Raw genomic sequence first — 72,089 nt, 5'->3', positions numbered from 1 at the left:
AGTATTTAAATCTCATTTAATAAATTAAAATAAAGACTAAAATCACATAACCTTCCTTTTGCCGTTAAAGTAAAAAATATAATCTTTATTAACACTATTGTATAAAATTTCAAGTTTACATAATTTCATGCTAATATTTTATTAATGGTATTAAAATCTCATTTAATAAATTAAAATAAAGACTAAAATCACATAACCTTCTTTTTGCCTTTAAAATAAAAAATAGGCTTAAATGTTTACTTCGCCCTCATGTTAAGAGGTGAATTTCTGTTTAGTACCCGATTTTAAAAATGAAGACATTGGGTCCCTATGTTATGAAAAATGTATGAATAAGGTCATGTCCGTTAAGTTGACAGCAACGACCTTAAGTTCATGCTGATGTGGCCACACTTTTTCTCTTCTCTCTTCTGCTGTCCAACTTTTTCTATCTCTTGTTCAGCTTTTTCTTTGATGATTTGTTGAACTTGTTCTTTCTTTATGGACCTTATTCATATATTTTTGCCTTCTTTTTGCCTTATAGACTAAAATCACATAACCTTCTTTTTGCCTTTAAAATAAAAAATAAGCTTAAATGTTTACTTCGTCCTCATGTTAAGAGGTGAATTTCTGTTTAGTACCCGGTTTTAAAAATGAAGACATTGGGTCCTATGTTATGAAAAATGTATGAATAAGGTCATGTCCGTTAAGTTGACAGCAACGACCTTAAGTTCATGCTGATGTGGCCACACTTTTTCTCTTCTCTCTTCTGCTGTCCAACTTTTTCTATCTCTTGTTCAGCTTTTTCTTTGATGATTTGTTGAACTTGTTCTTTCTTTATGGACCTTATTCATATATTTTTCATAACATAGGGACCCAATGTCTTTATTTTTAAAACCGGATACTAAATAGAAATTTACCTCTTAACATGAGGACGAAATAAACATTTAAGCCTAAAAAATATAATCTTTATTAACACTAATATATAAATTTTCAAGTCTACATAATTTCATGCTAATCTTTTCTTAAATCCTGATGAATATTCCCAATAAAAAGAAAATATAGACAAAATAGAGGAGCAGATTTTGGTGACGCTACCGGTCACGGACTTGGACATCGTCATCGACACGCTGCCAGCGGAGACGATCAACGACCTCCACGAGATCGCGAAGCGAATGGTGGCCGACGGGTTTGGTAAGGAGTGCTCGCACGTGTACAGTAGTTGCAAGAGGGAGTTCGTGGAGGAGAGGGTGTCAAGGTTAGGGTTACAAAAGCTCAACATCGAGGACATTCACAAGATGACGTGGCAGGACCTTGATGATGAAATTGAGAAATGGATTAAAACCTCCAATGTCGCTCTCAAGATCCTCTTCCCCAGCGAACGGTGTCTCTATGGCCGCGCCTTCTTCGGATTCGCCTTCGTATTCTTCAATCTCCTTTGGTCAGATCACTCTGTGGTTTTCTAGGATTCAAAACTTATCAAGTTTGAATTTTTCTGGGATTTTTAAAATGTTATTGGGGTTTGATTGGAGTATTCAGCCTTTTCCCCATGTTTTTGGGCTGGGTAAATGGTCACCTAACCTTTCACTGCTTATCCTCCCTTTTGAAAAGCTGTATTGGTTTTTGTTAGGTGTTGAAATGTTTAATCCAACCTTCTTTTCAAACACAAAAGTTTTGTTGATCTTTGAAAATTTTCATTTCTTTTTTTTTCTTTTATGTCTTGTTCATCATGTTCTGTAAAAAGAAGTTGACTTTAGTGTTATTCTTGGGGTATGGTCTTCTTTCTCTGCTGGGTGGATAATTTTATGAGGTGTTAATCAATTGGTAATGCTGCATTATTGGGTTCTATACTGTAGGGTTCCTTAGCTCATGAAACATGTGTTTGAGTTGTGAGGGTTGGTGCTTGTGGTTTTCATAAAAAGTTGGCATTGTAGGAAGAGTAGAGGAGAGAGAAGAAAAAGATCAGATTTTATAGTCACCTCACCACGGAGTTAACTCCGTTTATGCCAATTTAACAGAAGTGACTTCATTGATACAATTTATACCATGTTGGGATCAAATAAAGGCATTTTTAAAAGCGGGTATTAAACAGAAATAACACTATGAATGTGGGGAACAAAAAAACAATGAAGCCTATTATAAAATATAGAAGTGGTGAACTGTGCAACACATTCATTTCCAAATATTTAGCGAGTGTCATCCCAAAACATGCATGCGACATTCATAGCATTTTAATTTTTTTTAATATTTCCATATATCTATAAGATTAACTTTAAAATATAATTCAAATAAAAAAAACATTAATATTGTTCTCACAAAATTAAATATATTTTGCGAAAACTTTAATTTCAAACACTTCTAGTTCCAATTTTACACTCTTAGTCTGAGATGTCTAAGTACTTTTCCTCCTCAAACTGAATTGGTGTTGTACGTACTGAAGATACTCCAATGCTTAAATGAGTCGAGTGCGTCAATGAATGAATATCTTTCATTTACCTCATGTATTGTGCTATTTATATTATAATTATGGGTTTTTACCTTGATGAGTCTAGTTTACGTGGCCTAATTACCCTTATTACCTTTGGCTAATATGTTTTAGCCTTTTTCTTAATTTAAACATAATTTCATCATAGTTAATGGCCTAGGGCGATATGATCTTTTGTCCTGGCCGAATATACTAAGGTTAAGTACATCTTAGTCCAGGTGCCTGACATGTACTCAAACATGATAACAACTTGGCTCCTCAGGCTTATCTTGTTATATGTCCAAGTCTTTGTGATGTTGGTCTTGGAGATGGCCCCCATGTACAAAGAAAAATTGTATTCCTTTAGTCTTGTGACCCTATTAGTATAGTAGGCCCATAGTCTCGAGGAACATAATGAGTGAAGAGGTTTAAGTGAAAAAGTATCATATCTGATAAGGTGTGACATATGAGGAGTTTCTGGGTTTTAAGAAACGATATGACATTAAGTAGATAGACAATCATGATCCTTAATTATTATATCTAAAAAAAATCTAACCATAATTAAAATTGAGTACTAGATTGGCTAATTCGGAATACAGTTTCGAATTTGAAAATGCACACACAGACACACACACAAACAGACACACACACACACATAAACACACACAGACACACACACATAAACACACACAGACACACACACACAAAAATCGGTGGAGCGATTTGAGAAAGTTGGGTTGTTGGTTTAGAGGTAAGGGAAGCTAGTTATATTTCTTGATAAGTATTCTAGTTGATGAAGCTAACTAGGTTGTGTGAATGTAGTTAAAATATAAATTATTTGTATATGTGTGAATTGGAACTTGACTGATGTGTAAAATGGTTAATTGATGCTTTATGTGATGATGAATGATTTAGAAAATGTTGAATTTGTTTGTAGGTATTATTGATTGTGGATTTGATGTTGGTGAAATGAGTTATGTAACTTGAATTATTGGGAAGAAATGGTCACTCTTGGTTGTAGGTCATTTTTGTCTAAAATTGAGGTCTTAGGTATTGAAACTATGAGAGAAGTGTTTGAACTGGTTTGAGGTATTTAGAGTCTGTTAAGTTGCTTTGTGAGTTGTTCAAGTCCTTGAAATGGAAGAAAATTTGATATATGAGTATGTAATGGTGGTTAGGTAGTGTCTAGCTTGTTTAGGACTAGTTTTTTAGGAAGTGGGATAGTGAAAACTTGAGTTTGAGGTTCTGTGCTCAAATGGTTAGTTTAGAGAGTCTTGGTAAGTCATATGGGACTTGTTGGAGTCCCTAAGTTGCTTGAAATTGTGCCACAAATGGTATAATTCAAATTGAGTCTTTAAGTTGTGATTTTTATAAGTTTTTAGTTGAAATCCTGTAGCTACTTGTTTAAAATGGGTTTAGGATGGTCTAGATACAATTGGTTGAGTATAATTAAGTGTATAACACAATTTATGAGGGTTAGAAGTTGGGAAAAATACATCAAATTGGTAAAGAGTGGTTGAGGGTGAAAATTTAGCAATTTTTGTGTTGCAGAATTATGCAGACTCGTTGAGCGAGTGGAGTTGCTCAGTGAGAGGTTAAGGGTATGGGTCATTATTTGTACTTTCGCCTAGCGACTTGGGTCGCTGAGCGAGTGGTTAAGAGGTCTGGACCATTGTCTCTGCATTCGCCTAGAGAGTGGGGTCGTTAAGTGAGTGGTTGAGGGGTCTGGACCACTGTTTATTTATTCGCACAGCGAGCTGGGTCGTTGAGTGAGAGGTTGGGGTTTGGGATTTATGTTGTTTTATTCGCACAACGAGCTGGATCGTTGAGCGAGAGGTTGGGGTTTGGAACCACTATCAGTTTATTCGCATAGCGAGATGAGTCATTGAGCGAGAGGTGGAGGAGTCTGGTCCACTATCTCTATATTCGCACAGCGAGGTAGGTTGTTGAGCAAGAGAACCCTATGGTCGCCCAGCGAGCTTAGTCGTTGAGCAACTAGTCCAGGATTTGTTTCTTTGTTTTTCCCATCCTTGCTTCTTGATAGTTTGGAGTTATGTTTTGGTTCATTGTGAATGATGTATAATTATTTATGATTATCAAAGTTATGTGTTACGATCCAAAGTGAAAGTATGTGGTTTCAAAGTGATGAAAGTAGTTCCAAAGTGGAATCTCTTAGTAAGGTTCAAGTATGTTTAGAATGAATGCAGGAGCTCGGTCTTTGGGGTTATCTTGAAACTCCAATGATCTTTCATTCTTAAGTAGAGAGGATTGATTCATGTCGTGAGGAGTAGCAGGAGGTATTAGTCTTGGGTGCTTTTAGTATGATCCAAGGCGTGGAACAAACTAACCTTGTAAGTGTGGTAGGGTGAAACTCATTGGCAATGGCTTTGCAAAGCAGTAGAAGTCACCATAAGTGCACAACCCGCCATAGCTCGACAATCATTCTAAGTTTGGATAGCCTATTCATATTAGTGTCATGCATAAAGTGTTTTATAATGGTAACTACTATGTATGTTGTATGTAAGGTGTATGATGAATCATATTGATTGTTCTTTTATTGTAAACTAGGTTACCCTTTTGTTTGTACTTGTGTTTGTATGTTGTTGTGTTATTTTCTTTGCGATGATCATCCTGTGGGTGTGAGCAAAGGGAGAGGAGGTTTCCCTAGAACAAGCATTAGATGGAGGAGATGCGACTGCTTAGTTTATTTAGACTAGTCTTGTAAATAGTCTTGTTTAGATGTCTATATATAAAGTTTAAATTTTATAGTTATTTTTGGATGAGTGTAAGTTTCTACTTTATATTTTAGTTAATAACTATTCTATCATATTATATCTGTGATGACTCTTTTATATAGTACTCTACTATATTTTTGGGATGTTACCTTATTTATTTAATAAAAATTATTACATATATTAATTAATTTATATTATTATTATAGTAATTTTATGACTAAGAATATTTAAATTTAAATTATAAAAGTTATATTTTATTCTTATAATTTCTATTATCATTATTATTAATATAAATCTTAAATTATAATAAGAACTAGAAATTATACAAATAGAATAAAGAAAAACATTTTATTATAAAATACAGAAGTGGTGAATTGTTCAACACATTTGTTTCCAAATATTTAGCAAGTGTCATCCTTAACTATGCATAGAACATTCATAGAATTTATTTATTTTTATATTTGTAAATATCTATAAATATCTACAAATATTTTTTATTTTTATTTTTTTAATTTTAAATTTAATGTTTTTAAAAAAAAATAGATTTTTAAAATAAATTTAAAAATTGCATATATTTTGATGCGAGTGATTTTACCAATAATTTCAAGCTGCGAACTTGATCATCTTTTGTTTTCACTTGTGCATGAAGCTTTTCCTATGCATATGGTGCCTACATTTCTTAATTTATAGTTAACAAAACAATTAGTCCACGTGCAAAGGCAACCATTTCTCCACGTGCAAAGGTAAGCTTTCTGCAATTGCGAAAACATCCTATTCTCTCTCCAGAACCAGTTCACGTGCAAAAACACCCTCTTGTTGCATGCTACTTCTCCTGTTTCTCTTTTCTCACTATGTTTAAAGAAAAATGTTATTTAGACAACGAAATTTTGATACACATTTAACAACGCCATGTGTCAGCTCTGCATTGGATAAATAATTTGAAAATAAAACAGAGAAAGGGTTACGGGGCGAGGGGTATTTTGGAATTTTCAGGGTAAAATTTAAAGAATTGGGTTTGGGCGGTTTAGGGTGGGAAAGAAGTTCGTTCAACCCTTCCATATTGTGTCTTGCTCTCTCGCTCTGTCGTTCGTCTTCGAAGCTTCCATCTTCGCTGTCGTTGTCTCGCTCTCTCGCTCTATCATTTTTACTTTGTGTTAATCTCACTTATAATGACAAAAGTAGTGATTGAAAAATAAACGCAGCATTATAATAAGAATTTGAAAAGTACGAGACCATTTTCAGTAAAATTAATGGTAATTAATGGGAAGGAGTTGATCAAATTCTGAGTGGGGAGATGGGTGTTGGTCATTGATGTAAACGCAAGAAGTGTGGAGTGACCCGTGATGAGTAGGGGGACGAAGTAGTGCAAGGGATGAGTCAGAGTGTTGAAAAAATGGTCTGGTAATCGTTTACAGAATCCTGGTAAACGATTACCCGAGAGAAAATTGGATTTTGTACATAAAGTCCAACACAGGTAGTCAGCCAGGTGAACAGGGGTCACCATTGGAAAAAAAGCTCAGTTTTAGGCAGTTGTGCACCTGTCTGAGGCTGGTCCAGGTGTTTCAGTGGTGGGAGAGGGTGGTTGGTGATGTGATGTGAGTCCAAGGAGTGTGGGGTGACCCCTCATTAGTTGGAGGAGCAAGCTCTGCAAGGGATGACTCAGAGTGTTCAAAAAAGGGTTTGGTAATCGTTTACAGCATCCGTGTAAACGATTACCCGAGACAAAACTAGATTTTGTACAGAAAGTCCAACACAGGTAGTCAGTCAGGTGAACAGGGGTCACCATTGGAAAAAAAGCTGAGTTTTAGGCACTTCTGCACCTGTCTAAGGCTGGTCCAGGTGTTTCAGTGGTGGGAGAGGGTGGTTGGTGATGTGATGTGAGTCCAAGGAGTGTGGGGTCACCCCTCATCAGTTGGAGGAGCAAGCTCTGCAAGGGATGAGTGAGGGTGTTCAAAAAAGGGTATGGTAATCGTTTACAGCATCCTGGTAAACGATTATCCGAGACAAAACTGGATTTTGTACAGAAAATCCAACACAGGTAGTCAGTCAGGTGAACAGGGGTCACCATTGGAAAAAAAGGTGACTTTTATGCAAATCTGCACCTGTCTGAGGCTGGTACAGGTGTTTCAGTGGTGGGAGAGGGTGGTTGGTGATGTGATGTGAGTCCAAGGACTGTGGGGTGACCCCTCATCAGTTGGAGGAGCAAGCTCTGCAAGGGATTTGTTGACCAAAAAACCATACAAGTAAATTTAAGGGTCATTACTGGTTGGGAGGTTATGTTTGATGACCCCAAGAAGTGGGGAAGAAGTCATTCTTACTGAGGGGACCAAGTTGGACAAGTGCAGAGCTAATCTGCAGGAAAAACATTGTCGTAATCATTTACAGTGGCCTCGTAAACGATTACACGAGAGAAATCACTGTTTTGTACAGAAAGTTGAACTGAAGTAGTTAGTTGTAGTGTCCTGGGTGATCATTGGCAAAAACTGTTAATTTAAAGCACAAGTCCACTTGTATTTACTTGGTGTTGGTGTTTGACTGGTGGTAGAGGGTGGTAGGTGATGGGAGGTGACCCCAAGAAGTGGGAAAGAAGTCATTCTTACTGAAGAGACCAAGTTGGACAAGTGCAGACCTAATCTGCAGAAAAAACACTATGGTAATCGTTTACAGTATCCTTGTAATCGATTACAGTGTCAAAAAAGGTGTAAACTTGATTTCTAAGGCATAATTTGAAAGGTCTTTGAGTATAGATTCCAACAAAACAAGAATCAACTCATTTGGAGTTCGGTGGAGAAAGTTATGAGCAAAAGAACAAGCAAAGGTTAGAGTTGGCAAAAATATATGAAACGCTAACTTGAAAGAATAAACTGTACCAACTCAGATGTCCAAAAATTACAAATTAGTAGTCATTGGAAAGATTTTTGAGTCTAGTTTCTAATAAAAAAAGAATCACATCATTTGGAAGTCGATGAGAAAAGTTATCAGTAAAATAGCCAGCAAAGGTCAAAGTTGACCGCATGTTATCTCACCCAAGTTGCTCATCTCATAAACATTGTTTTTTCCCTCCATCATGGGGTGTCAAAACATCACTTCCCACCATTGAAACACCAGGACCAGCCTAAGAAAAGTGCAAAAGTGCTTAAAACTCACCTTTTTGGCCAATGGTGACCCCAGTTCACCTGACTGAGTACCTGTGTTGGACTTTCTGTACCAAATCCAGTTTTGTCTCGGGTAATCGTTTACAGTGTCCTTGTAATCGATTACAGTGTCAAAAAAGGTGTAAACTTGATTTCTAAGGCATAATTTGAAAGGTCTTTGAGTATAGATTCCAACAAAACAAGAATCAACTCATTTGGAGTTCGATGGAGAAAGTTATGAGCAAAAGAACAAGCAAAGGTCAGAGTTGGCAAAAATATATGGAACGCTAACTTGAAAGAATAAACTGTACCAACTCAGATGTCCAAAAAATACAAATTAGTAGTCATTGGAAAGATTTTTGAGTCTAGTTTCTAATAAAAAAAGAATCCCTTGCAGAGCTTGCTCCTCCAACTGATGAAGAGTGACCCCACACTCCTTGGACTCACATCACATCACCAACCACCCTCTCCCACCACTAAAACACCTGGACCAGCCTCAAACAGGTGCAGAACTGCCTAAAAGTCAGTTTTTTGGCCAATGGTGACCCCTGTTCACCTGACTGACTACCTGTGTTGGACTTTCTGTACAAAATCCAGTTTTGTCTCGGGTAATCGTTTACAGGGATGCTGTAAACGATTACCAGACCCTTTTTTCAACACCCTCACTCATCCCTTGCAGAGCTTGCTCCTCCAACTGATCAGGGGTCACCCCACACTCCTTGGACTCACATCACATCACCAACCACCCTCTCCTACCACTGAAATTGTCCTTCAAATTAACTGGTTTTGACATTGGTCACCATGTTATCCAAAATGACCACTCAAACACCAACATCTTACAAACAAGCCTGCAACTTACGAGACAAAAAAAATGATCACATTCTGAAATCCACAAACTCATAACTCATAATAACAATGGTAGTGAATAAATAAAATATGAGACCAATTCAAACCAAAACTCAAATTTTATTTCATTGCACTAAATCGGATACATTAAACTTTGTTTTCTTAATCTATTTACAATGATTACAATTATCATTACTTTCCAAATAACATTTTCCATCAACTAAAATACACAGATCACTCATTTTTTATTCTAAGCACTACGGTTCCGGTGTATGGAGTCCTAAGTGCTCTTCCCTTGTAACGCCTTCGTGATCCAACCCTAACATACGTCTTCAAAGGTTGTTCATTTCCGTCAATGTTAGTAGGGGATACAAAACCAGTGTTCACGGATGGTTCTGTACGAGGCACACTTTGTCCAACGTCATCTTTATTTTGCCTTCTTGCCTTCTCTTCAGCCAATTGTGCCTCCAAATTTGCAACCCTCCTTTTAAGTTCTTCAATTAGAAATTCTTGTTCCTCTAAGGCACGCATAAAAGTTTCTCTGCGAATTCTTTTTTGTTTCTCCTCTTGGTTTAGCATCCTTTCTCGTCTGTCAAGCGTTCGTTCAAAGTACATATATACTTTGTCGAAAAAGAGTGACGAACACTCAACTGCATAAACCAAAATAAATTCATCAAAACAACGAAACCCAATAACCCAAGAACCACAACACAAGGATACGAACCCCAAACCTTAACCCAAACCAAATAAGCATGCTACGAGATGCCCAAACCGAATAACTACGCTACGACATGGAATGGAAAACCACTTACCTTCGTCGTCGGACAATCGTCACCGAAACTTGTCATTCCGCACGATAACAGGAAACGAAACTGGACTGAGACAACACCACGCACACAGAACAAAGTGAAGCGCCACGAAACGCGACCTTCGACCTTCCAAGAGAACGCACCTTCGTTTCCAATGGAACAGAGAAAGGGCTATTTTCGGAATTTTAGTAAAAATAAGGGTTACGGACTTCCGTTTCGTAGGTTTTAAAAAAAATTTATTTTTAAAACAAACCAATCAAACAACGACACGTGGCGTTGTCAAAACAGTGTTAAATATGTGTTGTTGGAATATCGCGGTCCATGTTTAAATTTCCCATTCTTTCCTTGAGGACTCGTGCAGCCGGAAACACCCTCTTCTCTCTTTTTCTTGGGATCTCAATCTTTTCCTTCTCTCTAGGCATTATTTTCCTTCCACATTTGTTTCTTCTATTTCATTTTCATAAACTCCATGCAGAACAAAGGTTATACTATTCTAATGGCCTTGGAATTGACTTCAATAGGTATTAAATATGGAGGTTCAGACACCAACCTCTTCCAACATTCAACTCCAACCGTGCTGCTCTTCCTCACAGCAGCATGTTCTCACGTACTTGCTTCCACAGCTCAAACCAACTGGCCAACTATTTTCATATTCAACTTCTCTGGTGTAATTGGATGTGAAGCACTTATGTGGATTCTCATTGCTCCTGAGGTTTTATGGTGGTATATCATCAACGTCCCTCTTTTACTTCTCTCCTTCTACTTCAACTACAACCACATCAATGAACTCATTCCTGACACGACTCTTTTACTTGTGACCTTGTGCTTCAACTACAACCAGATCAAAGAACTCATTCGTCGCAGGACTCACCGCCCAAATCGGGTCTCCCGTGCAAGACTTTGTGTGTAAGATATACAGGTGTGGTATACTTTGTACAATGTTCAATCTGTTTCTGGGGAGATTTTGTTATTTATGGTGGTATATCATCAACGTGTCTCTTTTATGTCTCCTTGTAATTCAACTACAACCAGATCAATGAACTCGTGAGACGACTCATGACCCACATTCAGTCTCTTGTGCAAGTCTATGTGTGTAAGATATGCAGGTGTTCCTTTGTACCATCTCTGGGAAAATTTTGTTATTTTGTTCTGCTATGTTGTGCTTTTCTAAGCTTTAAGAGTTTTATGTTTTAGTTATGTTTGTTGGGCCATAAATTAAGGAACGCATGAGTGTGGAGGACACCACTGATACTCTTGTTGAATCTTTTTGGGTTCGGAGCCATGCTTCTTTCAACCCTCTACTTTACAATAGGATCCGAACGTCTTTTTGTAATTGATATAGATGCAGAAACGTGTGATAAAAACCAAGAGCGTGGAATTCATGCCTTTGAGTGTATGTCCTTCTTTTTTATGCTGTCATGTGGTTCTTCTATGGCCTTCTTCTCAACGACTACTACATCGCTCTATGTACTATTCAATACTGTTCCGTTAGCCTATGACCGTAAAAAGTGGTGCGAGACAGCTAGCAACCTGTGATGAACTAAGCAATGAACAAGGGAACGAAAAGAACAACAATATGTGTAGTTTAGTGTTTAGGGTTCTTCTTTTGTTAGGTGGTGAATTATGTTAGCAAGCATGAACATCTCTTTCGCTTCTTTTTCCATCACTCTCACTGTAGTAAAATGTGTAGCCTAGTAGTGTGCTGTCTTCTTTCGGTGTGTACCTCACTCAAACTCGTCAAATTCTCTCTTTCCTTGTACGCGTAATCTATGTTCATGTTATGGGAATTAATTATTTAACGGGTTATGAAATCTATGACTACACTTTTATTTATTTTCATATGCAAGAATCATCGTTGTTGGTTATTTGTAAATCATCGCTATGCTTCAAAGCAATGTAGGTAGTGGAAATTGAGGGATCTTATATTGTTTTACGATGTCATGGTGAAGGAGAAAGATAGAAAAAGATGACCTAAAAGTAAAAAAACTTAAATCTTTGGGACGGAAGATAAGAAACAATAATCAGAAAAACCCTAATATAAGAATATACATTTATTTGATACATATTATGAAAATAAAATAATTATAAAAAAAATAAATGTTTGTATTTTTTTAAAAAGAAAAAGTAAAATGTAAAAAAAAATATCAAATAAATATAAAAAAATTATATATTAAAATAATATTTTTCTTGATAAAAATATACACGTCCAACATGAAGGGGTTATTTTTTTGAAAAGATAAGAAGCAAAAGGGTTTTATTTTTTGAGGAGAATTAGGTTAGAAAGAAGAGGCAAGAACCGGGCGAGGGATGAGAGAAAACAGAAAAGAAAGTGGTGAGTGAAGATGGAAGGAAAAAGCATAGAAAGTTAACAAGGATGAACCAAAAAATGGAGGAAGAGTGTTAGTTTAGAGTAAAGTAAAGACAAAAAAGGAGGAAGAGTGCTAGCCTAGAGTAAAGGTAAGGAAGAAGAGCTAACTTTTTCTCTTTTTGGGAGGAGAATTAGGTTATAAAAAAGGAGAGACAAGAACGGGAAAGAATGAGAGGCAACAGAAAAGAAAGAAAACCGTGAGTGGAGACTGAAGGAAAAAGCATTAGAAGTTAATAAGGGAGGAGGATCGGCCAGAGGGTGAACAAAAAATAGGAAGAGAGGTGACTTAAAGTAAAGGTAAGGAGGAAAAGAGGTAAGGAGAATTAGCTTTTTCTCTTATGTATTGTGTGTGATTTGGTGTGATTATTCACTCTTCATGCATTATGGGTACATGGTAGGATTTAAGGAAGGAAAAGTTAGTTTGACACGAATTAAAAAAGAACATTACTACTTTTAATAATATAATAATATATATTATGATTTTAAATTAAAAAAATAATATAATAATCAAAATATTATTATTTAACCGTGTCAAATTAACGTAATTTGTATATGTGAAAGTATCACTGCTATTTAAGGAAAGGGAGAGGGTGAAGGGACAAACCCATTTTTTCTAAATTCTCGTGCAATCCCATGCATCTCATTCCCTATTCTAATTTGAAAAATGATTCTTTTGACACACCTAAATTTTTTACATTGATTTGATACTACTCTTACTTACGTTTTACTCTCTTCTTTCTTGAAAAAATATAAAATTTTACACTTTTAAAACTATTTTACCCTTATACTCTGTGTCAAATGAATGTAAAAGTTTGTCATGGTATCATTTCTCTACTAATTTCACGCATTTATAACCACTTCTCTCTTCGACGTACTCATGTACTCTTTCTTCCTTTTTCAGTGCATGAGATCACCCATCAACAGACACGGGTCCCACATAGCTAACAACCTAAGACTTCTACCAATACACAGTTCATCATTACGTGGCCCTACACTCCAAGAAAAAACTGGAAACCCATTCTATGGGATCATCTGCACACATTCAATGATTAAGATCTTAATAGAAACATTTCTTTCTCTATTTTGGGGAGAGAGAGAAAGGAAGAGTATAGGGGAGAGGGGACAACACTGTAAAGGGGATTGGGAATTTTGGGAAATTTGGAAATGAGGTCAGGTTATATGACCACTTGAGGTTTTTTGTGTTCCTCTCCTCTTTCGCCCTTTTGAGAGAAATTGTGCAGCATTGTTGGTGTGCTAATTTTGTATGGAAAGTGGTTGATTAGTAGAATTGAATCATGCAAAATTACACCTATCAAAACCGGTAACCCGAATCGACCCACTAGAGAGATTGGTCACTTAGTAAGTTAATCCAACCCAGTTCACTTATTAGTGAGCTGAAAAAATTCGAACCTGATCCGACTTATCACAGATTGGTGAGTTAAATAGGTTGACTCACCGACTCACTTAATTATAAGTTTTTTTAAATAAAAAAATTATAATTTCTTTTAATTCAAATCTAAATAAATTTCATCCTAAAATAATGTTAAATTTCAAAGACAATTCAAAATAAATAAAAAATCATACAATCCAAGCGTAATCCAAAAACAAACACATAAGGCGAACAAATAAGTTTTTAATATTGATAATTTTTGTATCACTTGTCCATTCTATAATATTAGAATCTTGAATAAATAAATTCATAATATTTTTCTCTTTTGAGACTTTTTTTTATCTCATCTACAATATAAAAAAATGTTAATTAATAATATTGAAACTCAAAATAATAAATAATTAAATTAAATTAGGTGGGTTGGTGAACCAACCCGACTCATCAAGAGTTCAACTCTTGTGAGCGAGGTTCTAAGGAGTCGAGTTAAAAACTAACCTGTATAAAAAATTACATTTTTTTCAAACCCAACCTGACTAAATTGGCTCACGAGTTACTATCCATTTTTAGAGTACAATGCAAAACAAAGATTACAAGAAGATAACACTTGCTGATTTGAAGAGCCAATTTTTTTAAACAGAGGTCTTGAGTGTCCTTCACTCTTACACGCAATTTCCAACATTTCTCCTTTGTGTGTCTTGGCTTCTCACAATGGGTGCACCATATATATCTTGTTGCCCTTCCACTGAGAATCAGTCATGGGAAGATAGAAACAGAACGACAAGCTGGGCGTCACTTGCACTCGCTGAGCCTAATTGTTCATGATCGAACACTGGGCGCTTTGGTATTGTCATTCATAATATCATGGTTCTGAGGATGTGAAGCACTAATGTGGATTCTCATTGTGATATATCATCAACGTCCTTCTTTTACTCGTGACCTCATTCTGCTTCAACTAAATTCAGATGAAAACTCATTTGTGGCACGAATCGCGATCCAAATTTGGCCTCCATGCAAGACTGTGTGTAACATATGCAGATGTGGTCCTTTGTAGCATGTTGAATCTGTCTCTCTGGGGAAACTGTTATTTGTTTTACTATGTTTTGTGTTTTTCTAAGTTTGAAGGGTTTTTTTATGTTGACTGGTTATGTTTGTTGATCCATAAATTAGGCAGACTACTGCCTATAAATTAATACTCTTCAGTTCACAGAACTCATAACTCTAGAAATCATATTTAAAAACTTTACCTATGAATGGCATTTGATGCTTTTAATATATATAGTATTCAAATAAAAATAATTGATTCATTATTCCATTAAAATAGGCATTAACGCAATAAATATACTAATAAATGGTCAGAGCTTATTAAACAAGACTCATTGTTAATTTTATACATGAGAGAATCTGTGAAAACAAATTAGAATCTTCAGAGAATGCTTGGAAATGGGTTCTTTTGTTATCCTTACTTTGAACCAAATTCTTCTCGGCTAATTTGCAAGTTTCCCAGTAGTTTTCTAGAATAATAGTTTAAATAATAGGTCAATTATATTTTTTGTCCCTTGATTTTAGTTTTCTTCTTATCTTAAATATTGATCATATTAAGTCTCTATATTAAAAAAAAATGTATGAACACAATTATTTTGAATGAGGTTAATTGTTTTTAAACATGATAAAGGACAAATCATATTAGATATAGTTTCTATCAACATCTTAAAAGATTAGCGTGATTCATTGATTTTTACACCTTTAGATAAAGATAAACACATTTATGCATTTTCTAAAAGAAACTTAACCTGATCAAAGTTTAAAAAAAAAAATAAAAACCAAAATTACATAATTTTATTTAAATAACTGTAAAATCAATACAAAAGACACATTGCTAGATGACCATCTTTTGGAAAAGAAAAATTGCAAGTGATTTCGTGAAATTTGATTGCTAAATTTGAACTATGATTATATATTTATTAGTAGTTTCTAAGTATGATGTTGAAAACAAATTTTTGATTCATAATGTCCATCGATAAATGTGGATTGGTCGAAAACTGAAAACACGTAGTTCGATATACTTTTCAATTGTCTTCTTTTTACCTTCATTCTCAAAGCTCTGAGTTCTAAACAAAGAATTTTATTTCGATTTGATACTAGTTATCTGTCTTTCCAAAACATTTTTGATTTTGCGAGAAATTTTTTAATACATTGTTACATTTACCAAAAAAGTTTAATCTACCAATCATCCATGAAAACCATTTTCAAGGATCTTCCATTACTGAAGTCTCTTCTAACAATCTTTCACTTTTTTAGAATATTCCACTCATCTATTACAAAATTCATCAACAAGCACAACAGAAAGTAATCGTTCTCTACTTAAAAACATCATACTAAGAGATAACATTTTCTTAAAATAAATTAATCCAAACACAATAGATGGTATATAATAGATCACATATCTCAACCAAAATCTCACTAAATTACACTCACTTCGTGTCATTCTCAATTGTTCCGACATCCATCATTGCCATATATACTATAATAACTTCTCAGTCAAATAGTTATAACTCTTAACACCCTTTGGAATGTCACTATACATATATTATCTATGGTTAGTAATTCTGCCTATCTGTGGTTAGCATCAGCTGCAAAATGTGCTGTTGAACTCATTGTGGTCGGCCATAATGATATTTGCTCACTATATCAGTATTTTTATTCAGTGCCATTTGTCTTCCTCTCATACCTTATCCACTGTACCATTTGGTGATACATGGGGAAGAACCACATCTGTATTACTGAGAATGTGAAGTATGGTATAAGTGTTGAGATCGCCACAAAGAATGTCACAGCCCAAAAGGAAGGAGATGTGGCGAGAGTTTCAATGAAGACTTGATAAACATTTGTAGAAAATTTTGGAGGCATTGCTCCATATGCCAGGAGGAAAAGATACCAGAAAGCAATGGAACCCCAGATAAAAATATGTTGTATCAAGGTGAAATAACGTATAGCAAGTGCCATCTGCAAGTTCACCACCCAAACCACGCAGGTATACATTGTCACGCCCAGCATATCCCTTCCGGCCGTTCTTCCCTCCTCATCAAAGGCCTGAGGCTCAATTGCTTTTGTGCAGAAGAAGAATATCATTGTGGCATTAATAAATCCATTAAGCATCCAACTAAGTACTATACGCCAGCTAAAGAGGACATTTTGCACCCCTTCTTGGTATAAGATAGGAAACTGCAAAATTAAACAGAAATAACCATGAATGATCAATCACTCAGCAGATAAAACAAGTTTATGCTCGTTTAATTTACTTCAGATATAATGACCAGGGGGAATTTATCTATTACGCAACATACAAGAGACTACTGTGTTTAAACAGTATTACTAACTTTGAAATGGGATTCCTAGGTGCTGTTAATGTCAGGACAAAATTGCAACATGAAGGTGAAAGCTAAGTTGGTCTAGCAGAAATCAATGCATAGCAGTTGTACAAATTTACGCAAGAGTTTTGCTATCTTTTCTTTCCTTTTATTTGGTGAGTTTTATTGTTTTTTATTTAAATCAAAAAACAGCATTTTAACACGACAACAATGAAATATTTTGTTTCTCAAATATTAATAGAAACATGACAGCATATTAATACCTGTTTGGATCATATTTTTGTCACCGTATAAGTGACAATTAGTGTTTGAGGCAAGAAAAGAGGAAGGAGAAATGTTCTCCATTTTGGAAATGGCCATTTGAAGGGCTTGAGAATTTGAAACAAATAGTCTTAGATGTTAATCACAACTTACCTTCAGGCAGTACCTGGCAGATACATCCTGGTCAAGGACCCCAAGGGCAATTACAGGAAGTGACGAAAAGAAGACACTATAGAGAGACAAAAACCAGTCATTGTATGCAGGCTGTCCAGAGAATGATGCATACACCTCATACAAGAATAGGGTGAATCCAAATGTGATGTTCTTAAAGAAAAAATAGCATATCTGCCAGAAGAATAAAAAAGTTAATACAACCATTAAAGCTTTCAGATCAGAACATCCTTCACGGCCTAAATCTATAGAATGGTGAGATCCAGTTTGAGTGGCAATACCATTGATGACATCCTCCGGTAACACCAATGTCCATGTACAAGAAGTAATCTTTCCAAATACTTGAACTGCGCAATTGCAATATCACTAGACATGACGGCCTAGGGGAAAAAGGATACAAATCAAAAACTTTTGCTAAGACAGGATATGAACGTGAAAAATCAATCTTAAATATTGAATAGTATGCCAATTTTTTGGATACCTGCATTCCTTCGACGCCACTGATTCCAATCCCTACGTCTGCTTCTTGAAGCATTCCGACATCATTAGCTCCATCACCAATAGCTAATGTTGTTTTACCAGTTCCAGATTTGACCAGTCTAGTAACCTTGAGAGGAACCAATAATAATAAAATACTTTTAAGAGCTAGCTAGAATAATCATCAGATTAACAAAAAATATATAACATGCCAAACAGAGGGATGCAGAACAGGCTTAAAAATACCAGAGCCTTCTGCTTTGGCGATGAACGGCAGCAGATAACAGATGCACAATGACTTGCAAGCTCTAGAAACATGTTTTTCATATTATCCTCTAGAGCATATGTTAGTGATTTTCCATCAATGATCAGAGCAAATGTCTGCTGGCAAGTCCCTCTGGATGCAAAAAGCAGTTGAGCACCTTCAGATAGCTGATGATGCACACTTTCCCTTGATACCTAAAAACATGAGTAAGCCTATAAATATCAGCACCGAAATTTCAAATACACAGGTTCTCTAAGATGCTTTAAGCTAAAGCCTGATGTGTTGATATTTTTTTTACTAGTCATAGGAGCTAAAGTATGAAATATTGATTTTGAGGAACACATCGCATGCTCTAGAACTCCTGTTTCCTAATATCTAAACCAGTAGCTCCAAAATCCTAGGTTGTTCACGTGACTTGTGAGCTTAAGGAAAGAATTCATGGAGAAACATGTGTATGGGTATTCCAGTATTTGAAAGAAATAACATGCATGGGAAGCTGATTCATACCGAGCAACACTTCAACAAAATGCAAATTACATAGAGCAACTTGGAACTGAACATGGAAACACGAAAGTATGTGCCTAACAGCTGTGGGAGGATAGCAATTCTAAGGCAGCTTCAAATTAAGTATGGTCTGGCTATACAGAGACGATGAGAGAATACTGCAAGTATTAGCTTAGTGGAGGTTGGCTTTGGTAGAGATCTCATGTACTCAAATTCCTAGAAAAAAGACGTGTTCATTCTTTCTCTAATTTCTAACTGGTACCTGACAGAAACTTTGACATCAAGCAACCAACCCCTTCCAAAGAGATAAAGAAAAGTTTGAGAGGGAAAGAAAGAAGAAAAGGAAAGAAACAGAATAAAAAAACCTATAATATCGATTAAGGGTTAAAAAAACTAAGCAACAGACAAGCATGCATTGTCTTTTTCTATCTTCTGGAAGGAAAAATGTAAAACTCCATATAAAAGCAGTTATTGTAAAGCCACTTTATTCCCAAAACTTGAATGTACTAATCCATGAATTATAAATTTAATTGTCAGCATTGTAAAGCACATTCACCCAAAATAAACTCGATGAAAGAAGATCTTATGAGAATTTAGAATATTTTAAGAGAACCATCTTGTTATATGTTCAATGTAATTACGTGGAGCCTTCGATATGCAAACTACATCTATACATTTATTTTACCTTCACAACAGCCATCTTGTCTCCAACCTTTTCTAACGCTTGAATTTCTGGAATATCCAAATGAATTATAATTTGTTTCATTCCTTGTCTAAGCAAGCGACAAGAGAAACTGCATTTGAAAATTATGTCAAACACAAAATCCAACATAAAAAAAAAACATAATCACAATATTGTACCCAATATTGATGGCAGTCTCCATTTTATCTCCAGTCAAAACCCAAACCTTAATCTTAGCTTGGGCTAGCTTGTCGATACAATCAGGAACCTAGCAAAACAATATTGTTAGGCTTATTATCGGAGTCGCATTCCAATGGATATATCTTCATATGTTAACATTTTTTTCTAAACTACCCCATTTTGGAGCTTGTCCTCTACAGCAGTGGCACCAAGAAGGATTAGATTCCTCTCAATCGTATCCAATAATTCTTCAATCAGTGTTTCCCGGTCTTCTGAGACTGAATTTTTTACTTCAGACAATTTACCATCAAACTCCTTGTATTCTTCTTCATCAAGTTCACGATAAGAAAGAATTAGAGTCCTTAGACCTGCATCAGCATATTGATGCACATGTTCCATTGTTTTCTCTTCAAACGTCCTCCCATTGTTGGCAAGCCTTTCAAACATGACACTGCATGAAAATATAAGGCATGTTAATAGGTTGAATGCTCAGTTAAGAACTCCAAAGTATTGAAGGCTATAAATAATTTAATCACAGACCTGTCAGCACCTTTAGAGAGTAGTAAAATTCTCCCTTCTTCATCTTTCACTATCACTGACATTCGCTTCCTTGAACTACTAAACTCTAAAACATTGAGAAGCTTGTATGTCCTGTTAATTGAAATTAATCTGACCCAGTCAAAATTAATTACTTCACATGAAGAAAGTAAACTCAAAAACACAAATAATTATAAATAATAATTGAATTAGGAATAATCTATTTTAAGTAGTAAAGAAATTGTTATTTCTCACATCCTCACTTCTGTAGCTTATAAAGACAAATTTATTAGTAATTGAGGTAGAAATTAAAACATATTAAGAACTAAGATAATTAAAAGTATATCATCTAATTGGGGATAAGTAAAAGGTAAGTTAAATTTTACTAATTGTGGTTTTATGAATCCCATATTATTGCTGGAATTTGGAATTTGGTTCATCCTTCGTTCAACTAACAGTTATCCTAAAATTCTATAACCAATCTCATCTGAATCTGTTAGAAATTTAAGTCCCTATAATTCATAGTTGTTGCTTACATTTTCCTTTTCCTTTGAGACCTTTGCCACTTTTCTAATGCATGGGCCTTAGCTTTTCCCAGACACACAGGACCCAGCTTTCCAAATGCACTGGCTTCGGTGTTTTCCGAGATGTACTGACTCTAGCTTCTCCCGAATGCATTTGCCCCTGACTATTTTCAGATGACTGGTCCCAACTTTTTCTCAATTTTATGTTTTTTATTTTTAATTTGCGGGGAAGTTAATTATTTTCTTGTGACAAGATAAAAGCTTCGTAAACTTCAACTTATGGACAAGTGTTAGAAATATAAGAAACATTTGAAGGTATTAGATCTTATAATATTTAGAGTATCTACGAAGATCTGACACGGTTATTCTTCTTGTATGTTTTGATTTGCTTCCTTATTTAATTAGAATCTCTATTAAGAATATCTTATCAGAATCAGATTTATTAGAATAAAAAAAATAATGTCTATGGGAATAAAATCTACTACAATTATTTGTATTTATTGCAATCAATTACATGAAATGGACTTTATTGTGTAGTTCATACACACGATGTTCAGCATTTCTTCCATCTATTTTTGTCTCTTTCAACAACCACAATTAAGCTAACTTTCCAACACTCTCCCTCATGCTTGTGACTATCGAACTGAAGTGTAGCAATGCAGGTGACCAACAATGGACCTTGGATAAATTCTAATATCATCTTAGAGCTTGGGCTTGAGCCTTATTTAACCTCAAAAACTTGCTCAAGTGGTCAAGGTTTCCACCACGTATACACTCTATTTTATTTAAGTCATATCTCTAGTCAATGTAAAATAATCTCCCTGGAGGCCAAAATTAAGACAACCCCCCAATTGACCACAATTAAAGCAGGCTGGGAGTGACTGCAATTAAGACAATTTTCCAACAATCCCCTCCCGCCCAAGGCTACCATCCTAGAGTGTTGCAATGAAGATGGCCTAACCATAGATCTACAATAATTCTAACACCATCTTAAAATTTGCGCTTAGGACCAGACGATAAGCGTTACATTATTTTTGGTCAACAAAAGTATCCACTCATTTTCAGCTAATTAAGTCACACACTTGGTAATTACTGTAGTTGTAATAGTAAAAGTGTACAAAGTGAAATATTCAAAGCCTGGTAAACCTTGCTAAATTTTACAATTTTTATATGATACAATTAGCCGCTCTCAAAATAATAACAAGACGGTTAGATATATTATATTTATTTTATATTTATCTTTTATTTTTAGTTTGTTTGTTATTATTTCTTATTTATATTTTGGACTTAGTCCATATTTCTTCAGAGGACCCTATGTCAACACACAAGGGAGATTAATCACTATAAAAAAAAAAAATTGAATATAATGAAAATTATATATGGGATTAATCTTCCTTGTGTGTTGAATATATACCTAGAGTCCTCTATTTATAATAGAAAAAATATGAGCTAAGCCCAAAATACAAATAAGAAATAATAACAAACTAACTAAAGATAAAAGATAAATATAAAATAAAGATAATATATCTAACACCCCCGTCAAGTTGGAGTATACGATTGTATGAACCAAGCTTGGAATAAACTGTATTTCAAATATATGATTTGATTTAAGTGGTGTGCAGCAAACATATGTGCAATCCCAGGTCGACAAACAACTAACAACCGCTTATGGATTGGACAGTGGTGGACAACTGCGAAACTTCAACTAGTACCATAAAACTTCAAGTAGAATGACTTTGAGAAAGGAGATGTCCATAAAAGTGGATGATGACCAACAATGGTAGAGAGCGACAAACTACAATACTAAATTGCCATCACTGATTGATGGGGCCTGTAGTGGCTAAAAGCGACAAAATTACAGGGACTGAACTGCCATCAAGTAAGGATGGGGCCTACAGAGGACAAACTGCAGGGATTGCCATCTCTGACTGGTGGGACTTGCAGTGGCTAGAAACATACTCCCCCTCACCGCGAACGGCGAAAATGACGACGCGCTGATGACAATTCGTGAAAGTGGAAGATCATGATGGTCTCCATTATTCATCAAAGCACCCAAAAAAAGATCTGACAAAGGGTTGGTGAAATTGTTGACTAAGATTTTGAATCTCACCAAAAAATAGACTCCCTGAGCAACCTTCAACCCATGACTTTGGTATTGAAATTCCTTGGTGTTAACCATCGACTGTCCTTGGAGACCTTTAAATAAATGACACCCAACAGGAGCATCACAGTTGCCTAGGTCTAAGTTACAACCACCAAAATCATTGGTGGTGCAGAAAGCCCTTCAAAAGAAGCACAAACAACAACAACACGACTTGCTTGGCTATTGCCACTACTCCCTCGCCAATGCGACGAAGTGGAAACACGAGGTGCGATGGGTGGAATCTGTGGCTGGCACACCTGGAGGAGAATCTAGGGCCGAGCTGGATCGTCATCGACCCGAGGCGAAACTTGCAGCGAATCTAGTGAGAAGGAAAGAAAACGAAGATGCTGCTATGGAGGGAGCGATGGTGGTCTAGCGTGGCGCGGTGTGATTCCGACACCAAGAAAGTGGCGCGTGACAAACACGCATCCGAGGGCAGCTGGAATCGTCGAACTAAAATGTGCTGACAAAGACGACGGCGGACGGCGGTGGACGGCCAACAGTTGACGGTCGGCGGTGGATGGCCGACGGACAGCAGCACCGGACAGATGGTACGAGACAAAAGAAACTTGTTTCAAAAATACTGAAGAAGGGCCAGGTCAGGCATTACAAGCTTGATCTTGAGGCTGAGAAAGACAAGATTACTCATTAAGGTATTTCAGAAAATATGAGATTTTTAAGGTCACTGGTGGCACTGCAATAGAGTAGGAAGAGACTCAGACAACCTGCTCTGATACCAAGTTGAATATAGTGAAAATTATATATGGGATTAATCTCCCTTGTGTATTGAATATACACGGGTCCTCTATTTATAATAGAAGAAATATGGGCTAAGCCCAAAATACAAATAAAAAATAATAACAAACTAATTAAAGATAAAATATAAATTTAAAATAAAGATAATATATCTAACAGATACATTGAGAAGCATTATTTTTTCAATATACGATATTTCAAGCAAACTACCTAAATATTAGAAAAAGATTATTTCTTTTACAATACTAGTGTCCTTGAAGTTCAGTTTTAAGTGTCAAAGCTTTAGGCCAAGTGTTTAAGCCAACAATTCTTGTACAGGACAATTAGTGAGAGAGAAGTATCTAACACCAGTTGGATATTTTTAATGTCAATGACAAAAAAGTGTCAACATTCTAACAACACAAGTAGGAAGAGTTTCCATGATTTATAGCTTCTTCACTAATACCCACGTACACATTGAATTCACAACATGATCCCTAATTTCAAATACCATAATCAATAATAAATAAACATGCAGAAAGGAAAAAATTGCTTTGACCACAGTACCATATGAGGAAGGTAAGACTTTAGGATCCACATACATAATTGTAAGCCAAGGTTACAAATCACCTATGCTATACACAACTTTAGAATAGTAGGTGAATAGTAAATAGCAACACACAATAACACTTTCCTTCCAACATCTTTTTTCATATTGGATGAAATTCATGTGCATCCCAGTTGTATAATGAAAACCAGTGTCATCTCCCACTGTGAATTTGGTCTCAACAGATGGCGTCAGATAAGAGAATCACCCACATTTTGAGATTCACGTGAATTTCACCAATTAGAAAGACTGTGTCATTGTAATATTACTAATATTTCTCATGATAGGTTGGCCAATCCATGAACTGAAAAGTATCACTATCAGACTCCACATTCCTGGATAGCCAAATGATTACCGAGAAACAGAATATAGAATTGCTACCCAAAATTTTGTATTGAAAATTAACCATTAGCATCATATGACAAGTTACTAGGTACCTGCATGTGCCTTTCCCAATGAAAATTAATCCTAAAATATTTTAAGTAGATTAGGATAGGAAAAATGCAGCAGTCAAAATATCAAGATCATAAACAGACAAAGCAATTGAAAACAGCTGACCTTTCAACTTCATTACCAGAAACAGGATCCAACTCATACGTTGACAAGCAATTCTGGGTCCTTTTGTAGAATTTAAAACCAACTTCACTTGCAGCAATCACAAATGCTGCTTCATCTGGAGATTCAGCCTCATATGAGACATTTCCTGTTTCTTCATCCATTTCTGGTATGGCAGTATGACAAATTGCCAATAAGCGAAAAAACTTTTGTATAACATCAGCAAAAGGCTCATTAACCCAGTTCCCATTCATTATCCTTTCGTCTGTAAAATTAAAACCTTTGATAGGCTCTTTTCTACCTGGAGAGTCCCCCTTTTCATTAGATTTTGATTTTAGACCATTAATATGCTCATGAAGAATAGGTGAACCGTTACTTCTTCCGGTGACTTGCTCAACCTCTGTTACACCATGACCATAAGCTACCCCAGCAACAGAACATTTGATGAACTCCATTGAGTTGCAGGTCAGAGTCCCAGTTTTATCAGAAAGTATTGTGTCAACTTGGCCTAGTTCCTCATTCAAGTTTGAAGTACGAGCACGAGCTGGTTTGTCTGCTTCTTCATAGTACATGTGGATATCTTGATTGATGAAGATGCTCTGAAGGACTTTGACAATTTCTATTGAGAAATACAGAGAGATAGGAATAAAGAAGTTATATAACATTAAGGCTGTTAAAGAATGAAATATAGCAGCTGCAGCTGCTCTCTCTGGATCAAAGAAAATTGTGGAACTATCTGGTCTTAGATACCATCTTTTCATCAACCCATTTTTCAGGTCTCCTTTGGTTATGATGCCAAAGATAATAGATCCAACAAATGCAATTAGAAATAAAACACAAAACAAGAAGTAGATAATCTTATCCATCTTCTTCTCAATTTTGCTTCTTTTCGAAGGAGGATCAGTGGAGTTTTGAATAACCTTTGTGTCATGACCGGTAAAGATGACGGCTCCAAACACATAGTCTGTATTGCGAAGTTTGGAGTCTCTTAGAAGAAGTTGCTGAGCAGAAAGAGGGTACTTTTGCTCTTCAAACTCCATGCTTCCAACAAAAGAATACAGATTTGCATTTGGGTCCTCACATTTGATGACAGCTCTAAAATCACATATTTTGAAGTCCTCCTGTAAGGAAGAAGTTACATCCAACCCTTGTTTTAATTTCAAATTTGTTTCACCATCCAAGTTCATGGTCTCAACATAGCATACTGCATCCTCATAACTGGAGGAAAGCAGTAGGAGGTCAGCAGGGAAGAATTCATCCTTCATTATCTTCACTATATTCCCTACTCTCAGATTCTTCCATTCAGTATATTCAAAAATGCCATCACCTTTATGCAATATAACTCTTCTATTGTTCACCTCAATATCCTGTAGAAGCATGCCATTAGCTAAAATATATACCCTGAATTGATAGCTTGCCATATATAGGGAATATTGTAGTAGAATTACGAATAAATAGACACTGTTTTGGAATTTTATATATCTGACTATACTGTCATTATAAAAACTATTAAATACTCTTCATGTTCAGCTAGAAATTGACATATCTAGGAGTCTAAGAGATTCTTTTCCAACAACTTATTCCATTGGTTTAAACACATAACTAGAATAGAGCTGTCTGTTGTAGGTCATGAAAATTGATATTCAATTTCTGTCCTCATATTCAATAAAGCTACTGTGAAATAGAATCTTCCTTAAATTTTACAAAACACTTGTATAGCTCAGTAAAAGCTATTGACATCATTTACGCTATTAAACATTATATGTCTCAGAGATTTCATGAGTAGTTTTAAATCCTGGACGAACAGCTACGCCTAGTGGCTGGCACCAGAAATACTATAGCACCATAGCTACTATTTTGAATTTTCTAAACATTTGTATAGTGTATGCTATATACATATAAATTCTAAAATTCATAAAGAACGTACTGAAAAAACAAAGGCATTCATAATTAACAACAAAATATAATAGGTGTTTCAAACAAAACATTCAAGTAAATATAAAAAAAATACAAGTTTCCTACTAGAAAGGAATCATCAATTATCAATCGTGGTCTTTCAAATTCAAGTCTTCTTTATCATTTTCATTACTACAATTGAAATGCTTAAAAAAGCATTAATGTATCTCTTCAGAGAGCTTTAGCACAGCTATAGCCATGCTATTTAACCTGCTAAGACCACTTTGCTAAGGCAGCCCCTGTAGCAAGCAAGGGCCTCTTTGCACCACTATGCAGCTATAGTGGCGGTATAGCTCTCTATTAAAAACACCTGATTTCATAGACAGTAAGTTGCAAAATAAATGTAAATACATTCAAACACAAGAGGAGACCACAGACCAACGTTAAGAAGAGAAGACCAGTATAATTCAATTTGACTCTACATACTCATGCTGCATAGTTAAAGAAATTTACTTTATAAAAAAAATTACCTGCTTTTTCCTGCGCCAGTCTTCAATACCCTCTTTCACCATAGTTGCCCCAATGATGATAGAGAGTGGAAGGATAGCACTGACAGCAGTATAAGGAGTAAGCTTTGTGAAGGCCAAGATCCCAGCCACCAAGAAATAGAAATTAGCCACCCTCCTAAACTGCTCAAAAAGTGACTTTGGCAAGAAAGTAGCAACCGTGTATTTTGTGGACCTAACAGAATTATCAGCATAATTCAAAACCCCTACCTCAAACCTATCAGGTTCATTGCAGAAAACAACCCTGGAATGACCATGTCCCCCAATCCGCGAATGTTCTCTCTTCAAGGTTGTTCTACCACAAGCAAATGAGTAGATCTTGCTAAACTTAAGCTTTATCATACTCCTCTTTCTCCCACCCCTCATCTTCTTCTATCTAAATGGTATAAGTGATTGATCCAAATTCCAAAATGATAGCAATAATAAAGGCAACAAGGGTCAATAAGGTGGACTAATTACTCTTCCCAATCCCTGAAGCAAAGTCCAACACTAGCAGACAAATCGGTAACCTTACCTAGTCTTAAAAAGCAACTTCCCTAACCACTATGCTTGAAAAGGAACTGAGTGTCACTAGTCAACAAACAAAAACATCACAACCACACAAAAATCGGAACCCCTTTTGGCCTTTTGCCACAAAACTACGCAATCTTGGCCACGAAGGAACGGAAAGTGAAGAACGGAAGAGAAACAAAAGAGGAAGTTTAAAGGATAAAACCTATGTTCTGTTGGGGACAAGCAATGTGAAGTGTACTTCGACAAGTGTGGGATGGTTTACGTAACTGGGTCACGAAAAGAAGGAAGCTTGGAGTTTGGCATGTTAGGAAGGTGCATTTCATATCAAATGCTGCTACTTTCTAACGTTATCGAACAGCACCGTGCCAAGAGAAAATTGAGGTAATATCGTTGTTGTGTCGGCATAGAAGCAAACACCAGAGAGAGAGAGAGAGAGAGAGAGAGAGAGGACTGACCCATTTCCTTCGGATTTTGATACACTCGGGCCGCTTTTGTTTTTAAATGTTTTTTTAATAATGAAAAAATTTTGTTATTAGTTTTAATAACTTAAATTAATTTGATTTTAGCTTGTCGTTGCTCTATTTTAATTTCTAATCAACAACTTAATATGTTTTAATAATTAAATGTAAGAATTAAAATTAAATAAATTAAGGTTTCACAGAAATTAAAATAAATTTTTCATATTAAAAAAATGTAAAACATATTCAATATTTTCCAGTTAAATTATTCCGCGCGACAGCTTTATGTATATACGTATTTCTCGGAACTAATTTTATACATTTGGATAAATCTGAACTCATTTAATGTTATAGAATAATAGATACCTAGATATGACCAAAAAATTATGCGACGGCGATCTTTCATCCCTATGATTCTATTGGAAGTACATATTTCAACATTGTCAATACAATAATAAATAATAAATTATGAGCATTGATATCTAAAAAGTATTGAAACATTATTATTTGAAATATATAGCATCATATTATAATCTTATAGCTATGTCTTAAAACTCTATAAGCACTTTGTTTCACTTATAGTAAATTTTTATAGTTTTCTTATCTATCTTTATTTATTTAATATAGATAGATAAAAAAATAAGTTTACCAATCTGTATCATCAAAAGTGGTAATATCATAAGTGTGTTATTAATATATGATCAATATATTCCATCATGCATCACTAACACATCTGAACAAAAAGATTAAATTGTTAATATTAAAAATAATTAAACAATATTAAAAAGAAACTTAAAAATAATAATGGGATGGAAGAAATTATTAAATTTACAAAAGTATATATTTTATCTAAATTTTAAATAAAATTTAATATCAATTAGTTATTTTTAATTAAAAAGAGTGTGAGGTTTTAAGTGAAAATATCTATAGAAATGAAACTAAATTTATTCAAACATGTAATAGACTATAAGAAAATTATTAAATAACAATTCATTTTAGAGACCAGATTAATTAATCATTATATTAACTAAGTTAGATATCATTTATAGACTAAAATTTATTAGTATCTAAAATGGTCTTCCTAATTTGTGAATTAAATTCTAAATTGGTTTTAACATTAATTAAAAAATTTTTAAATATTCACTATGATTGATTACAAATTAATCTCTAATTTTAAATTAGAGACTAATTTAAACATTAATTTTCTGGTAGCTAAAACCTTGATAGAAAACAACTTGGACTTTATTCATAAACTAATTATATTTTTTTATTCATAATAGACCAATAATTTTAATTTATGATATGAAATTATTTAATATAGTGACTAATTATCTCTGGTCTCTAAAAATGATTATTATTTAATGATTTTTTTTAATGTTAAGAGATAAAGAAAAAAAAACTCAATATACTTATATATTATAACAACATTAGTACAATCAATCTATCTAAAAACTTTATCAACATTTTATATAAAAGTAACATATCACTTTATTCGTGATTTTGATGTTCAGAAAAATATTTTTGAATTTGAGTTTTTTAAGACACGTTATTAATAAGTTGATATCTTCACTAAGGCTTTGTTCACTTGAATGGATTTTGGGGAGAGTGATTGAATGGATTTGAGATGATTTGAAGACAATTTTTTTTTTTTGTTTATTTGAGTGGATTTGGAGGTAATTGAGGATAGATTTGGAAGTAAGGTTTGTGAGAATTAGTGTATGATTTGATTGATATGACAGATTAAAAAAATTTATTTCCAAATTCATTCTCACTTACCTCGAAATCTACTTAAATAAACAACAAAAAAATTTACCTTCAAATCCTCTCAAATCTATTCAATCATTCTCCCCCAAATCCATTCAAATGAACAAGGGGTAAAGGATTGGGTAAAGGATTGTTTATAGAACATTTTGATTTTATTAAGTCAAATTTGAATTTGATTGAATTCTAAGATGCATAATTGGTCAAATGAAATAGTATTATAGTACTAATGTGTTTGTTAAGTCTTTGTGTAATTAAAAGAAAATGGAGCATTTAAGGGCATTTCTTATCAAATGACAAACCTTAATGTAGAATTCTCGGGTTGTTTCAACACATTACAACTTTCATGTGTATTTAATTTGACACGATATCATGCATAATAGAAGGAGCAGAATTGACTTTAAAAATATTTTTTTCAATTTTTAGAAAGATTTTTATACCAAGAAATCTTTCACATTCCTTATGTTATCTTGTCTATCCTAGTTATATCCTAAGTTTATGTTTTCTTTGTTCTTCCTACTCATATTAAGTTTTTTGTAAAAGTGTCGGTATCACATAAGCAAAGTTTGTTACCTTCAACACAAGTCAAAGGGAGCACACTTCATATAAGAACCAAATTAGATGAAAGATGATTATGCTAAGAGAAGATTGTGAACTTTTCCTTAACAATTTTGGTAAGTATTCCCTTCCACAAGTGGTTATTCAAACTTACATGTCATAGTTTGTGGCTTGCCACATCACGTAAGCAATTATATAAATCTAGTTAATCCAAAACTAGATTACTTCCTACATCATTGTTCACTTGTGCGACTCACTTTACTAAGAATAAAAGGCATTGAAGTTTCATTCCAAGAAGAACTCTCTTTAGTAGTGTATGCTTCGGATACATATGATAATAGATAGTCATACTTTGAAGCGTATATGTCATGCCCAACCTCTTTTGTATATGACAAATCACTTCATGTTGTTTTTCCCATGTAAAAGAACTTTTCTAGAATGGATAAGCCCTTGGGAACATCACAAATCCCCCTCAATAAATCTCCCCTTCAGTACTCGTCTAAGCTTAATTGAAATCATTATTATATCTTACTCCTTATAATTGATCACTCATTGGGTCAAGCAAACCACGTTAAGATAAACTCCTTTAGTACTCTTAACCAATCCTTAAGATTTGTCGGCAAACAAAATTTTTTGAACACATCTTCAAACTACAAACAATAACAACAATGCTTCATGGGAAAGGAATCAAATGACAACACTTCTTTAAGGAATTTGAAAGATTTCTAAAAGATAAATGATTTTCTTTTGGTTTTATGCAACACCCTTCTACTTTTTTTCATGCTTGAAAACTAATCAACCTCAATCATGCTTACCTTTTAATCTCTACAAAGGTTAAGAGGTCATTCAAACTAAAGACGTTGTGCCTTCACATCTATTCAATTATTCCTCACTCAGATTAAGCATGCATTCTCATTGGTCTTACCAACTTGATCCATAATTTTCTCTTTTTTTTCTTCTTTTGAGCCTCAAATTCATGTTTTTGTTCTCTAGACTAGGAATGTCATACAAAGGTGGCTTTAGGTGTCGTTGATGCTTTACTTGGACCAACACTGCAAGCCCGTGAGAGAGCTCTTCAAGAAGTTGCTCAATGAAGGCAATGACTACTTTCTTGCTCAGTCTTTGACCTAAGTCTATCTTGCCTACAACTTTGTATGTGCCTATAATATGATCCTTGGATGATGAAGAAATGGAAGAGGTAGATTTCAAAGGATTTAGTCTATTAGTGATGACACATATTTTGTATACATGTTTATAGTTTTATTCTACAACAAATGCACTTTCCATATGCTTTATTTATAGATTTTAACTTAGTTTTTTTTTATAGTAATAAATTATGTTTAATGTACTTATTGACTTTAATTTTGTATTTTTAACTCATCTAACATTTCCTTCCTTATCATTTATGGAAATTGAGGGATGATTTAGGGTTTGGTAAATAAATAAAATTAAAAGTAGAATGGTTAAAAATTAAAAGATAATTTTGTCATTATAAATTTTTTGGGGAGGTGGAGGGAGAAGGGGTGGTGATGGAGGGAGCAACACCCAAATGTATTTTGAAAAAAGTTTTCTAGAACAAGTTTTTTTCACATTTTCTCTTCTTCCTCTTCCATGTTCTCCCTCTCTTTTTCTTTCTTTGCGGTGGTGATAACGAAAGCAACGAGAGAAGTGGTGGTACAGTTATTGTAGAGATGCATTCAGTAATTGTGAGGGTGAAGAAAGCAATAGCCTGAGTCTTTTATGCTAAGCCAACTTTCGTTATGGGTTTGCAGGTGGAAATAACGAAGGCCCGTAATCAAGTAGATATAAACTGTTCATTTCTCTAACAGTGCGAAGCCACTTTGACCCCTGCACAGCCCTTGTTCCAAAGTGAAAAAAAAAAAATAGACTTTTATTATTTTGATTAAAAAAAATTGTCTATGTAGATTAATGGTCTTAATTTAAGAAATAAGTTTTAGCATTCTAATAAGTAAATTATTAACTATATTATAAATCCATTAAAGAGTATGTATAATACTTATTATACAATACAATTTAAAAATATACCAAAATATATGTATAAATAAAAATATTTATACAAATAATTAAAATAAAAGAAAAATTTTATACGTTTTTCCCTACACTTTATGTATAGCTATCTCATCTCATAAAATAAAACAAAACATTTATGTATAGTTATCTCATCTTATAAAATAAAGTGTTAAATATGTTTTTAGTCCCTAAACTATTGGCCGTTTCTGGTTTTCGTCCCTCTTTCAAAGTAAGGTACAATTTAGTCCTCATTCTTTTAGAAACGTTCGTTTTAATCCTCGAAAACTAAACACTGTTTAAAAATTTGGTCCTCATTTAGCAACAAATAAGGACTAAAACCAAAATTCCGAGGATTAAAACGAACGTTTCGAAAAGAATGAGATCAAATTGTACCTTACTTTGAAAAAGGGGACGAAAACCAAAAATGTCCAATAGTTTAGGGACTAAAAACATATTTAACCCTAAAATAAAACAACACAGGAATAATGATATAAAAAAACGACTTTATTAATAATATTCATAAACAATTCAATTTCAATTAATCACAACACACAAAAATTACAGATACTACATTTAGATTTATATGACAAAATATATTTAACAATATCAATTAAAGTCTTTCGAAATATTTATATTAAGTATATTTTACCATATAATAACATTTTGTCCCGTCGAAAGTTTGAATTTACAAATAAATCCAAGAATAATTGATTATGGTAAGTTCATTATATGTCATGTCACACATATGTCGTGATCTTCCCTAGAGTTATTATCATATGATATCTTTACATATGTTACTTAGATCATAGGTATCCATACTTAATATATGAATCAAACAACAATTTCCATATCATCTCATATATGCGATAATAAATTTATATAAATTTTATTTTTCTCAATAATAATTTTCATACAACATAATTCACTAAAACAAAAAAACATGAATAAGTTAAATATACAAAATAATATTTATTTTTCATTTATAATATACATGCAAATATAATCCACCAAATAAAATAGAAGAGAAAAAAGAAACAAATAATTGTTTTACTTAGAGTGAAAATATGTTCGCTTGCGCAAAAATTAGGTAGATATAAAGATTGAGTTGCAGTGCTATGTTCACTTAAGTAAAAATATGATTAAAAGTAACATTATTTTTATTTCCAGTTGAGAAAAATAGGATCATGAGTAAGGTTTAAATCTATGTTCTATTTTTACTTGAGCGAAAATCTTCAACTTGAACACAAATATAAAAAAATCTTGCAAATATAAAAATATCAGTCTCGAGTAAGATCAATCAGTTTCAAAGTTATTTTCAAAATTACTTTAATAATACAATTTCTAAACAATTCAAAATATTAATCCAAACCATGTCTAAACATCATTTTTTATTCATTCAAATCAACCATTGTTACTTAATATTTATACTCACACCAAATTCATGATTTATCATAAAAAAAATTATAAATTTACTCAACTTATCTAAACTATATTCAAAACTCTATTTAAGTAAACCATATTATTAATATGCATAATCTAGTTACTAAATTAATTCATTAATAACAATATTCAATTTAGAATATTTTAAACAATCATTTTTCAAATCCAACAATATTTAAATAATTTTTCAATTAATCACAATCCCGACAAAAAAAAAATTAATGACCAAGTCATGTTCATATTTAAATTATTTGTTCTATTAAAAGTAAGCAATTAAATCATACGAAAAAAGAGAACAAATGTTTTTTAAAATTGATAGGAACTTAATTTGTTTGAAAATTCTATCATGCATAAATGTTCTTCATCACTCAACTATTATGAAGTGCTACTAGATTCTCTGCAAAAGAGATGATGAATGGAGGAAGAAAATTAAAAAAAATAATAAAAAAAATATATAAGAGGGAGAGAGAGGAAAAGAGGAATCGGAGCAGGGCATTAGAGAGTGGGATAATCCAATTGAGTAATTGAAAATAAAATATTGTTACTATTTTAACTTTAAACAATAAAAGTAAATTTATATTAATATTTTCACATTTCTTAATTCTTAAAGACTAATAGAAATATTTATAACAAACAATGATTCTTAAATTACTCGGATGTTAAAATAGAAATCATAAATATGTTTTTCAACCAATTGAAATGAATGTGATTTTAAGAAAGCACGTGTCATAAAATATTTTCTTGTAATATTTTCTCATAATATTTATAAAACAACATTAATAGAATTAACTATATTAAACAAACAATGTTTTGTTATATAATTGAGTGAATTTGAAACTCTTGCACTTGTTCTTAATCAAATTAAAAGTATAAATATAATTAAAATGTCAAATAAAAATCAGCTTAATTTAACTAAATTAGTCAAAAGTATAACTGGATTATATTAGAAGTAGTGGATTAAAAGATTTGTTTAAATATATTTATACTAATAGCAATATTTAACATATTTAACGCAAATACTTATATATTTTCAATGGATAAATAATTGATTCAATAAGATAAGTATTATTATATTTGATTTTTAATACATAACTTTAATTTTATTAGTTTTGTTTCAAGTTTGTTAAAATTAATATAATTGAGCACATTTTTTTATCTTTAATAATTGTGCATTTTAATTTTATTTTTTATAATAAACATACGTAATACTTATTAAAGATCAAACAATTGTTTAATTACCTCAATCATTATTAGAATTCACATAAAATTAATAAAATTAAAAATTTTACACTAAATTTGTATTATATTAAAATTGAGATATACGATGAATGGGCGTTTATCTTGAAAATCTTGTATTTCTCGCATTTATTTAAAGGGGATTCCTATTAAACCCTTATGAAAAATTTCATTGTCCGTACATTCTTTTAATTTGTTTTTTTTCTTGCAAATTATATATTAGATTGGATGGTATGTCTCTCAATCAAACTTGGGTTTGACCTTTCAATCCACTTCCACGTCACGTTCCATAAAATCCAAACACCACTTTGACTTTTCAACGAGTTTGGTTAAAAATGACCGAAGCATAATCTCCAATGGAGTGAGTTTCTCAGTTCTTGAATCCCTGAAAATCCAAAACCAAATTTGTCTGACATCGTATTCTTGTCTTCGATTCATCTGGGTCATAGTAGATTCTCCCATTGAAATTGACACAAGGGATGCAATTTAAGTTTCTAGAACTGCATGAGTATTTAATGGTGAACTAGTTTGACTTAGGAGCATGAAAGTGGTAACAAAATTAAACAATGTAGAGAATATTGCAAATGTTGGCCAAAAATGAAACTCATCTAAGATCTCAAAATAGGTCGATTCAACGCAATAGACAAACAATAAAGATCCCTGCGGCCTAATCAAATACTATAATGGCACACATCATTGTTGAGTTTTATTTAGTGGAAAAAATTAAGACTAACTTGAAGAAAACTTAGTGATACAATTCGGCTATGAAATATTCTGAGGACGAAGAACAAGTGGCTTTGGGCACCGTACAGTTTGCCGTTTTGTGCATTTGAATTAAATTACTTCATTACAATATGCATGGAATAGCCGAAGTTCAAGTACAAAGACAAAAGCTTCCATCCACTTTCTGAATTTACACCTCAGATACTCAATAATTTATCAAGATTTGACTCATCATTTCAAAATTTGGCACTTTTGATCTATATTAACTAAATATTATCTTTTATTTATATCTTTTAAATTGAACTTATTTTAAGTCTAATTTTTAACATTTTTCTCATGATATATAAAGAATTTATGCATGATTTTATAGTTATTTAATAATGAATTCAAAAATTTGTTACAATATATTTTAATACCATATTAAAAAGTGGATTTAAGTATGACTTAAAAACTCACCTCTCTTAATACGGTGTCAGAGTCTGGTTAGAGCCTATTCTAGCGAGTTCTATGTGGGCATTCTATTCTTCTATTCCACCCGCTATCGGGCAGTTATCGGACCACCCAATTTCTACTATCACGCACGAGATGTCTCGGCGTGAAGGGATTGTGTTGGAAGTTGCACATCGACTAGAGATAAGGTCAAATTATAATATATAAGTAAGTTAGGCTTAAACCCACTTTCTAATATGGTATCAGAGTCATGGTTATAGTCTATCCTAACGAGTTCTAAGTGGGCATTTCTGTTTCCACCTGTTGTTGGACCACTATCGGACCACCCATTAAATGTGTTTGAAACTATTTTTAATTTTCATAACTATATAAGTAGAATATTTGGTTCACTCTTTTATCTTATATACTTTTAAAAGCAATATTACAACCTTTATTTGATATTTTTTTTGAGCTACTTTCATTTGTTAAAAGAGTGCTTTAAGATTGTTCAAAAAATATTTTAAAAGATTGTGATGTTTTGTTGAATTACTTTATGTTTCTTTTGTTATGTATCTAGTAACATATTTCTATTTTTTTTAGTTGCCAGAGTATTTTCAATTATTTTTTCTTGAATGTTCAAGAGTTGTATTCGTTAGTTTATGATAGTGTGAAAAATACTTATTATTCATACTTATTAATACTTTCAAATTTGTATTTATTCATGAGTTATGTGTTTTCCTCATATTAACACTAGTAAAAAAATAGTCTTTTAACGCGCTTAATATGCCTCGGTTTTCACAAAACCGAAGCATATTAAAACGCGATAACATTTTTGTAATTAAGGCGAACTTATATGTCTCGGTTCAATGGAAACCAAAGCCTATACTCTCTACTATCTTGGTTATTTATCAAACCGAAGCATAAAACCCCTCTACAAATCCATCCACCCCTCTCAGTCGAGTGTGAGAGGCTCGAGGTCGGGCTGAAAGCACCATAGTGGCCGCGGAAGGCAGGATCGATGTTGACGATGTCGAGGGAACAGGGCTCGAACCACTGGGCCTCGGTGCAGAACTGGAAGGCGCGGTACTCGTGCGTGTGCACGTGCGAGAAGGGCGCGTTGTCGAAGGAAGGGGAAGCTAGCAGGAGGAAGACACAGGGAGGGAAGAGATAAGGTTGTTCAGGGGAATTTGACTTTAGGTTTGGGTTTGAGTTATCGATTGAGGTAGAGAATTGAGAGAGAGACGAGAGGGAGGAGGTGACGGAGAACTCACGCATACTCGCGCATGGAGGGGCGGAGGGCAGATCTGAGATGAGCGGAGAACCACGCAAGGACGGAGGAGCGAGGGTGGAGGGCATAGGGGATGACAGCGCCGAAGGATTCATGGAAAGAGGGGGAGTAGAGGAAGTCGGTGACGGTGGCGAGGAGGGTGGGGACGACAGAGGAAGAGTCGTCGGAGGGTGTGGTGGGAAGGTGGGTGACGTGGCCGAAAAGGAGGCTGTGGATGGTGGAGGGGGAAGTGGAGAAGCGATGGATGAGGGAGGCAAGTGTGGCGCCGGAAATTGCATTCTTCTGTAATTGGTAAATTTCGGGGATCTTCTACAATGTACGGTGGATCGTCCATGGCGGTGGAGGCTTGAGTCTTGTATCTCTGTCAAGGCTTTAGGACCTGGGTATTGCTTCATAATCAAGATTTGGCCACCAAACTGGTAAATTTTTACAGCATTTGTAACTTTATTTGGAATGCCCATCAACTATTCGATCAAATTCCCAAAGGGAATTTGTTTCTTTGGAACGTCTTGATTCGGTATTTTTGGCCTGTTTGTTTAATATTTTTTGTTACTGTTATTTACTCTGAGATGTAATTGATGTTGTAAAGGGATTTTTGGATTTGAATTAACTTTAAGTGCTTGAAACCAATATGTTTGTTTCAAAGAGTTTTCTTTTTCGTGTGCTGGCATTAATAGTTTATTGTCATTTCCTTGTGATGAGTGAAAAAAATTGCTTTCGTAAAAGAATTATTAATCAAGGCTGGAGTCTCAGAAACAACTCCTTTTTCCAAAATCATGTCAAAGGTTTTGGGATGGAAAACTAAAGAGCTCGAGAATTGGCATGCATTTTGCCATAGGCCTTTGGTTTGGAAGCATTTTTTCATCGTTATAGGTATTTGGTGACATTCTCTTTTATGCTTGGCACGCAGAGGTTGATCATTTTCTTCTATTCAACTTACTAAATATTATAGGAAACAAGTACTTTTGGTGTTTTAAATACAATATTGAAGTTTTTAATGATTTTTGGAAGCATATCCAATGTTCATTTTGAAAGGATCTTATTTCAGCAAAATTCATGTTGAAATAGTTTTTTTTATGTTGTATAGTTCTTTTATTCTAAAATGAAATAGTTAGTAATCATCATTTGCACATTTTTTTTCATATAATTCAAACTATTGCTTTTATTTTAATTCAATCAATCCGGTTGTAGAATAGTTGAGAACCTAATATGCAAACGTTCATCTTAAATAATGATATCTATAATGGGAATTTACCTTAAATCAAAGGAAGAGATACTGCCTCGGTTCAGTAACCGAGGCGAAAAGTCCTTCGAGAAAAAAATATATAAAAAGGAAAAATTGTACTTCTTCGGTTATTTGTGAACCGAGGCAAAATCCTACCCCTTTTTGCCTCGGTTCACAACCGAGGCAAAAAGCCTATCTCTTTTTGCCTTGTTTGTATATGTCTCGGTTGTGGAACCGCTGTCTATAACCGAAAATAACCGCTGTCGTTTCCCTCAACTGCACTAGTGTAAGATATAATATTTTCTTCTTTTGTTATGTTGTTAGGTAAGTTTATGTTAGGTCAATGCACAGGAAAATGAAGCATCATTAAGAATCCGTCAAGATCTTCTCACTCAGCCACTGGTTCACTCAGTTAAGAAGAAGGACACTTGCTCGTCGAGTAGAGTGGCTCGCTTAACGAGTGGGATCAATTAACAGTGCAATAATTGAGTTCTTGCCTAGCGAATCATACGTACTCGCTCAACGAGTTGTGTAATTTTGGGAGTTGTTATTTAGTCAATAAAGAAAGAAATAGTGGGAGTTCTTGTTGTGGAAACACGAGAAAACTTAAGGAAATTGTCAAAGGTTACTTTGTGGCATCAAGATGTCGTTCTTCCATCAAATTTCATCAAACTTGTATGTTCTAGATGACTAGGAGTAGCTAATTTAATTTTTCATTAGGATTGGATGCAGTGAACTCATTTTGATGTAAAATTCTTGTGCAATAAAATATTTATTCGTTCATATGCTCTGTCTTAAATTTCATGTCGTTATATGGAAATATAATGCAATTTTAATGTGTCTAGTTACCGGAAAGTAACTTTGAACATGAACATAGATAGAACACCTAAAAGAATTGGTTTTAGGAATGGTATCAATTCTTCTTGGTCATTTCTATACATTTGAATCTACTACAAATTGTATGTTGAATGGAATAAGGAATTAGTAATTTAGCATATATATTTAGAACTTGTTCTTAAAGAATTATAACTAGTATACCTTGATGAATGTTTGAATGAAATAGTGATATGTTGTATAGAGTTTTATTATAAGTGATTCATGAAACCCAATTCTAATGAAGCTTCATCTTTGTCTTAATCAAATTTTCTAAATTTCAATGTTGTCACAATATGTTTCCTTACTAATGAATTTAATCATCATTGTTATCCAAGTTGAAGTTGATAATTAAAAATTATTAGACAATCAAACACAAATCTTGTAAGAAATAATACTTGAAACATTCATATACTACTTATAACAAATTGGTACACTTGCCAAAAAGTTAATAGTCTTCTCTTGGTGTGACTCAATTATAGAATATATCCTCTTGATTGTACTCAAGAGTTGATATTGTAAAGTTGTTTCTAATCTTGTATATGTTTTGCTTTTGTTGAATACTTATATTAAACATATAAAAATAGTAGATTCTAATTATTTAAGGTTGAATAGTTGAGACTAGGTCTCTTGGTATATGAACCAAATATAAATTCTTGTAGGATCTTTTTCTTTCTTTTTCTTGTTTATTTTGTTGTTGCTAATTTTTATAAATCTTGATTCATATTCAATTGTTTTGATTAGAATAGTTTTTTAAAACACTTAAAGAAAGAGCCGATCTTTTCAAAAAGATTTCAAAATCAATTCATCTTTCTTGGTTTAGCTTACCTTCATGTTTTTTCTAACATTTGTTTTTAGAGCTGATTTTTTAAAGATTTTAAAAACAATGATTTTGAAAAATATTTTTAGAATGGTTTCACAAAACCAAACTTTTAGGTGTTATTATAAACATTATCCCATCTTTCTTGTAGATGAAAACTAATGTTTTTGAAAATTAAGATTAGAAATTTTATTTTAGAATTTATTGATAGAAGATGTTGTTATAAATGAACCACATATTTCTATTATGTAATTAACAATATGCACAAGAGAAAGATGTTTCTCTTTGGTCAATTAAAAAATTAATAGGATGTAAAGGTAAGAAACATCATAGTGGTTGTTGTCACGATGAGTTTTACATATAAAAGAGGCATGAGAAGTCTTGGAGGTTACCCATAAGGATACATAATAAGAAGAGAAAAAAAAAAGCAAAGAATTAACATATCATATGAAAAAAGCAAAGAATTAACATATCATATGTTCATAATATAACAGGGTAAAATCATCGCCATAAAAAATTCACATGTGATTGCCTTATGTTATATTTGAGCAAGAATTAAATAAAAAAATCTTCAAAATTTTGAACTAATTTTGACGATGAAAAATTGTCTTTGACGACTCATATGACAATTTATTTTTATTAAAAAACCTAAAAAAAGGAAGAAGAAGGTAACAAGAACAAAAAAGTAATTACCTTAAAAGTCGACTAAAAGAACTTGAAATAAAATTCAAATAGTAAAAATCTAGGTTTGCTTGCCAAATTTTTTTCAAAGTTCTTGAAAAACGAGAACAGAAACAAAGACCAAAATCTTAATAAATTGGCTTTTGTACTAAACTAGGCAAATTTGTGTGCCATATTACGAAAATGGACAAATTTTGACCGAAAGAAAAGTCGTGGGGGGCCCAAACGACTTCTAATGAAGAAGTTGTGCCCCCTTGCACGACTTCACATTGTTCATCTGACCAGTGTTGAAGTCGTGCACCCCAAAAATGACTTCATGGTGTTGTAATCAATTACCAAGCACTGTAATAGATTACAACGTGCTGAAGTCGTGTCCCTTGCACGACTTCACCTTTGTAGGCAAAATTGACAGTGGTAATCGATTACACCCTTCTTGTAATCGATTACCAGGAGGTTCAATATGGATAAACTTCCTAGTAATCGATTACAACAAGGTTGTAATCGATTACTAGAGTGTTCAGTGGGCAAAAACTTGGTAAGCGATTACAACCTTGTTGTAATCGATTACTAGAGTGTTTGAGTGTTGAATGACATTTTTATTTTGTTGTAAAGCATCATTAGAGGTTGTTTATGCCTAATTATTTTTATATTTGTAAGCACACATGGTTATTGATGACATTGTGATGTATTGTTATGTGTAGGAAGAGTAATGTTTTTAATGTAAATACAACAAAGTAAAAGAATAAGGCAAACTCATAAATGAAATTTGAACTATTTTATTGAATTCAAAGTGCATTACAAAAGCAAAAAGCTAAAAATAAAAAATCGAAAGTACAATAAAATTGAAATGTATCTAGGAAGATGATCCACCATGTAGACCAAAATGACGATGCAGATAGTCAATGTCGTGCTCTACAAGCTCAACTCGAGCATCAATTGTATCTAAGCGGGCACCCATGTTCAGCTCCAGTTGTTGAAATCTTGCATTAATGCTTTCGTTTATAGTATTGAAGTTGTCCCCAACAAATGTTCGGAGATCATTGATCCCCTTCATGACGTCATCAAATGAAGTAGTTTGTTGTTGAAGACGGGGTGGTGGTGGTTGTTGTTGTTGAGGAGATGCTTGATTATGGCGTTGAGGAGGAGGATGAGGAGAATTTTTGTGAACCCATCTGTTGTCAGCGTTTTTGGTCAATCCAAAGGATTCTATCACTTGTCTTGATATTGTGAAATGCCTATTACGTGGGGCATATATTTCATCATCCAATTCAATTTGAAAATATTGTAGGATCCGGGTGACCAAAAATGGATATGGTAAAGGAGCATCTGGCCTCAAAGCCTTCTTCATCCTATGTCGAATGAGATGGCTCCAGTTTATCTGCTTTGCTGTCATTATAATCCACATTAACAGTATATCTTTTTGGGTAACCTGTGCAAAGTTAGAAACACGTGGAAACAAAACACAACATATAACATAATGTAATATTCTAGCCTCAGCTTTCATAGAGCCGATTAGAATTCTACTCATACGAGGTTTGTAAGGAAAACAAATCAAGTCTCTTGCTACATATTGTATTGATCCTTCCATTCCTCAACTAATTTACCTTCAAATTTCAAGCCAAGAGAGGGCAGGTTGGCTATGGTAGCTAATAAGATGGGTTTGATAATCATTTTCACATTTTTTACCTCAGTCTTTCATGGTTCCATTATCAGAAAATTTGAGGTTGCTATAAAAGATACGTACTAAATCAGGATAATAGGGTGCAACATCACAAACAAAATCATCCAAACCCAGATTTTTCAGCATGTCAAAAAATTCAAAATTGTGACTGTTGAAATATTCTTCATCTAGGTGTTTTGGGTCAATGACTTGACGGTCACTAAAAAGTGAGAAATACTTTTCCAATAGTGCAGGGATCGAAAACTGCAGATTTTGGTGTGCTGGAGTCGGTGACGGTGGTGGTAAGGGTGAGGGTGAGCTTTGAATCGGTGAAGGTTGACGACATCAACGTCCTGCAGCTGTAGAAGATGAGCCCTTAACCCTTTACCTCTTTGAAGATTCTGCCGTTTGAGATTTCAATTGGTGGAAATTGAAGAGAATTGAAAGGAGAGTGCAAAAATGTTGTTTAGAAGTGAAAAGAGTAGAAGAATGTGTGATTTTAGAGGTTTGGGAGGTGCTGTAATGGTGGAGAGGAGCTGCAAATCGAAGGGGAAAGAGTGGGTGTTCGTGAGGAGAAAGAAAAAGTTGAATTTATAGGGTAGGGTTTCGCTAGTAATCGATTATAGAGTTTCCGTAATCGATTACAAGAGGCTCTGATAATCGATTACAGGGTTTCTGTAATCGATTGCCAAAAGACCTGGTAATGGATTACAGAAACTCGATTACCAGGACCTTTTGGTTTAAAAATACATTTGTTTGTTATTTTAGTTTTAGTTTAATTCATTGTACAATATATTTTATGTATATATTTGTTATTTTTTGCATGATGTAGAATATAAATTAAGATCTTTGTACACAAATATTAAAGTAAGGATCTAAATTTAGATTGATATTTAGTATTTACATATATACAAATAAAAAAGAAATGATAGCACTAATTAGAAATATATTAAAGGGGAACTTCATTACAAACTTAAAAGTTATTACGAAACATAACATATTATTATTACAGTCATCCAAGTTGTAGTCTTAAAGAGTTGTAAACAGTTTAAAATAATATAAAAAGTGTTACACAATAGAAATTATTATGACATTGGAAATATGAATCTTCTTTTTGTTTGTTCGTGTTCGTCTTTGTAAGTTCAATCTTTGAGATCCTTGTAGTGCTCAACGTCAGTTGGAGGACAAATATTTATTGTTTGGACGAAGAGTTCAATATACTGAGACGTGTTTGGACGTTTAACAGATCTGTCAATAGTTTGTGCTTTTTGCCAACGTCCAATTATCTGTGCAATGTCATTATTCCATTTAATGGAAGTTGTATCATGAATATGTGACAACTTTTTTGTCTCCACACTGGACAATTTCACTTATTTGAGTTAGGAGTTCATTGAATGTTGAATTGTGATTGATTGAGGTGTTGACTTTTGCATCTGATCGAAATTTTAACCCGTACCCAAACCAACTTTCTATGATTCTAGCACCTTTTAGTTGACCTTCGAAATATATTATTGTAGGTGAGTTCGGGGTGTCAGTTGTGGGTGTCGCAGATGAACATGATGCATTTCTTGGATTCATAAGACTCATGATTTGGTCTAGAGATCTTACCCATGTAACATAAATTTCTATGACTGCGTTAACGGGAAACTGAGACTTACATGTTATCATTTGTCTAACATCTTCGTCTGATCGTAGCTTAAATTCTTCATATGAGATTGTTTGATCAGCATTAATTGTGGGTCGGTTGAAGTACAACTTGTTGATGGCTGTGTTAGTTGGTTTGTCAAACGCTATGCAAACTTTTTCCTTAAGGAGTTTGTGGGTGCAATCGTATGGGATGCGAAACAATTTTGGATGCTGACATATAAATTCGACCCCATGATCGACATTCCTAATTTCGCCATCTTGAAATAAGGCAACAAGGTATGAATTATATAGGTTTTCTCTGTCAGTGGCATTCATGCCAAAAATTTCATTCTCGTACGAGTTCATTTCTTGTAGGGGATGAACTTTGGAATGAGTTCAACTTGAATGGGAATTTGGATATGACTATAGAGGAAATAAGAAGTAGGAGAAAGTTGTGTTCTGAGGTTGTGTGCAAAACTACAAGATGTTTGCATGTATTTATAGTGGCAAAATGTTAAGTGTTGTCCAATCATAGAAAATGAGTTGAAAAGGACAAAAAAAATTTATGACATAATTTTTTTTGATAATTAAACAAAAAATATACAAAGTACATAATTATACAAAAATTAAGTTGATATCTATCTATGTCCTCCAGTCCCACAAGTTGGTGTTCTTTGTTCCCGTTGCCCTCGCCATTGTTGTTGTGGTGCGGAAGTCTGCGTGTCTTCGTCTTCATCACTGTGTTGAGTTTGAATCGACTGTTCATGGTATTGGAAATCTAGGATCAGTCGATAAACGTTTTGTGATGAAGAAGCGTGTTGATATGAAGATGACGAAGTCATTGTTGAGGTTCCAAAATAATACGAAGGACTTGCACTAAAAGTTGAAGGACCTACAGTAAAGGTTAAAGGACCTGCATTGCACGGTGTCGATGGTGGAAAATATCCGTAAGAGCTTCCAACCTGAGGATATGATGATGTCGGTGGGATGTGTTGTTGGAAGGTTGGATACGGAGATGGATATGGATAGTGTAGGTGGTCAGAAGAAGACCTTTGTGGTTGAAAATGTTGTTGAGGATCCATGTTGAATACAATGTTTAGGTTAGGTTAGCAGCAAAAAACAACCTTTAATAAATTAAAATATGAAGATATTGTTGTATCTCTTCATCCGTTGACTCTTCAATAGGAGCAACATAGCGGATTGTATGACTTATATACCATTGCATGTACTCGGATTCGTCGCGCAAGTGACCATTTATGTTGAATGGAATACCGTTAAATACACGATTGTGACGGTCATTCCATAATGCAATCCACTATTGATGGTGTTATTGCCAATTTCAATCTGCGTGTCCTCTCATATCATGTTTATGTTCGTCATCTAGATTCATTGGTGTTTGCGGAACAGTTTGTCGAAATCCAAATTGACGCATGACACGTTCTGATTGTTGGTATTCTACAACAAAGAAGTATATTAGAGGCACAACTGCCTGACAAGTGGGGGGCAGTTCGACTGGAATGATCTGACGAATATCATCACGTCTGTACGATGTCCATATGAACTAAAATATTGAAATTATTGTTTAGAATACAATTTATACATTTATTGCAAAAGACAACACGTATGTATGTAAGAGGTGTTAAATACTTGTTTAGGTGAGAGGTCGTCCAATTTTTGACGAAATTGTTGTATAGTTTTGGTGTCGTGGAATATTGACTGCGTTGTTCAACACCATCTTTTCGCCAACGAAAAAGCAGCACCGGCAAAAATGTTTTCCTGAGTGACTTCATGTATTTGTGGAGAAATACATGTTATTCTTTCTCATGCCCAACATTATAACAATATCATGCAGCCTCTGATATTGTCTTGATCCAACCTTGTACCATGATCGAGGGCACGGTACAAGGACGAAAGCACTACAGATGCCCAACTATAGTTTGAGACGTTCTGCAAGTCAGCTAAAAGGGGCAGATGCATCAATGAACCATACTTGCAGATGTATCTGGCATGATTATGCTGCCAATTATCATCAACATATATGCTCTAGCGTATTGTTGAATAACCTCTTATGTGGCATCATGAGACAATTGGCGAAATGTATTATTCAGCCAAGACAATTTAATTATGTTGCCTCTAACATTGTTCTCCGGAGGAACATCTCCTAGTAGTTGTTGACAAAAAAATGTTAGAGGACCACTACTGATGCCAATGATAGCATGACCTTCAATCGGAAGCCCGAGTTTCAATGCAACGTCTTCCAATGTTATAGTAGTTTCCCCAAGAGGCAAGTGTAAAGTATGAGTCTCCATTCTCCACCTCTCAACCAAAGCAGTCACTGGTAAGTGATTTATTTCCATATTTGAAACTTTCAAAATATGGCTAAACCCTGCTGCTTCTAGTATATTCATGACACTTTGATCGAGTTGGTCGACATGTTTTACTATCTAGATTGCATGCCTTCATTGTCGAAGTACTCTTTCAGTGCCTTCCCAAATTGCCTTGACAATATGTTTGTCTTGAAGACATAGAAGGGACATATCGACAGGAAGTTGACGTCCGAAAGCCATTAGGAATATTTTTTTCCCACTTCAATGAAAAACAAATGAATATAACTAAAGTGTTTTGTGATGGCAAGAACAAAACAGAATGAGAATACAATGCTTCTGAGGTTCCCTCCATCAATTTATTAACGAAGCATTGATGCACATACCTACTTTCACATGGTTGAAAAGATGGGATGCACAACAGGAATAAAAAATAAGTGGTGCAGGGTGAAGGAATCAATAATGGTGCAGACATGAAAAGATGCATGCATAGTGAATAGGAAGACATGCATAATGAATAGGAAATCTATAAAGCAAAGTCAAAAGTACATATACAAAACTTTAATTAATACTTTAATTAATATTAGAAGTAGTAGATTATTTTTTTTAAATGTTTATAATAGGTTATACCTGTTGTAATAAATTTGTTTTTATTGAAATGAATTTTTTTATAATTATTTGATATTTTTTTTGGATTTTTTTCGAATTTTATTAGATAAAAAACTAATTTATGTAAATAAAAATGATTTAAATAAAAACAAATGAAAAAAGTAAAATTGTGGGGGTACACGACTTTAATTGGTGAAGTCGTACACTCCTACAACTTCACTTTTTTCATTTTTTATTTTATAAATCATTTTAAATTACTAAAATTAGTTTTTAAATTCCATAAAAATTCAATAAATTAAGTTTATAAATAGGAAATAAATATAAAAATATATACAGGTATTTACATACATCTAAATAGTACATAAATAATTTTTTTACATCTACTAAAACATCTCTCAACAAATTTTACTTTTTACAACAAAAAAAATTACTCAATAAAAAAAAACATCACAATGTATCCTGTATCCAAGGCATACGAAGTACAATTTCACCCAATCCAAAATGAAGATTATTGGTTTACGTATGCAAATCCAAACTTCATACCAGATCCTCAAATGCGACGCAAGGCATCCAGAAGACCATCTACAAATAGGATTCGTAATGAGATGGATCAATCCACTCCATATAAGCCGAAAAAATGCTCTTACTGCCGCAACGAAGGTCATCATAGGAGAAATTGTCCATTTCGTCAGTAGTTATTTATTAATCTTACCATTTTGTAATCCAATCAATAATTAATAATATTTCTTATTAATATTTCATATAAATTTTGTTTTATTTTTTTATTAAGTTTTTCTTCATTCATTAAATTATAATGACAATTTTTTTTTCTCTAACACAAACTACAAAAGAAAAATGTATACAAAATAAAAATGTCATTCAACACCCAAACACTCTAGTAATCGATTACAACAAGGTTGTAATCGCTTACCAGGGAGTTTTTGCCTACTGAACACTCTGGTAATCAATTACAACATTATTGTAATCGATTACCAGAAAGTTTATCCACACTGAACCTCCTGGTAATCGATTACAAGAAGGGTGTAATTGATTACCACTGTCAATTTTGCCTACAAAGGGGAAGTCATGCAGGGGGACACAACTTCAGCATGTTGTAATCGATTACAGTGTTTGATAATCGATTACAACATCATGAAGTCGTTTTTGGGGTGCACGATTTCAACACTGGTCAGATGAACAGTGTGAAGTGTTGCAGGGGGCACGACTTCTTCATTAGAAGTCGTTTGGACCCTCCACGACTTCTCCATTTTCGTCTTTTGAAAATAATTTGCCTATTTTCGTAATATAGGATGCAAATTTTCCTAGAATTAAACAAAAATGTTATTAATTAACATGCTAGGGATTAGTAACTCTCAGCACATAAAACTGAAATGTTCTTTATTAGAAACTAATCGTGTTAATGAGAGGAAATATATAAAAAAAAAAGTTTGAAAAAGAAGAAAACATATATTTGTTTCGGAAAACAATGCCTCCTTTTCAACCAGTATGTTTAGTAGTAGTGGGAAGAAACAAATTTTATTTGCTCTGCTAATCAAAATTTTGAGAAAAAAAAATGTAAATGATTTAAATTTTTGTGCATTCGAGACCTTTTGGAATGAGATTGAAAATGTCTCTTTACATAGTTGCGTGAGACAATATTCCAATTAGCTTGCATGATCATGTTCTAAGCACAACTTTTTATTTCTAACTGTTTTCCTTTTCTCTCTATTTTTCTTTCTTTCCAAGACTACGAAAAGACAGTAGTAACCTCACAAAGTTGGGGATTCTTTCCTTTTCATACATAAACCAAGTATTTTCTAAGGTTTTATTGGTAAAACTACTTTTGAAATTTTAATCCATGCTCTTCTGTACTATTTTAAAATGCTTTTGACCGTTATTGTTAGAGCAATATTGGTAAGGGAAAATAGAACCTTTATTAATAAGAGTTGTGCTTTTATTTAAAACTTTTCTTTTTAATTTCCTTCAAGTAATAATTGATAAAACTATATTTCAAAATGAATATTTTTCATGATATTATTCTATAAAATGAATAAATTTATAATAAGGTATTATTTAATCTCTTAAAATGTAAAAATACTTAATTTTTTTAACTAATAAGTAGGAAAATGTGATACAAATATTTCGTAGTTATTCTTTTCAAAACCAAAGATATGCATAATATTAGTTTCTACTATCATATGTTACATACTATTATTTCCATATCATATTTTTTATATGCTATATAATGCACATTAATTAACAAATATTTAATGAATGGAAATTTGGACTAAACAATCTTTATTCAATACATCATTAATAATGATAATTAGACTTTAAAAATTCTAAATAACTGTTAGAAATAGAAAAAGGCCTTAAATATATAGATATATGAAGAAGACACAATATTAAATACGAGTATATTTGAGAAAAGAAAAAGTTAAGATTTTAAATTCTAAAACATCAATAATTTTAAAATAAAAACCCTTATATCATCATGAGCAAAGCAATGCTATTATCAGGTTGTTGGTCATGATAAATACAGTAATTAATTTCCCCCTTTTTCAAGAAAATGTTAGATTATCGTATCCACCAAATCAGCCAAACTTAGAGAAAATTTGTGGACAGTATGAAATGAACATGGTTCAATATTAACAAAAAACAAATGGATATACACATTTGATCCATAAAGCATATAACATCCACATATGGTCCCATCCATGCATCATTTTCTATTTTCTTTTATTAGGCTCATTAAAGTTTATATCATATTAGGTTAGAAGTTACTTTATCCCATAAACTTAATCTGTTTGATCTTATCAATAAATTAATGTTTGCTATGATAGATACGAAAATACTGATCATAACAATAAAAAATAATAGACATTAAAATAGTTTATGAACACTTTTTAACTTATTAATGTTTTTTCAATTATTAAATTATTATTTTTTACCTTAATTAACTGCTTCCAAGTTTATCAATATATATTTATAAAATAAATATACATATTTATCTGATTAGAAATACTTCATGTAATCCATTTTTCATTATTAACAATAATTTCATGATTTAAGCGTGTAATATCATTAATTTTTGTTAAAAGTTTTAAGGATTTAAAGTAGTTTATGTTTTCTTTAAATATGTTAAAATAATTAGGTTTAATAGGTTCGGAGGTCCCTATATTTGCGGGTTCGTTTCAATTGGATCTTTTAATTTTGAAAGTGATCAATTGGGTCCCTAATTTAACAAAATTGAGTTAATAATACCCTTTCCGTTAAATGCAATGGACGGCGTTAACTTCTTAAACATGTGGCATGCTGAACATCTTTTTTATTTCCATGTGGCACAGTTTGAACTAATACGTGGCACAGCAGAAAAGTAATCTCTTATTTAATTGTTGAGATTTTAGGGGAAAAAGAGATAGAAGTAATCTCTTATTTAATTGTTGAGATTTTAGGGGAAAAAGAGATAGATTTTGCGTTAAAACATGGCAAAAATCTCTCCCGTACTTTTAGCACGACATAACCTCATCTATATTTTCTCAAAGGTATCAGTGACCACACCTTCAGAAGGAACCAAATGTTTATGCAGATTATATTTTGCATACCTCACCAAAAGCACCTTTCCCAATCACCGTCAATTGCTCGAAATCGTCAATTCCAATTTTACGTCTCTGAATCCTCATGAACTCAGTTTCTCGGTGCTCCAAGTTCCTCATCATTTCCTCCTTCTCCGCAACCAGTATCTGAGATTCTTGCACTTTCCTCTGCGTAATTGCTTCCATATTTCATTCCTTGAACAGAGATTATAGTTCTATATTCTATCCATTAATTAAAAAGGTCAATGCAACAATTACCCTTTGAGATCCCTGATGTTAATGTAGATGAAATGCCAGATGCAACATTAACAACCAATTTCTGCAATTTTTAATTTGCATTCAGATTCCCTTTTCCTTTCTAATCCTAAACCCTAATTTTCTTTTTTCACCCTCTAGCGTTGTCGAAATCTCAAATTCTGTGTGAAGTTTTTCACTTCCGATTACTCTTTGTTTTTTATTCTTATTCGTTGCTTCTTCTTCCACCATGAAAGAGGATAAATCCGTTAACCATCAACAGCCGCACCAGGACGGTCACCTCTCGCCTTCAAAATTCGCCAAATTGTTTGATCCTGAACCTTCCTGGGACAAGGTTTGTTCTTTCAGTACATCCTTCATAGATCCATTCCTGGACGAGAGGGAGAAGGCGTGGCGGTTGAGGAGATCGATGTAGAGGGCGTAGGCGGCGGGGTGGAGGTGGCGGTGGGGGAGTACGCAAGTGGAGAGGAGGGAGAGGGCGAGCAAGGGAGGGAGGATTCTGACGGCCATGGCTTTCTCGAGAAGCTTCCAGGCGAGGGGGACGTGGTTGTTGAAGCAGATGTAGGAGACGAGACGGTGTGCGAGGTCGGCGGAAGGGAGGGAGACGCCGGTGGAGTTGAGGCGGCACTGACCTGAATTTACCACAGAAGAGGGTCGGTCTTCTTCTCCTGCGCCAGGTGCAAATACACGTATTAAGCTCAAATTGTGCCAGGTGCAAATAGAACGATGCCTCAGCATGCCACCTGTTTAAGAAGTTAACGCCGTCCATTGCATTTAACGGAAAGGGTATTATTGACTCAATTTTGTTAAATTAGAGATCCAATTGATCACTTCCAAAATTGAAGGACCCAATTGAAACGAACCCGCAAATATAGGGACCTCCGAACCTATTAAACCAAATAATTATTAGAATAAGTATAACCTTTATATAAACTCACACCTTCATCACTTTAGAATAAACTATATTTTTATTATCAAATTCGTCTAAAATCATATTATCAATACTAATGATATAAAATTAAAACCTAATTAGTTTCCTTATCTTTTACAAGTTACACCTTCTTCCTTACTTTTTCTCCTTTTCATTTTCATTTATATGTGTTTGCTTCTGTTTTCCTTACTCCTCTAACACATTCTTTAGTGGTAGAATTTGACTTGACCCTAATTCTATTTATAAGCAAAAATATGGTCAATAGCTACTTTAAATTTGATGGACCAAATCCAACTTTACCCTAATCTCCAATAATCATGTTTTTGTTGTTGTTTTTTTTAAATCATCGCACTTGTTCGACAAGTTCTTTGTAACTTTTCTTGCCTAATGAATCCCTACTCTCATTAGTGAAATTGCATCACATGAACTTACTGAATTTTAAAAGAAAAAAATCTTTTTGTCTAACAAGAGTTTCACTTGCCTAGCGAATTAGCAAAAATTTTACAAATGAATAGTTACTTTTGTGAAAAATCGAACTTGAATCCTCTCGCTTATCAATCGGTTGCTTTCGATAACTGAACTACAGTCTCATTTATTCATTTTACTAATTATTATAATCTTAACCTCATGATTATTTGAAGAAAATTGAAAAGGATGGCAATGGAAAAAGGAGTAAATAAGACAACATATAAGCATATGGTTGACTCCTCAAAATGCCACTACAATAATACCACACATCATGTATAGTGTGAGTAAGTGATTTAGTTTATAACAAATCCAAAAGAACTTCATCTACAATAAATAAAACCGAATTATGCATTATTTAAAAGACACTTGTAATTTGGATTGTTTTATAAAATAAATAGAAGAAAAATAATCTTATAAATTGTACATGATTATGCTAATGATGTTGAAAATAGGAAAAATATATTTGGATATACATTTATGATTAGTGCAACAACTATTTTTGACTTCTTATTTTTTTAACTGAGTGAATGTGGTTCATTTCATTATATTGACATTAACATCATTTAAAAGGTGTCACATGTCAAAATCCAAGTCATCTTCTATCTTGGAAGATGTCACGTATCAAAATCAAAGGGATTCTAAGATAGAAAATGAACTAGCTTTTAACATGTGATATTTTTGAAACAATATTAACACCAATTTAATGGTAAATACCATAATAAGTTGGGTTAAATATGTTTTTAGTCCCTAAACTATTCACCGTTTCTGGTTTACGTCCCTCTTCCAAAGTAAGGTACAATTTAGTCCTCAATCTTTAAAAAACGTTCGTTTTAGTCGAAAAAACGAACGTTTTGAGGACTAAAACGAGGACTAAAAACAAAATTTTGAGGACTAAAACGAACGTTTTTCTAAAGAATGAGGACCAAATTGTACCTTACTTTGGAAGAGGGACGAAAACCAGAAACGGCCAATAGTTTAGGGACTAAAAACATATTTAACCCTAATAAGTTTACTTAAAAGATATAAAGATTCAATTGATTAAAAAAATTATAAAGAACAAAACAAATAAAAATATAAATATAGAAATCAAGTTATTAACTAAACCTGTATTTTTATTTCTTAAGGATTCTTATAAACAAATGGAACCATTAAATTATAACATAATAATCCACATGAATGAGTAATAGATGTAATAAACTCATGACTTTATTTGAATGTGAAGTAACCTAAAAGTTGTAGTAAATGTGAATTTTAGTAAATAATTGAGTTCAAGGGCAAAGATATTTACATGATTGAATAAATTTTTAGTTGTTACTAGAAATCAAAGTCTAAAGTTTGTTAATTTTGAATAAGTTAATTTAATTTCATTAAGAATTGTTATGAGTATTTGTGACAAAATAGGTTATGCTCGAAAAGTCGGATTGTTAACTCATTGAAAAATAGGTGAGTTGAGTTAGATTTTTGACTCGTGAGACCATATTAATTCGACCTGTTTGGTCCGTTAGTTCATTGGCTACGAGTTAACATGTGACCTGTATTAGCTACATTTTGTTGTTCCCATGTTAGGGGTTGTTCTCTACACCCTAAATACACGTCATGATTCTGTAATGGTTTTATTGTTGCTAAAACATTCTAAGACTAAAACTTATTGTCATTGATGATCAGTTACTTGATATTGCACGAGGGACACTTCAAATTCTTTCAAAAACCACCACCACCTTTATTGGTCTTAGTTTTGGAGTGTGGTGATCGATCACCTCATATTATTAGAAAGTGGGTTTAAGCCTAACTCAACCCCACAAAACCGGCTTGTAAGGTGAGGATTGCACCTCACTTATATATTATAATTTGGCCTTATCTTTAGTCGATGTGGAACTTCCAACACATCCCCTTTATGCCGAGGTATAGACATCTCGTGCGTGATAGTAGAAATTGGGTGGTCCGATAATGGCCCGATAGCGGGTGGAATAGAAGAATAGAATGCCCACTTAGAACTCGCTAGGATAGGCTCTAACCATGGCTCTGATACCATATTAGAAAGTGGGTTTAAGCCTAACTCAACCCCACAAAACCGGCTTGTAAGGTGAGGTTTGCACCTCACTTATATATTATAATTTGGCCTTATCTCTAGTCGATGTGGAACTTCCAACACATATGCTAACAACAATTTATCCTCTCTTGAAACCTTCGTATATAAGGATCTTGTAGAAAGATAAAACATTGGATTCGAGGTGAGGAGGCCAAAAGATGAATGAGATCCAATCTCACTCAATTACACTTCTAGGATTACATCTAATCCAGATCTTTAGTTACAAAGGTGCCTATCTTAACCCTCCGACTATTGTTATGCTTAACAAGATTAGGTTTATGTCAATGTATCTACAGTGTGTTCCCATGTTTCATTGCAATGTTTGGCATAAAGAAAAATGGGCAAGATGGCTTGTCAGCTCGTCCGAGGCGAGACGAGTTATTTTTTGGCTCATTCTATGTTAAGGGGCTGACTCGACCAAACTGTCTTCATGGGATAGTAACGGGTTGGACCAAATTTGCCACCTTTATTTCTAATTGAGTTGTTCAACGTTAGAAAAATGATTTTTTAAACGATATATATATATATATATATATATATATATATATATATATATATATATATATATATATATATATATATATATATATTTACACACACATTCTTCAACCTTCAAGTCAATATGTTTTAAGATTTAGGTATTGTTTCATTCTCAGATAAATGTATTTACAAAAAACATTTTGATACTTAAGTTTATATTTCAAGATTTAGGTATTACTCTAAAGGGAGAGGGAGTATGCTTATAAAAAAAGTATTCCAATGTTCTCAAGGGTGTACATCAACACATAATAAATAATGTAATAATGAATATAATTAATTTATTTTGTGAACAATGTTATTGATATTACATTTATAGACTTCACTCACATTGTTTAATGATATGCTAACATTCACATAAATAATCTCCTTTATTAACTTGTTTAATGATATGTTAACGTGTTTTAACTGTTAACCTTTGTTGATTACCATTTATCTTAAATTTTGCAAAGTCTAAGCCAATATAGTGTAGATACTAGAAGATCTCTACTGTCCTAAGATGATCTCGGACCGGGCAGCGGAGATGATCTGGGACATGTTGAGTACATATATTATTTCCTATAACACATGAATAAATAAGATTATTATGTGAAACGTGTGCCTTTAGTTGTAACAAATGTTGTTATTGTATCAAGTGTTCCATTCCATCTAAACCTAAACGAACAAGACCTTTAAACATTGAATATTGGGATTGGAAAGTGTTGGCACAGCCAATTTTTCAGGGAAGGAGGATATTACGAAACAAACAAGAACCTGGAAAAGGTATCAGTGATTGTGAAATCATGATTCGTCGTGCAAATAGAGGAAAATGAAGTTGTCTTTTTAATTGTTTCTTGTTTTTTTTGGGAGAAGAAAAGTTTCTTGTTCTGACTTTGGTAAACGCTGTCGGATTTGTCACAATGCTTCTCTCACCTTCGACGGTTGCCGTTCCAATTTCCAAAGTCAAAGAGCATAAAACACGGCTTGCGCTGTATCCTTCTCATCCACAAAATACTACGATTTTTTTCTTAATCGTGTTCCACTCAAATTTCACCCATTCCAATTTTCACTCTCATTTTTATTCAACTTAAATTGGAAATCAAACCTCTAATTTTTCTTGGTATATCACGTGTATCTTTACAATTGGTGCAGGTGGCAATACAATCAAATACTCAAGTAAGAACATTTAATACAAATATGGAATTTCAGTTCATAACTACTGATTAGACCGAAATAGTCTTATGGTAATTAATTATGGTATCCGAAACTTATTGGAATGAAATAAAAAAAATACTATATGAAATATAAAACATTTTGCATTTTTGTTTAAAATAATTTAAAGAATTGTAATTATATATTTATTGTTTTGCTTGGGGTGATGTGGATGAAGTGATTTGTGAATGTTAAAGTTGTTTAAATATAAAGTGATTTGTAATGATTTACGTAGAGTTATATGTTAAATTATAAGAATAATTTTCTCTTTAACACTATTTTTTGCTTTTAAATAACTAAATATTAATTTAATATAACTTCACTAATTTAAATTATTACTTAATTTATTTTATATAAAACTATTTTAATTTAATATTTTTTTAATTTTAAATAATAAATTACATTTCATAATAATAATAATCATATTTTTATTTAAAGTGATAATTCATTCTCAATTTATTTAAACTAATTTTTTGCCATACTTATTTTATTATAATATAATTTTATAATTTTTTTATTTTAAATACTAACTTACATTTCATTTTAACATAATTTATTATATTTTAAATTTCAACATGATTTTATCCCTTAATTTTCAATTAAATTGAAATTAATTTTTCTCCACTCAAGTCTCTCTCAACTTTAAAAATACATTAATTTATTTTTTTTATTAAATTTTTTTAAATTTAACGTTTTAAATTTCTAAACAACTTAACTCATCTCAATTAAAAGTTTCTTAAGTTTATTATTCATAATGGATATAGTTGATAAAAAAATAAGCAATGTTTAAGACTTTTAAAATGAAAAGTTAAATTTTTTGATAGGTAAAATTGAGATCTAAAAAATTGAATATAATAATAAGAATTAAGACAATTTTAGAATTAAATATTCGTTTTTCAGAATTTATTATTCAAACTAACCTAATCAAAATATGATTAAAATCTTCAACTAAATGGCGTGTCGTGAACGCTCACTCTCTTTCCGACTCACTCGCGCACAAATTCTTATCCATTCTCAATGCATTTAACCATAGTTACCTTTGTATAAAAGAATTCAATGTATTTCATTAGAGTATATACTAATATCATTAATGATTTAAGTTTTTCAATGATATTTCAAAAGTAAGTTAAAAATGTCAATTTTATTTATATGTTAGACATAAAATAGTTATACAAATATAGATATACTCTAGAGATACTACACTAAGAATAAAAAAAATAAAAGAAAAATATTTTATTAGAAAAAATAATTTATTTTCACCCCAAGGCCTCTCTGACTCACACCACTGATTATTTATTTAGTCAGTAACTGTTGAAAGGAAATGAGATAGTCAACCACCTCAAATTTTTAATTAGGAAATGTTTTTGGTGTAAATAAATTTACGCAAGGTTTGAAAGATGAAATAAATATATATGGAAGTAAATGAATTTTACAGATGATGTAAAATAGAGGCGTGGGTCAAAGTGATAGAAACTATGCATAAAAATTGAATGGCTTGGGTGCGCCACTCCTTCCATTGAGGTCCAAACAGAAGGTCCCAACACACCCACAATCTCCACACATCACACGGGGTATATATATTTCCACGTATAACTTTAATTTTGAAAGCCAAACCCTTCTGACACAAACCAAACGACCCTATCTATCCGCATTGGTTTTCTTCTCTCATTTTCAACTTTCAATTGCCCGCTTCTTCCCACCAACACTAGTAGACGTAGTGGATTTTGGTCCGTGTATGCAACGAAGGAGCCACGCACGAACACGATGCCCCTAACTACCCAAATCCTAATCATCATCATCATATCATTACATAACACATAAACATAACATCAGTTTTCCATTTCTCACTCTCTTCTCTTCTCTTCTCTAACGCTCTCTCTATGGCTTCTTCTCTTTCCCCTTCTTCCTCTTCCCTCGACCAAATCCTCCGCGACGTCGACGACTACGTTTTGGTCAGTTCCTCTTCTCTCACACGCGCATTGCTTCTCCGCGATCACTTCTCCTTTTCGCTCTTTTCACTTTTAGGTCACGTTTTACGAATGTCCTTCCATCAATGTCTGCGTGCGTGTCTTTTCCTTTTAGTGTTCGTGATTTTTGGAATTCGATTGAACTCGAGTGGAGGATTCGTGATTTTTTATTTTGCTTGCTGATTTTTTTTTTCCGTTTCGTTTGCTTGTTTTTACTTCACTGTGTAGCTGTGCACAGCTTTTTTTTCTTCCGACTTGTTTCTTTTGTTTGCCTCTTTCCTCTTTTCGTGTCCACTAGCTGCGAAGGACATGCCAAAAGACAAGTCCTCTTGTTTCCTCGATTTACTTTTTTCCCTTTAACTCTTAACTCTCAGGTGGTGAATCCGAGGACAGGAAAAGACACTTTAAATGTGTTTCGGTTTTTATTCTTTTAACCATTTATGTATCTAAATTCGGTTTTATTAACGTACTTAATTTTCTGTTTTCAAAAACATCGGTTCCTTCCTCGCACTCTTGGTGTTGGCAATCACAGTGTTTTGAATATAACTTTCTGATAATCAGATGAGATTTTTTTGTCTTCTTTGTTTGATATTGACCTGTTTAGGTTTAGCACTTGTAGGAGTAGAAAATAAGAAGCTAAAATGAATAAGAGGACATCGACTTATGATTTCTGTTATTTTTTGAAGAAGTTAAATGGGAGAATTCGGAGTGCATAAGTTGATTTTAACTCATAAGCGAAACTTAGTTCATTTTCATTGTTTTATCTCTTCTGTGAATTCTTGTGGAGAAATTCATCTAACTAGGACCATAGGCTCATTTGAGCATTTGGTAGCTCCTCTCTTATAAGTTTGATTGTGACCTCTGAACTTTGGCTGGGTTGCAGGAAAATAAATCAGAAGATTTGTCATGGGACACACTACATTACGTGTACGAGCTTGTGCAGAATGGCAATGCTGCGTTTCGAGGGAACAGATTGGAAGAGGTTCGTTTGCTAATATATACACTCTTTTTAGGGTGAGTTGGGTGGGGGGTTTTCATTGATATTCTCCGACTGCACATATTACATGGTTTCAGTAAGCACTTTTCTGGAGTTTGATTCTCATGTCTGCTGGCTTGTTAGATGGCAGTTAATTGAGTTGGTGTTGGCAACAAACCCTGCTTAATATAATATAATTAGTCCATTATCGTGACAAACAGTCAATTCACGGCTTTTTCTTCATGCTTTTCTTGAGAAACATCAAATGTCATGCTTAAGTCTTTTCCTCTTTTTGGGCGTTCTTTATGTTTTCCCACTTCATAAATTCTTTATTTCTGAAAAACACTCCTCAAATTTGGACAAAGATGCAATTCTCATTCATTACTAGCCTTATTGCATAACATAATAAAGGGATGTTGTGGAAGTATTTCACACTCAATGAATTTGATGCTTATACAATGTCTTTACTATGTTGCATTCGCCATTATTTCAGGCAATCAATTATTACTCAAGAGCCAATAACATCAAATCAGGTGATCCAATCATCCTCAGCAATCGAAGTGCAGCTTATATTAGGTTAAGCACTGTGTAACAATTTTGTTTTGAATTGCTCATTTACAAACATAGTTGCTTGATCATCTTCCAAATAATTTTGCTTCAGTTTCTTATAGTTCAGTGGTCTCATGGCAATCATGATATTTTCAATCAGGATTAGCCAATATTTCATGCGCAGAACACCATCATCTTCAGAATGTAGGCCTTTGAGTGGACTTGAACCCACAACACTTGCTGAAGTATGTCTATTTTGCATAATGTTTATCGAGTGGATATATGATAGTATTTATAAATTGATATGCTCATATTAAGCTGATTCGTGACAACCATTTCCAGTTGGCTTTGAAGGATGCTGAGAAGCTTGTTGAACTCCAAAGTAATGCAGCAAAACCATATCTTTTAAAGGCCAATGCTCTTCTCCTGGTAAGCCTCTTATGCTGCATTGCCATATAATCTCTTTTGAACTTGTTGGGGTAGCCCCTGATGTTTTTAAATGAAGTATATTATCCTATAATTGTTTTTCCTTCCTATGCGTTGGTGTTTTAACACATGTTAGGGTTCAGGAGTGTTCTCCCACCTTTTGACTGTACCTACTTCATGGGGAACTCAAGTGAAGGGCAAGTGTAGAGATGGACATGCTAATATTATGGTGAATAAAATGAACAAGGGACATTCCCAAATGTTTTTGGTTATAACTTATAGCCTGTGATTCTGGGAAATTCTTTGAGATAGAAGGAACCTTTACAGTATGCGGTTAATTCTTTCAGAAACCTACCAGAAAGAAAGTAATTCAAATTATTTGGGTTTTTCTTCAAATAAACCAAATAAACTGGGCGACTTTGATTCTAAAGATGCCTATTTACATTTTTATACATTTATAAATGTACTTTTGTTAAGTTCTGGGTCTTCTATGGTTTATGTAGACAACTTTAATTAGAGTCGTTATTATTATGATTCATTGATCTGAGTTTAAACTTTGGAGGTGCGGAAGTGGAACTGACATAGTTTGTATAAAGCCAGATACCATAAGTGACTTCTATTGTGTATGTGCTTTACGATTTCTAAGTTTCTATACAAAACACTAAGTTATGTCAACTTGTGTGTGTTTGCCCATGGTCAATTTCATATCGTTTTCTCAAGTCCTAACATATGTCTCTCTTCCCTACTTCTATGTTATGTTATGATGTTCATTTTGAATGTAACTTGATATGATATTGTATTAAATTCACAGTTAGAGAAATACGAAAAGGCCCGGGATGTTATTCTTTCAGGCCTTCAAGTTGATCCTTTTAGGTATTACACATTTGCAAGTCTTGCCTTCTTTTATATATGTGTGTATTTCTGTTGTGTAAACCTGTTTTCTAAATTTATATGGAATATCTAAATATAGAGCTTTTGCAATAGTCATTTATCGTACTATATCACAAGTGACAAATTTTTTTATTTTTCATTTCTTTCAATATCATGTAGTAAATCTCTTCGGGAATCTCTTCAAAATTTAGAAAGAGTTTCATCTAGTTCAACAGGGATGAGTACACATGGACAGCCTGAGCGTAATGATGATTTTGATTGCACTCTCTGCCTGAAGTTATTGTACGAACCTGTCACAACCCCTTGTGGACATTCTTTTTGTCGTTCATGTCTATTTCAGTCAATGGATCGTGGTTAGTGATATCTTCTGTTGATTATATTTTCTACGGTGATTGATATATTCTGTGCCGTGTTGATTTTTGTCCTGATGTGTTAGGAAACAGATGCCCATTGTGCAGGACAGTTCTGTTTATTAGTCCCAGAACATGTTCCATCAGGTGAGTTGTCTGCAGTCTCTACAATGCCCTAATGTTATATGGAAACTTCATGAAAGATTTGGGTTACTTTATTTTTCTTGTAGTTTATAGTGGGATAGTTAGTCACTGTTATAACTATAGTAGGTTGAAAGCCAGCCAAACACATTGCAGTAGGAAGTTACTTAATGAAATTGAGACAATGTTTGCCCCCAAATTTAAAGGACAAAAAAAATGCGTGATTTGAACACCATTCTGGTTATTAGTGAAGCTCTTTGGTACCTATAACTTGCATTCTTCTGGGCTTATTAGTATGTGTTAGTCAGTTTAATCTTCCAATATTTTGGTCACATAAAAATTCTAACAAATTTCATTTACTCTTTACTAATATATCTTGTCAATTGTTTCAGTGTGACACTGAAGAACATCATACAAAAGAACTTTCCTGAGGAATATGCTGAAAGGAAGCAAGAGCAGGATGGCTTAACCAACACTGGTGTTGATTTACTCCCCCTTTTTGTCATGGATGTTGTCATACCATGTCAAAGGTTTCCGCTCAATATATTTGAACCTCGATATAGACTCATGGTGAGTTGGTAACAGATGTTGATAGTTACTAGAAAATATTGAAATATAATATATCTTGAATGTGCCAGTTGGTGATTAGTTTTCTTATGGTTTGTCGTTAAGAAACAGTAGGGTCTTTTCAGGTGGATGTGCCTAATGTTGGTTAGTACTTGGGACTTGGAGGGAGGAAATACCAATTAAACTCTTTGCTTTATTATAAATATTCAAAAAGCATAGGTGATTTTTCTTTAGTGATCAACTCACAGTTTGGATTTCTCCTACCTGTGTCCACCTATCACGCATGGTTTTAACTACTAGTGTAAATATGGTAACCACTTTGCCTTAAAATGGTTACTTTGATTTTGTAGACAATTATCGAAATGTGCTTGACTAATCATGGAACTAATTGTTAAATGTCTCAAATGTGGTTATTAGTGTCATGAGGTTATTGATTTGTCTAATTGTAATACGGTCTTACAAGTGGTTAAGAGTAGATTAATGTGGGAATACAGTTATCATACTGTATTTGTGGAATAAGGTTATGAGGTTATTAAAATGTCTGGTGGTGCTAACTTTGCCTCAGAAGTGGTTACAAGTAAATGAATTCAAGACAAAACCAAGAAATAACTCATTTGCAAAACTATAGAAGGCCCCCGTTATTATCAAACAATTTCATTGAATTGAGTACGTTTGTATGAATGGTAGCATTTGCTGTACTAGGAATGTCAGTGAATCCCTATCATTGGAATTATTCACGATGCCCTTTTAACACTAGAATCTACTTTTTAGGCCAACTCTTCATCTTACTAACAGAAATAAAAGAATTAGTAGATATTTTTCACCCAAAATGGGTATGGGTTAGGGATATGAACTTATGATCTAAAATCTGATAATCAAGTTAAGTTCATTCATACCCAACATGATTGTATGCAATTTACCAATTTGTATATGGGGCAGTAGTAGTTAAATAGGCCTCCCAAGTGTTTAGTAGTGTTATCAGTTTAATGAAATGTTTAATGGTGTTTAGCTATGCCAGGTGGATGCTGGTGGACATTTTCAGTGGGACGTTCTTTTTCTTATTTTCTTTTAGTTAGATATCAAATTTGAAAAAAACTGTTGCTTTTGACAAAATGTATGAAGAAAATTAACATTTTTTTTCTGTGAAAATGCTGAAAATATTCTTATTTGTATACAGTAAATTTTCATGAAACAGTTTCTTATAATGTATTATAGTGAATGACAAATATTGTTTCGTTTAAAGTGAAAATCAAATTCTCTTATCTTTGCTTAATTTACCTATTGGTTTAGGCCTTTTAATCATGATTTTAATTATGAATATAACAATTTTCACTTTAACCCAAATCTTTGAGGAGTTCAGTTGTCCAAAAAGTATTGGAGGGTAAGTTGAACCTGTAAAACTATCAGGGGATAAAGTGTAATTTACACTTTAAAATAATTGTACAGTAGTGGACAAATTGTGCTCTTAATATATTATCCTTCTACTCTTGTACAAACATCAATGCGAGATTGCAACACTTGGAGGGCAGTGAATGGACTGGTAACTGGTTATATGTTGTGTGGGAGCTATATTTATCGTTTTCAATTTTTCACCGAAGCTGTTAGTGAATACTAATCTGGGATTTATTTGGCATATTTAATCCATTAACTTAATTATAGATTGTACATACTACTAGTATCAGATAGTATGAAACTCTGAATGTCATCATATTCATATCTCTGATTTATTTATTATATATTTTTAAATAAAACAGGTAAGAAGAATAATGGAAGGCAATCATCGGATGGGAATGGTAGATTATTCACATATCCCTTTTCTTCCCTTTATTGCTATACAGCACTGGCCATTTCTGTCTGTTACTGTGTGACTTGTCTTTTTATCTTGTAGGCTATACTTGATTCTTCATCAGGTTCTTTAGCCGAGTTTGCCTGTGAAGTGGAAATCACCGAGTAGGTGCTTGGCATTGTTTTATGTGAAAATAAGAAAATCTTAAATGCATATGCCCTTCCCCTTATGAATTCCATTCTCATGTATGTCACTTGCTTGAAATAATATCTTTTATGATGCTGTAGGTGTGAACCACTTCCAGATGGTCGTTTTTATATAGAGGTGAGAATTTAACTGATTTCTCAATGCATTTATGTATACTTCAGCCTACATCTTACAAGCTTCCTTAATTGTTGTAATCCCTTGCTTGCTGTAGTTGTGGACTCTTTTGGGCCTGTATTAATTGTATCCTCAAGGGTGGTTGATAGGTACCTATACTTTACAAGAGAACTCCAAGACAGATTCTTGGATGTTCACTAAGAAACCAAACAGCACTGTTCTACCAATGTGGTAAGAACAGGAACCAATAATGAACAATTTTCAAGATCTTTCGAGAGGGCCTGTCTCTCCTAACTTTTCCCTTTACAAAATACTCCAAAACTGCCTGCTCACCTCCTAATAAGACTATTTATAATAGTCTGTTACAGTTATGTAATTACAAATGTACTAACTACCTTCTTTTTTCCTTCTTTTGTAAACTGTATCAAACCTATCAGTGGTCATTTAGTCTCACATTGACTAAATACATGAAAGAAATATAACGTATAAGGCTTGGGTAGTCTTTAACTTACAAGTCTTTTGTTGATTGTAAAATTATTAACTATTGATTACAAAGCAAAAATCTAGATTTTGTCATGATTCTGACTGCTACACTGTTCTTACCTTGTAAAAATTTCTGAGAATTTTGACAAAGACTGAAAGAAATTTATTGAAATCTACAACTTTTCTTGTTTATACATGCTTGCCTGAAGGAGTTGAGTATATTGTGGTCAATTGGCTAGTTGTACAAGTTCACTCTAACTATCAGTAGTCATCTCGTTGTTTCTCATTTTATTTTCTCACTGCTGGACTGGTGTTAGTTGTCCTAGGATACTGGAGGCTCCTAAGAATTTTTTATCCTAACCTTTATTCTATTACAATAGACTTGTTTTTTCTTTAATTTTATTGTAAATATTCAAAAGTGTAAGAAAGTATTGCTACATGCAGATTGAAAGTCGTAGGAGATTTCGAATCATCCGATCATGGGATCAAGATGGGTGAGTTGTCTCTGGGTGTTATGTTTCACAAATTCTTGCTGTTGATATGACTTTCTCTTTCATGGAAACATGGTCTTATTTCTTAATGTTGTATGCAGGTATCGGGTTGCAGAGGTTGAGTGGATACAGGATATTTTGCCACCAGAAGGAACTAGTGAAAGAGATACTGTAAGTTCACTTAAATTTTGGTATGAATGTGTTCATAAGCTCACTGTCATGTTGATAGCATGCTAGATTATTGAACTATCAGCATATATGTATAAGCTTGAAGTGAACAGGCTTCATACGATAGAGTGGTGGATAATACTCCTGTTAATAGACTGGCAAATTTAACAGTTCAGTAAAGAATGGTGTCACAAGTTATTATGGATGAAATGTAAAAATTTCATTCTTGAGTTTATAAATTTAATTTAATTAATGAATTGTTTGTAATTTGATTGACTTCGGCTTTGCTGCAACAAATAGTTTTCATTCTGTTATGACCAAATTGTGAAATAATGGAAACTTGATGAGATCTAAATGTTTTTTGGGTTTACAAGGGAGGAAATGGTGTTTGAGCTTAGGATCATGCAAACTACCCATATTGGTTTGAATTAAGAGATCTTTGATTTCCTTACAAAATTTATATTTCTTGATGCTTTGTTTTTTAATGTTAAAGCTTAACCATAATTTGATGACTCTTTGTATTGAATGCATTGTACTGCAACAATGGACCATTCTAAGTAATAACTTCTTCTGTGGTCCCAGTTACTGGAATTGACATGTAATGCAGCCGAAAGTGCTCGATCATGGATAGCAAGAGCTAAAGAAGCAGCAGGACATGGTATTTCCTAAACCATAAGTATATGATGTTTACCCAGGACTCCTTTGTACTTTGGTTATATAGTTAAAACCAAGATATGCTGGTTATCACCCTTTTCTTTTGACAAAATTTGGGGTGGGGGCAGTACCTGAACCAATATTTCCTGCACCGTCACAGAAATTTGTTTTTTTTTTCTGGTGATGCTATAGTTTTTGTTATGGTATTTTTATTGAGTGGGAGTGACCTTATTTTTCCTTTTTGCACCTTTACAAATGACAATGAACTGTTCCAATACTACTAAACTACTGAAATGTGATACAGATCAAAGAAAACTTGAGAGACTCGCCAGTATTGAAGTAATGATGCCCTCATTAAAAGACCCTGAGCGCTTTAGTTTTTGGGTAACTGTTTTTTCTTTGTGAGTGAAAACACCACCTATTCACTATTTTTATTGCTTTGTACTAATTTAGGCTTTGATTGCAGCTTTGTACCCTCTCCAATAGGAGGCCTGCGGACAGATTGGATCTCCTACGCATCAGAGATACCACGGAGGTATTAGGCTTTTTTAACATGCATTTTATTCTGCAGCTGAATTCTATGTTTCTGAATGTAGTTATACAACGCTTGCTTGTTACCATATAAAAGACATTTCTTGATCCTTTTCTTTGTAGAGGATTAGACGGGGCCTGATATTTCTCCGACAAGAAGAACAAGGCTGCAGAATTCAGTAAGACAAGCTTTGAAGGGCTTCCATTATTATTGCGATTGAATATTTGTTAAATGTAAATGAACATTTGTTCATTGCAAATTAATTTACAAGTCACTCAATATTCTTCGTCCTCGTAAATAACTGTTGATGAGGTCATTTTTGTGTAACATAGGATTGAACCCACTTTTTCTAGTATATATAATTAATGGTTGAGTTATTATGCTGGCAGAATACTGACGTAAGAAACTAAAATCACAAAATACCTTTAAAGGGGCTTTTACTGTCTTTTAAATTGCCTTAGTTTACTAGTAGTATTTGGGTCTTGTATAGATTTTCAAACCTATATATTATAGTCTTGGCTACTTTCTTCAAGGCATTGGTTAAGAAATAAATAATGAAATATTTTTATGGAAAAATTTAAATTATATGATCTTACATTCTATTTATTTATTTATTCTTCGGAGGAATTGGAAGTTATAATACTATTGTCTTTTGTACCAAAATATAATTAAGATATTATCGAAAACAAGTTTTATTGTGCAGCAGAAAAGAAATGTCCGTCTACTGACGTTTTTGAGATTGTCTCAATGAGAATTTGTTATATGGATGCAAATTTTCGAAATTCAATAAATAAATGTTATGGGTTATTTTTGTTCAAGGTAGGAATATTATAATTATGAATTTAAATTTGTTAAGTTTCTTATATATTAACAAAATGCATTCTCCATAATCAATTTCTAAAACTAAATTAAAGTATAAGTTTTATTTTTTATAATTATAAAAACATAAATTTTATTCATAAGTAAAGAAAAATTCATATACTTTTGTAACGAATTTGGTGTTTAAGATATTTCAGTATAATTAAAATGGAATTTTAAATGCTTTTCTAAATAAAAGTTTGTAAGAAATTAAAAAAATGAACAACTACTTAAAATCTTAAAAAAACGAATAATTGGTAAAACTTTTAAAAAGTTAGAAGTAAGCAAATAAGTAAATAATTTGAAAGTGGAGAACACTAAAAATAAAAAGTAAATGTAAAAGGAAAATAAGTAATAACAAGAAATTAAAAATACAATATAAACAAATGGGTAGAAAATTTAATAGTTGAGGAAGATAAATGACAAGAGGTTACTAAAGAATTTTTTTTATAAAGAAAGCGGTAAATTTCGGTAATTAATGATATCATTCAAATTATTTTATTTGCCACTGATCACTCTTAATTTTAACTAATAAAGTCTTTATGAAGGTGTTAACAGTTACAAATTTTATATGAATTTATACTGTATATGATTACAAGTCCACTTGTCACTTTTATGGGATTAACATGTCCAAGTTATAACTTTTGATGTTCCACATCTTTATTTGACAACTCAATCAATCAATTGCATAAATCCTCTTTTAACATATTTCTGATTGATAACTTAAGGACCTTTTTTCTGTTCTTTTCCAACTTAAATATTACTCTCTTGCTAAAAAAAACTTGCTCTAAACCAATGACTATTCTATTAACACCTAATTTATTACTTAGGTTGCTTAAGAATTTGAAAAGTCTAATAAGACAAATTTAAACATATTTTTTTAAAAAATTTGTTTTATTGGAGACCTCATGCAAATGATACTAAAAACAAAATTTAAAAATATTTTATTCTTAGATATCTAAAGTAAAATTCTTAAATATTTTAAAAATATTAACACCAAATTTTCTTTTGTGATCTTTTTTCTTTTAGAAGTCTAAAACAAGGACTTTCCTGTTTGGGCATTCAGCTTGCTCTCTTCTACCTCTTTGGTGTTGATATGACCTAATATTATTTCAAACTTTTACTTAACTCTAAGAATGGAAGATCACACACACTTTAGAATGTTGCATACTGTTGCTAATTAAATATTGTGCAAATATATGCAAGATAATATGAAACCCAACTATTCGAAGCTTGATGTTTGCTTAGAATAATTTGTTTTCAAATATGAATAATTTTAGAACAATGTTTAAATAATTAATTTCCTTATAAAAATGAGCGTATTAGAAGCTGGGTATGTGTGTTAAGTATTATGATCAAATATAAACTTAATATTTCTCCTTTTGTAAAACAAACTTTTGTGGTCATTGCTTTTTAGTGCAAACACTAATTGATTACAATTGAAGAACATTATATTTTCTTTCTTGACTCTTTAGAAATTACAATTTCATAGGACATAGGTTCATGGTTATAACAAGATAGGACACAGGTTCATGGTTATAACATGATAACATGTTATATAAGAGAATGATTTGTGTATATTTGTTATCATAAAAACTTGGGTTAAATATGTTTTTAGTCCCTAAACTATTGGTTGTTTCTGGTTTTCGTCCCTCTTTCAAAGTAAGGTAGAATTTGGTCCTCATTATTTTCAAAACGTTCGTTTTAGTCCTCGGAATTTTGGTTTTAGTCCTCATTTCTTGCTAAATGAGGACCAAAATTTTAAACAGTGTTTAGTTTTCGAGGACTAAAACGAACGTTTCAAAAAGAATGAGGACCAAATTGTACCTTACTTTGAAAGAGGGACGAAAACCAGAAACGGCCAATAGTTTAGGGACTAAAAACATATTTAACCCTAAAAACTTTATCCAATCAAAGATAGTCTAAAGATTCTACAAAACAGTATACATAGAACTGTCATTTGAGTCCTAGTTTATAGACCGATCCTAACTTTCTCTAAAATCAAGTTATATATTTTTTTTAAATCTAAATTCCAAAGCCACACATAAAATAGGTTGAGAGTGTTAGGGTGGTACTGATTTCTCAAAACTAAATTTTAGTTCATTTTTAATGCATTTTTAATTATTTCTTTCATTTGTTTTTTTCCAATAATTTTTAAGTTTAGCATGATATTTTACTAATATTATTTTTTTTAAAATATAAATAAATACAAATTAGTTTTATAATAGAAAAAAAAAGTTTTGGTAAGTCATTTTTTATAAGTTGAAAATGCAATTATAAAATCACATTTTCTTTTAATTCTTTTGTGTTTTAAATCTTTTTATGAATTTATTTTGATAAACTATTTAAAAAAGATTATATAGAAATAAGTTTTTAACTTTGACATCTAAAATATAAATTTACAAAGAAATGATTTTTTCTAAAGATAATCATCTATAAAAAAAAATCAAATAAGTTATTGTTTTTACAAAATAGTGTTAATATAACATAAACATTTTTTTATATCAAAATTAAATAAAAATACACAATTTTAAAAAATTAAAAAAAACTAAATTACATAATATTCAGGAATACATTACCCATGAATATAATTAAGATATAGCATTAGTTAAATCAATATTAATTTAATCACAAAACTTTTGAATATTATTATAAATATATTATTAAGAATAAAATAAAATAATCAACATGTTAAAAAAAACTCGATAACAGTTGAAAAACTGTTATTTTAATACTTAAAATTGACCTTAAAGACAACCTTTATGACTTAGAAACTAGCTTGGAATCATGCTTTTACTTATGTTTTTGAAATAAGAGAGTTATATGGGTTTTGTGCTTGGTTTCTCTTGTTTTTGCAGGTTTTAAGATGAATTGGATGAAAGAAGTGAAGTAGGAAGAAATTGGAATCAGAAAAGGAAGTGAAAAGTGCACAAAAAGAGAAGACGCGAGTGCCGCTTAACGGAAATTACCGCTGAGCAGTGTTTTTGAGGTCCCGTAGTCACTGCTGAGGGAAAAAAATGCAGCTGAGGGGCAAAACTGAAGACGTGCACTTACCGCTGAGCGCCATTTTTATGGGCTTGGGCTTACTTTTCTGTAATTTTTAGAATAATATATAAGGGTTTAGTAGACTTAGGTCAATCATCTTTGGCTGGAACGAAGTAGAAACACACTCTTTCACCCCTTGGAGGAGGATTTTGGATGCTAAGGCTCCTTTATCAACTTTCTAGGGTTCTATCTTTCATTCTTTTATTGCTTTTAATCTACTTTCACCGTGAATATGGTGAACTAAACCTTTCTTGTTGTTGGGGGAATCAATGTAATCCTTTGAAACTCTCATGTATTGAATTTGTTCTTTAATATATATGCTTTCTTTCATTAATTGTTAGGGTTTTTCCTTTTTGCTCAATGCATGTTTTGTTTAACTCATTCTATTGCATGATTATTGATTTTGTCGATATGGACACATACGGAAAAATCTAGATCTGAGAAATCTCTCCCAATAATAGTATAAACATAGACATATGAATATGATGGTTGGTTGCCTTTAAGCTTATGTGCTTTTTAATGCATGAGTAATTGCTAAGGAGACAAAACATTATAAACTAGTGATTGTGATTAGGCTTTCTTCGTAATTTAGAGAGTGGCATTAACATTAATGATGAAAGATCAATTCTTGAATACATGAGAGTGGATAGGATGAAATTGATAAACCCCAAGAACATACTCATCATATATTTCAATTCACGTGTTTTGCTTCTTCTTTCTCATTGATCAATACATGCATTCATATTTACTTTTTAGTATTTGCATTTGAAATCTCAAAGAATTAGTTTTACAAGTATTAGATAATCAACAAATTACTTAACTGTCTAGGCCGAGTCCTTTGGAAAAACGATACTTGGTCTTACTAGTTTTATTACTTGATACGATTCGGTTACACTTGTCGAGGGATAACAATGACTAACCTTAGTCCATATAACTTTATAAATATTTGTCGTGTGGTCTTTTTAATATACCATTTAAATTTTATTCATAAGTGAAATGACAAAGTCTTATGAGATGAACTAATTTAATCAGTCCAAAATATATAGATTGATTTAAGACGTGCATAAGTAGAAAGTTCATCCAACCAAATAACAATCTTATGTAGAATGTAATTTTTCATTCAAAAGCATATTTGTTCAATTTATAAGTAATTAATTCATCTTATTTTGGGCTCAAATTTATAGTCTCATTTCTCACTTCTATCATATATTTATATTTTATGCAATTTTTTGAAAATTTTTGAAAATTTTCTAAACATTAATTTTATTTGTATTTTTCTAGTGTAATTTTTTTTAACTTATCCAACTTTTTGTTATTGATTTGTCCATAATTTTCTTTTTATGTTTCGAGTAGTCGAGAATTATACCTT

General features: G+C 32.9%; 2 protein-coding genes and 1 pseudogene across 3 annotated transcripts; 1 reads left to right on the top strand and 2 right to left on the bottom strand.

The window, feature by feature from the left end:
- Nucleotides 1-16,095: 16,095 nt before the first annotated feature.
- LOC124841077 (putative phospholipid-transporting ATPase 9) lies at nt 16,096-28,159 on the bottom strand. Its single transcript, XM_088114280.1, has 11 exons — nt 27,158-28,159; nt 24,735-26,098; nt 20,171-20,281; nt 19,805-20,081; nt 19,630-19,718; nt 19,454-19,562; nt 18,246-18,458; nt 18,004-18,129; nt 17,804-17,902; nt 17,505-17,696; nt 16,096-16,944 (listed from the first exon to the last, which is right to left on the bottom strand). The coding sequence occupies exons 1-11, from the start codon at nt 27,557-27,559 to the stop codon at nt 16,420-16,422; spliced, it is 3,507 nt and encodes a 1,168-aa protein (XP_087970406.1). The 5' UTR covers nt 27,560-28,159; the 3' UTR covers nt 16,096-16,419.
- A 9,032-nt stretch (nt 28,160-37,191) lies between these two features.
- Nucleotides 37,192-37,964, bottom strand: LOC124829104 (uncharacterized; annotated as a pseudogene).
- A 20,173-nt stretch (nt 37,965-58,137) lies between these two features.
- On the top strand, nt 58,138-67,194 carry LOC124847496 (uncharacterized). Of its 2 annotated transcripts, XM_047325001.2 has the most exons (18): nt 58,138-58,467; nt 59,366-59,464; nt 59,952-60,034; nt 60,168-60,252; nt 60,350-60,436; nt 61,245-61,306; nt 61,484-61,677; nt 61,761-61,821; nt 62,208-62,385; nt 64,137-64,175; nt 64,271-64,332; nt 64,456-64,492; nt 65,417-65,466; nt 65,565-65,634; nt 66,214-66,289; nt 66,590-66,669; nt 66,752-66,820; nt 66,940-67,194. In XM_047325001.2, the coding sequence occupies exons 1-18, from the start codon at nt 58,396-58,398 to the stop codon at nt 66,997-66,999; spliced, it is 1,464 nt and encodes a 487-aa protein (XP_047180957.1). In that variant the 5' UTR covers nt 58,138-58,395; the 3' UTR covers nt 67,000-67,194. The 2 variants fall into 2 exon arrangements, with proteins under 2 accessions (XP_047180957.1, XP_087969403.1); XM_088113277.1 differs by lacking the exon at nt 58,138-58,467 and having other exon boundaries at nt 59,363-59,464; nt 59,952-59,991.
- The last annotated feature ends 4,895 nt before the right edge of the window (nt 67,195-72,089 follow it).

Source organism: Vigna umbellata, chromosome 4 (genome assembly GCF_029865625.1).
Source record: "Vigna umbellata cultivar VRB3 chromosome 4, Vumbellata_1.0, whole genome shotgun sequence".
Lineage (NCBI taxonomy): Eukaryota > Viridiplantae > Streptophyta > Magnoliopsida > Fabales > Fabaceae > Vigna > Vigna umbellata.
The sequence above is the reverse complement of the archived record's forward strand: the minus strand, read 5'-3'. Positions and strand labels throughout refer to the sequence as shown.

Excerpts from the sequence above, each read along its gene's own strand:
- LOC124847496 (XM_047325001.2), top strand. The coding sequence starts at position 58,396 with ATGGCTTCTTCTCTTTCCCCTTCTTCCTCTTCCCTCGACCAAATCCTC. Across the intron at positions 61,678-61,760 it reads ATTTCAGTCAATGGATCGTG|GAAACAGATGCCCATTGTGC; the intron begins GTTAGTGATATC and ends CTGATGTGTTAG. Across the intron at positions 61,822-62,207 it reads CCCAGAACATGTTCCATCAG|TGTGACACTGAAGAACATCA; the intron begins GTGAGTTGTCTG and ends CAATTGTTTCAG.
- LOC124841077 (XM_088114280.1), bottom strand. The coding sequence starts at position 27,559 with ATGAGGGGTGGGAGAAAGAGGAGTATGATAAAGCTTAAGTTTAGCAAG. Across the intron at positions 18,459-19,453 it reads ACAAGATGGCTGTTGTGAAG|GTATCAAGGGAAAGTGTGCA; the intron begins GTAAAATAAATG and ends TCATGTTTTTAG. Across the intron at positions 17,903-18,003 it reads GTGGCGTCGAAGGAATGCAG|GCCGTCATGTCTAGTGATAT; the intron begins GTATCCAAAAAA and ends TTTTTCCCCTAG.